Source organism: Homo sapiens, chromosome 8, assembly GCF_000001405.40.
Source record: "Homo sapiens chromosome 8, GRCh38.p14 Primary Assembly".
Classification (NCBI taxonomy): Eukaryota; Metazoa; Chordata; class Mammalia; order Primates; family Hominidae; genus Homo; species Homo sapiens.
In genome coordinates this window covers 116555969-116616916 of record NC_000008.11, presented here as the reverse complement: position 1 = coordinate 116616916, position 60948 = coordinate 116555969, and the positions used below count along the sequence as shown (strand labels likewise).

Sequence of the window (60948 nt, the reverse complement as noted above, 5' to 3'; positions counted from 1 at the left end):
GAAAGGCCAAACTTCATGCACCTCTGCAGATCATGTAGATCATCTGCATCATGGGAGTGTCAGGGGCTTGTGCTGCTTGTAAAATGAGAATATTTTTCTTATTATTTGATGTTTGTTCCTTCTGTGACTGCTTCCTTAGTCAATAACTCTGGAGGAGAGGAGGACCTTGGGAGTAAGATTTGGGCACAAACTTCATCCCAAACCTAAGCCCCTTCCTTAGGTTTAATATCATCCTCTTTTTCCATTCCTTCACAAATGCAGCTGAGGGGACACCAAACCCCACCGAGGACTCAATGTTCGAAGAACGGGGTTTCAGTTCCAGCCTTGCCATTAATTCGACTCTAATTTAGAGAGGAGACTTGGGTGCATCATTTGATGACCCTCATATCTGTTTTTCTATTACCCGACAGGGTTTAGTTGCAGCCAACAGAAACAACTCTAGCAATTTTTAATCAGGAAGGGAATTAGGCACTCAAAAAATCCTGGGAGGGCTGGAGGAGTGGGCTGGGTCTTCCAGAGTGACTTCCAGAACAGTGCCACAGCATCAGCCCACTTGGGGAGCTGCCGCTGCTGCCACAGTCCCGAAGCGGGAAAATCAGGAAGCAGACATGGCAAATGGTACATCCAGGAATACAACGTCCCTGCTGTGATCCATGGGTTGGGAGAAGGCCACGGCAGCTATTGCCTCCAGAAGAGTGCTGCACCTGCCAGGTCCACTTTCGCAGAACACAGACCCCCTACCATGAAATCAGCAACTGGACACTGGGACCTCTGCCACTGTTACTGCAGGAAAACCCAGGGCCCCCGTGAACCAGCCGGTCAACAGCAGCATTGGACAGACCCAAGTTGAGACCTTTACCTTCGACACACTTTCTGAATCTCATGCAACTGTTTATGTTTGGCCAACCTAAATCCTATTTGCATTTTAACTGCAAGAGATTATGGGAAATACCTCTTTAAGTTTTTCAGTCTTTCAGTTTGGGAAGGCACTCTAGGGTAATGGGCAGGCTAGGATAGTGGGGGTTTGCCAGCAACCAATAAACATACATTTAAATCAAAAGCCAGATTGTCTGTGTGTGTGTATGTGTGTGTGTGCATGCACATGTATGCATGGTTTTACGATGTTTTACAAAACTATATTAACTTTACTAGTGTAATGCACTCTAGCCTGTTCTATTCTATTCTATTCTATTCTATTCTATTCTATTCTATTCTATTCTATTCTATTCTATTCTATTCTATTTTCTATTCTATTCTATTCTATTCTATTCTATTCTATTCTATTCTATTCTATTCTATTCTATTCTATTCTATTCTATTCTATTCTATTCTATTCTAATTCTTTCATCCATTCATTGGGTTCCATTCTGTCCCATTCCATTTTATTTCATGTTTTTAAAAAGCTTGTTGTGATAATAGACTTTTAAGATCTACTAAGTATTTGTAACTTCAAGTTTGACAAACCCTGTATTAGAAGAAGGGTGGTTTCTGGGCCCCAGTGCACCATATTCATTGCACATGAGCTGCCCTGGAAAGGTTTTTGTACACTGCAGAGGTTTAGCTCTGTAAGAAGTCACTGACCTGGGTCCTATTTCCCAGAGAAACTCCCCGCTTCTCACAAGTTGCTGTGATAATTTAATATGACAAATTACTGGATGAGTTAATTAGTTGGTCTGCCATTCTTCTCAAGCAGTGTATAGGAATTTTCACAGGTCTCCTCCCATTAATTCCTTACTCCAATTCAGTGTTCTTAACTGGGGGGCTTAATGGAAATGGAAGGGCATTTCTGATCCTGTTGATCTCATTCTGGAGGAGTTCACCTACGATGTCTGTGTCGAGGACTCTTCTTCCTTGCCACCAGGTAGTTGCTGAAGCTGGGCTTCTATATGGATCTCTGATACCTGCAATTGGAAGATGTTTTACTTGTGAATCTTTTTACGACATGGGACTTCTCACTCTACCAGCAAATGCTCAGGCCACACATATAATAATGCAGCCCTCATGGTGTTTCCTAGTGAGGGGCAAACTGCCTTCAGCATCACTAACCTGGCTTTGGAGATATATATATATATGTGTATGTGTGTGTGTGTGTGTATGTATGTGTATATATATTTTTATATATATATATATATATATAGAGAGAGAGAGAGAGAGAGAGAGAGAGAGAGAGAGAGAGAGAGAGGCCATAATTCTGATGTCCGTACTGTTCTAAATCTAAATATCTCTTTATTATAAGATTTATTTCTCTTCATCTGCTGATTCACACATTAACCAAACTTTTCCTCCTGCTTATTCATGATTTCTAGGTATAATATTTAAAATTAGTAACTAATCTTTCCCTCCATCTAGTAAACTCCTATTCATCCCTCAAAACACCAACTCAAATTTCACATCGTCTGTAAAGCTCTGATTCTCCTGGGCATAGCTGGCCCCTCCTGCCGGCATCAGTAACTACACATCTTCACTGTAGTTCTTATTGCATCTTATAATTTGTTCTGTCCTCCTCTTACATTAATTATCTTGAATACAGAACTATGTGATTTTCATTTTCGTGTCTTCAGTGCTTGGTCCTCAAATAAATGTTGAATAAGTGAACACACAAATAACTATTCTGATAGTCTCTGTTTTCATACCTGTTTGAATTTTGTTAAAATAATTTATTTCTGCATATAGCATTACAAATGTTAAATAGAAAACAACTAGGCTTTTTAATCACAAAACCATTTTTTGAAATCCCATAATTCAATCAATTTTAAAAAAAGGAGGAGATGCAAAAAGGAAGAAGACAGATTCTTCTTCTCTGGAAACCTGCTAGCAGTGGAGACCACAAATAACCATAGACTTTATTGAGCATTTATCATGAACCAGACTCTAGACTGGATGCTTTTCAGGCTTTACTTTTCATTCTGATGATCGCCTGTCTTGGTAGGCATTACTGTCTTCATTTGGCAGGTGAAAAACATGAGCACCAGAGAATCTGAGTGCCAACAGCATCATACTTCCTGGCGAAAGTGGTAGGGAGGCATGGGCTACTTTTAAAAACATAGATCTATCCCAATTCGTGCCACAACTTTAAATCTTGACTCTCAGAGAAAGCATTTAAAAAATGTGTCTGAATCATCAGCCTGGCCAACATGGTGAAACCCCATCTCTACTAAAAATACAAAAATCAGCAGGGCGTGGTGGCAGGCACCTGTAATCCCAGCTACTCTGGAGGCTGAGGCACAAGAATTGCTTGAACCAGGGAGGCGGAGGTTGCAGTGAGCCGAGATCGTGCACTGCACTCCAGCCTGAGTGACAGAGCGAGACTCTGTCTCACACACACACACACACACACACACACACACAAAAGTGTCTGAATCATAACAGCAAAAAATAATATGGGACTTGAGTTAGCTACACAGGTGGTACAATATAAGTCATGTGTGTATTTATTCTTAGATAGGGTTAAATATTGCCAATTTTTTGTTTTTATTTTTGGTTATGATAAAAATTTGAGGCATATGCACACTATGACCCCACGGATGGTGAGAGACCCATCTTCTCCATGCCTGATTCATTCCCCTTCTGTGTGAGCCCTCTGTCTTCACTCCCTGCCAGGTTTGTTTTTCCCGTTAGTCTCTGATGGAAACAACTAGTTACCTCCTCATATTCAGCTCCCCTTCTTTCTTGACCATAAGGACCCCGATTTTCGGCTGAGCAGATTGCCATCAGCTAACAGACTACATTCTCCAGCCTTCCTTGTAGATGGGTAAAGCTACCTGACTATGTTTTGGCCAATAAGATAAAGTGGAAGTGTTGGTGAAAAATGTAGGAAATGTGTTTAAAGGAAGAAAGGAGGTCCCTTCTTCTGTCCTCTATCCTGTTGTTTGGAACATGGATGTGATGGCTGGAGCTCTAGCAGTCATCTTGAATCAAAAGATAGTGGAGTGGAAAGGTGAATGGAATCTAGGTCCTTGTTGACTTTGTGGAACCACTGTCTCAGCTCTGAACTGTCTACCTCTGGACTTCTTTCTTTCATGAGAGAATAAAATTGAGTGTCTTTAAGCCATTGTTAATTTGAGTTTCCTTCACAGGTGGCCATACCTAATCTTAACTGACGTAATTCTCAATGGCTCACCAGTGATTAGAACTTTCATGTGTCAGACTCCAAGGTGCTTGTTAGGTCCATGTGCTAAGTGCCTGGAGAAAGGTCTGACACAGAGTTGAGGGGGCTTAGAAGAGGGGACACTATCTCCTTCTGACGTGGCAGGACGTCTTCAAGCTTGCTAGCATACCTTGGCTCTGGTTTCAAGGTGAGCTCTTGGCCTTGAGGCTCTAATACTGCAACTTGGACTATAAAAGATGTGTTCCACTCACTCAGTTCTCTGTGGGGGCCTAGCCAGGGATGCCCTTACTCTACTTGCTCAGTTTTTGGCTACCTCACAGCTTTCTCTTGTCCAAGAGCAGTGTATGGAAATGTAACTCCTCACCTGAGACTCCGTAAGTAGAATAAGCCAATTGTGCTGAGAGACACTGTCTCCTAGGATGCTGGTAACCTGTGGTCATAAATGACAGAATGGGAGCTACAGAATCCAAGAGGTCGAAGCTAGAAGAGACTTTAGAGATACCTAATCCAGCTAATTCATTTGGCAGATGAGGAAATGAGGTTTTTAGAAGTAGCTTGACACAACTAGAAAGGGATGAAGCTGTGACAATTTTCCAGTTTGTTTTTCTTTCCCAAACATGGTACCTGATCCTGCCTGGTGTATTAGTCCAGATTTCCCAAGAAGCAGATGCCGAGACAGGATTAAGTGTGCGAGAATTTTCTTAGGGGAAAGGCCTGTGTTAGAAAAAATGGAGAGGGAGATGGAACATCTTGGGGCAGTTGGCAGACGATGAAACAAGTTTGCCCACAGGTGAAGGAGAGAGGGGAGGAAAGTCAGGTAGAAGCATCCTACGTAGTTGTGCAGCCTAAGGAAGGCCCATTACGGCTGCTGGTGAGTCTCTGAACCACAGTTGGCTATCACAGGAGTTCGGTGTTGCCAAGAAATAGATTGGCCGTGGTATTCCTGATACCAGAACAGCCCGTGAGAAGCATGGTCTCTACACAAATGCAGCAGTGGATTTCAGAGTTGGGTCCCTTGGTCAATCACACTTCCCAGTTAGGGGTTGCATTTTTGGTAGTTGCCACACCTGACATTGATCCTCTGCCAACCCTTTTATGCCCTGGAATATATTTTATAATTGTATGCATCTAATTTAGTGTTTTGATAGACTAGTAGGCAGACAGGTATATGAGGAGTTTCTTAGTTATGAATGTTTACTTAGGCTACCTTTTTGTGTGAGGCCTGACATGGCTGAATCTTCCATTTCTTGGGACTTACAGTGGATTTTGAGCCATGCAGTTGAAGCAATCAAGGTGCCCTTTGATGGGGGAGAAGTCCACTCATCGAATCTGATAGACATGGACCCAAATGTGAACCATGAAATGAAAGCAATTGTGCATTACCTGTCTTTTCCACATTTGTTTGGGTGCAAGTCAACATAATTGCTGGTTAAACTCACCGACATTTTCTAGAAATTGTATTAAGACCTTATGCAAATTCCAACTGCAAGCATGTGGCTAACTTTTGACAAAGATTATTTGCTTGACCACACTTTAGTCAGGCTCCTGAGCTTCTGCTAGGTCCATCTGTGCACTTCCTTATAAAATCTAATTTTAGCAAGAACTCTGCTAAATCAGTTTAGCAAGAACTCTGCTAAATCAGTTTAGCAAGAACATTCATCCTTTTGATATCTGCTCACTCTTGATATCTGATCAGATTTTTCATCCTCCACCATCCCACAGGTAATGAAGGATCACCTTGGCCTGTCTTCAGAAAGAATTCTGGTAGGTCAGTTTAGCCAGAATCTTTCTTACCGCAGTGTTATCTCAGTAATTTTCCACCTACTGAAAAACTGGGTGCTCTTTGGCTATAAACTTCCACTTGCCCATGCTGTATTCAGAGTTGAGCCCAATCTCTCTCTCCCGCTGCAGAATCCTGTTGTATTGGTTCCAATACCTATTGCAATGGTCCTGAATAAAGTCTACCTTACTGTGCTTTAACAAGAATCATTGAATAATGTTTTACTTTAACACTTTTCATCATTGGATTTCCATATGTTTCTCTACTTGCTCCTTTAAGCCAGGATGCAAGGTAGATGGGAAATATAAACATGTGTTGTGTCCTGTGCCATCTGATCCTCGCATGGCATCCACAAAGTACTGCAGAACACCTGACAGAATGGGGAGACCCATGACTCTCAGGAGGCTGTGGGCATTTCTTCTGCTCAGCAGCTATCCAGCATTCTCCAGAACCAGAAATCATGTACGCTGAGCATGGCCACCCAGTGGAAATGATAAAGGCCTTTGCTTGGGACTGGGCCAGATGGGAAGAAGCAAATCCTGTAACAGCAGGACCTGCCCACCTAAGTCCCTGTGTTCTGTTCCCTCATGCTGGTGTTCATATTGCCAGTAGGAAGGATTCATTTACTTTATATTCAGTCAACATTTATAGCACACCACATCTGCGGGGCCATAGAGATGACTAGGACGTGGTTTTTATCCTCAGGTAGTTCACAATGTGCTGGGTTGATGGAGGCCTAAGCAGAGAAGTAAATTCAGTGTGCAGAGCAACGTGAGCAGAGAGAGTGCAAGAGCCATCAAGAAAGAGAATATGCTGCCATAAACTTGAGGAAGAGCACCTGAGTCAGACTGCAGGGCTCAGGAGAGACTTTCTGGAATAAGCCACATCTGAGTCTTAAAGGAAAAGCAGAAGTTCACCAGTGAAGGATGGGATGGGAAGGAGACTCACAGCCTTTAGAAAAACAGCCTTGTGTGTGCAGGAAATGACAGGAGGTAGTGTGGTCCTCGGACCATTAGGGGTCCCTGAGGTTTTCTCAGGGGGTTCACGAGGTCTCCTTCTCATTCTCTTCTGGGTTTACAGTGGAGTTTTCCAAGTGTGATATCGCAACAAATTAAACGCAGAAGCAGATCTGAGAATCTAGCTGTCTGTTATTTGGCCAAACATTTAAGAGATTTACAAAAATATAAAACAAAACTGCTCTTTTTAGTAATGTTTTCTTTTGGAAAATATAGCTGGTTTTCGTAAAATATATGTTAAAATTTAACATGTAATTGGTCTATTGCTATTAGTTTAAAATAGATAAAATACTTTTTTAATTTCTCAGTTTAAATTTCTAAAACGGTGATGAACCAATGGATATAACTTATATAAACAATAGTTCTTTACAATCCTCAGTAAGTTTTTGACAGTGTGAAGAGGTAACATTACATTGCAAAAAAGCCTTTGCATGTGTTCTATAGGGTCTTGAGATGGGGAGATTTTCTCGGATTCTACAGGCCCAGGGAGTCCCAAGATTCTTGTAAAAGGAAGGCAAGAGGGTCAAAGTCAGAGAAGGGATGGGACCATGGAAACAGGGATCTGAGTGATGTGCTTTGAAGATGGAGAAATAGGCCAAGAGGCAAGAAATACAAGCTGCCTCTAGAAGCTGGAAAAGGCAAGAAATGATTTCTCCCCCGGAGTCTCCCAAAAAAACGCAGCCTTGCTGCCATCTTGATTTTAGCCCATAAAACCCATTTCCAGACTTCTTTTTTTTTTTTTGAGATGGAGTCTCGCTCTCGCTCTCTTGCCCAGGCTGGAGTGCAATGGCGCAATCTCGGCTCACAGCAACCTACGCCTCCCAGGTTCAAGCGATTCTCCTACCTCAGCCTCCTGTGTAGCTGGGATTACAGGCACCAGCCACCATGCCCAGCTAATTTTTGTATTTTTGGTAGAGATGGGGTTTCGCCATGTTGGCCAGCCTGTTCTCGAACTCCTGCCCTCAGGTGATCCACCCACCTAATTCTTCCAAAGTGCTGGGATTGTAGCTGTGAGTTTGTGCTATTTTAAGCTATTAAAGGTTGCAGTAATTTGTTACAGTAGCAATAAGAAACTAACACACCTCTTCCCTAACTTGATCAACATCGAGTCCCTCAAATAATCCACTACTGGCAGGCTCACAATCAAGCTCAATTCCTCTCAAGTATGTCTCCTAGCCCATCTCTGCTTATAACTAGTTCCTTCTTCATGGATTCTGGTGGATGAGAGCTTTTGATGTTGCATGTGTATATTGCATGTGGTAACCAAACAAAGATAGGCAGTTTGGGGCCCTCTATACCCTCACATTTTACTCTACCACTCCCAGAGTTATTTACATTTCTATTTTGCACTTATTTCATTTTAATAATAAAGTTATAGTCGTTGAGAAATTTATAATTTATACATTTATTTAACAATTACTTATTGAGCCTCTACTATACTCTAGGCAGTGTTCTAGACACTGAGGATAGCATGATGAAGAAGACAGATATGGCCCTGCTGTCATGGGGTTACATTCTACTGGGCAAGAGAGACACTAAACCAGCAGGTCGATACACAGCCCACATCATAGCAGATTGTGATGAAGTTCTGGGAAGGAAATGAGTGTAATGAGGTAATTGAGGGTAAATCGGGATGTCCTTATGAACAAGTGGCCAGAGAAGGCCAGGGAAGGCAGGTAGAATTTAAGTCAAAACCTGAAGTCTTCAAAAGAATCAGTTACTTGAGGCGCTGGAGAGCTTTGGTATCAGTATTCCAGGCAGAGGGAATAGCAAGTACAAAAAGCTGCAAGCTGGAAAGAGCTTGAGGTGTTTGAAGAACCGAAAGGAGACCAATGTGGCTTCAGCTAGTGAGAAAGGAGGTGCATGATGGAGAGAGAGAAGCCCATGGCTGGTTGATGATGACCTTAGATGATGGAGGGGAAGAACAAGGAGTTTGGATTTTATTTTAAGTGCAATGGGAAGCCACTGAGATTTATTCACACTGGAGACAGAGATTATCTGAGTTTGTTTTAAAATATGACCATGGCTGGGCACAGTGGCTCATGCCTATAATCCCAGCACTTTGGGAGGCTGAGGTGGAAGGACTGCCTGAGGCTAAGAGTTTGAAACCAGCCTGGGTAACATAGTGAGACTCTGCATCTTCCCCTTGTCTCTCCCCCCGTCTCTCCCCTGCCACACAAATATGACCCTGGCTGGCTGCTTTGTGCAGAATGGATCATGGGAAAACAGGAGTGGCAGTAGGGAGACACATTCAGCTTGCTTCTAGTAGTCCAGGGAAAGATAATGGTGGTCGGATTAGGAGAGTGACCAGAGAGATGGATATAAATTATCCAGCTCATGACATCCTTTGGAGAATGTGCTTATGGGTCTAGGTGACAGATTGGATGTGTATATGGAAAGGTAGGGGGAGGGAGGGATTGAGCAAAAGGCAATGATTTAGGATGACTCCTAGGTTTTTGGATTCATGATGGTTTCTTTTACTGAGATGGAAGAGGGACAGATCTTGGAAGCAGAGCAGGAAATCATGAGTTTTCCATTGGAAACGCTGAATTTGTAGCTGCCTGCAAGAGACACAAGTGGAGATGTCAGGTAGTCAGTGGGATAAATGACTCTAGCTCAGAGTGGGAGGTCAGGGCTAAGAGTAAATTTGGGAGTCATAAAGACTTTGAGGCCATTTTGAGCCCAGCAGCCTGAATGAGATCACCAAGAAAGAGATGGTGGAGACTAAGAAGCGATGCAGAAACAGAGCTGAGTGTGCTACATTTAGAATTCGGACAGGTGTGTTGAAAACGTGCCAGGCTACGTGCTGGTGCTTGGAATGCATTATTTTACTCAACTATTTAGTTTCATCTTGTTCCACATTGTTATTGGTCATCTCTATGCTTTGCTTCTCAAACATGACCATAATTAGGTAATCTAGCCCACACTTCTTAAGTATTCCTGTTGGCTGAATTGTACAATGGAGGAGTGTCTTAAGACTGAATTTTCACACAAGAGAGCTACTCCCTGGGACTTACTGTGAAAAGAAAGAAACAAGACAGGTAGCTGGGGAAGAGAGTGAGGCATTTGACTGAGAGAAATCCTCCTCACCTCACTTGACAGGAATGTTTGGCAACGAACCCAGTTCCATGCAGAAGGAAAGCCAGTAGCTTAATTGTGACTGGAGACATTTGGGGCATGCTGCCTTCTTCTGAATATTTGGCTAATTCAGTTACTGACCTTAAACAAGTACAGAAACAAAGGATCAGTATGGTGTGTGTGACAGATCAAAAAGGAGGAATTTCTGCCTTTCCTTATCTCGCCTCCACTTTCTCCTCAATCAAGATGGCACCTATGAATATAACTATATAACTTTGCCCTCAAGTTAATCCCATAGATCAGAAATCATGGAACAAGTCTCCTTGGAATCCAAATTATAAGTGAAATTGGCAGTTTACCTTGCAAGGAAACCTATATAGTGATTAACTCAACACGTGAACTTTGCTGACATCTTGGTCCAGCCAGAAGTGTCATGTGCTGACATCCGTAAAAGGCAAGAGAATGGACATTGACATCCTTAATGGACATTGACAAACCTAAATGTGGATGGAGTGCTTCTGGTAATAAACACCGGACTTTCGCCACCCTTTCTTCCTTCCTATATAAAGCCTTTAAAATATTTATACTTGTGTGCCATCTTAATAGGAAGAAATACACGTTCTATATTACAGACCAGGACATTTCTGAATTCTGTATATTTTCCATTTTTTTCCTTCCAGCAAAGTCTGTTCTCATCCATAGCAGACCCATGTTTTAGCCTTTTTTTCTTGGTGGCTGATGACCTTGGGCAGGTCATTTAGGCTTGCTGGGCCTCAGTTTCTTCATCAGTTAAAAAAATGGGAGACCAAGAAGGATGATGTAAATGTTAGTGAATATTCCAGAACTCTGTGGAGATTCTGTAAAAATTGTCTACACAAGGCCAAGCACGTTGGCTCACGCCTGTAATACCAGCACTTTGGGAGGCCAAGGTGGGTGGATCATCTGAGGTCAGGAGTTCGAGACCAGCCTGGCCAACATGGTGAAACCCCGTCTCTACTAAAAATACAAAAATTAGCTGGGCATGGTGGTGGGTACCTGTAATCCCCAGCTACTCGGGAGGCTGAGGCAGAATTGCTTGAACCCGGGAGGCGGAGGTTGCAGTGAGCTGAGAGCATGTCACTGCACTCTAGCCTGGGGGACAAGAGTGAAACTCTGCCTCAAAAAAAAAAAAGTCTACACAAATGAATGGAGAGTCCTTATAAAGGATATGGAAAGCCACTTGGAGGTTCGAGAGATCAGGTTGTTCTGGATCATCAGACAAAATATTCTATCAGGAAGTTGGTTTAGTTTGCAAGCTCTATATTGTGTTTATAAACAGTAAATTAGAAAATGTCCTCCAAATCAATTCTTTTAATTGAAATGATAGAGAAATAGCAAAGTTTGCAAAAGGATGTGAATTATTTCTGTAGCCAAGTTAGAGTTAGCTATTTTCATGTATTCTTTGAGATGTCATATGGAATGACAAATTTGGAGCACTTATTCAATAAACATTTATTGAGCACTGACTATATGCCACTGGGCTAAGCACTGGAGATTTTAAAAAGCTGAAAAGTTAGACAAGTTCCCTGCCCTCACAGAGGTCACAGCCTGGTGGAAGATACAGACAAAAAGAGAGCCAATCATGAACAATCTGGGAAGTGCTTCTGGAGAGGAAATAAGAGAAGGGTGCCTGATACCAATGTGGAGGTGAGCATGTCTGCTGGGGCTGCCATCACAAATACTACAGACCGGGTGGCTTAAACAACAGACATTTATTTTCTCACAGTTCTGGAGGCTAGAAGTCTGAGATCAAGGTGCCAGCTGATTCTGTTCTTGGTGAGGACTCTATTCCTGGCTTGTAGGTGGTGCCTTCTCATCGTGCCCTCTCAGAGAGACAGAGTGCATGAGAGCTCTGGTGTCTCTTCTTATAAGGTCACTAATCCTATCATAAAGGCCATATCCAACCCTAATTATCTCCCAAAGGCCCCATCTCCAAATAACATGACATGGGGCTTTGAGCTCAACATATGAATCTGGGGGAACACAACTTAGTCCATAGCAAGAGGCTTCTGGAGGAAGTGAAGTATAAGCTCCAACCTCCTGAAGGAGTTTACTGGGGAGAGCGGATTAGTATGGGGAGAGGTTGGGGCAAGAAGCAAGAAATATTTCAGTTGAGCATCCTAGATGACTTACTGTTGTCCTACTTTCTGGGCTTTTAAGCAGGATGTTCTTACTACCTGGGAGAGCCCTGCTTCCCAGCCTCCGCCTGATGACTTCTGTGCCTCTGCACTCAGATCGCCTGCTCACTTCCATCAATGTGCCCCCATCCCCAGGCAGAGATCATCTCATTGTCCTCCATGCTCCCATAGTAAATTTTGGTGCCTCTCTGGAGAACTCATTTTGATCCATTGTATCTCATATTTTCTTACATACAACTGTTTCCATATCATCTCATGAAGGAGGTTAGGGTCTTAGTTTTTTGGTGCCACCCCAGTAGTGCCTAGCACTGTGACATCATACACTGATCATTTAGCTTTTGCCTAGCTAGCAACAAACCATCCCCCAGACTTACTGGCTTAAAACAACAAATCTTTTATATAGCTGAGGGGTCCATGGGTTGTCTGGGAGGTCCCTCTGGTTTAGGCAAGGGAAGGTGATCTTTGCTGGTCTCTTTTAAGTGTGTGTGTGGCTAGCAGGCAGGCAGGATAGTAGCCGTCAGTCAGCCTCATGCGCACGTCTGGCTGTTGGCAGTCTGTAAACGGGGGCACCTTGACTTTCCTCAGTGTGGACCTCTGTGATGCAGCCTCTGCTTATGTTTTCGATCCTTTGGCCATGAGCCTTCTGGACCAACCTTCCTCATTTGTCTATTTCCCCTCAGAGGGCAGGGACCACGTCTGGTTTTTCTGCTGTTTTGGTCAGTGTTGTTCGACTCTTATTGAATAAATAAATGAAGAGTCTTTGTGCAGCTGGCCAAAATAAGCAACCCTTGCTGACGGGGATAAGACTGAGAACTCCACGTGCCATTTCACACCTCTGGGACAAACGACCTGCTCCACGTGCCTCCACACCCCTAGTCCACCTCTTCCTTCAATGCTCAGTTCAGGGGTCATCTCTTTGGAAGCTTTTCCTTATTCCTTAGCCAAATTAATCAGGCTGTCTTCTGTGTTTCCACAGCACTTTGGACAAACCTCTATTTTAACAAGAGTCACATGATTCCGAATATTGTTTCTGGGTCTCATAACCCAACGACGAAGTCTTGGAGGTGGTATTTTAAGGTGGAAGCTCCTCTTAACATGCCAACTGCATGCCTGTGTCTGCATCCTCTGTTCAATCAGTTACTACCATCTGACTTTGGGTTTTCCTCTATAAAATTAAGTTCATTCAAAATATTTATGCTACAAGTACTTATCAAGTTCCTACTGTGTGCCAGACACTAAGTTGAAACTAGGGATGATGGGAAGCTTCTAATGCAGAGGACGAACAAATAGTGAAACACACACAAATAGGCATCTACTTACAAAACTGTAATATATGATGTAGAGAGAGTAACAGGGGACCCATTGAATAGGGTGGCCAGGAAGGCCTCTTCTGGGAGGTGACTTTTATTTGAGACCAAGGACAAAGAGAAGCCAATCATATGAAGGTTGGATAAAGTGTTTTAAGCAGCGGGGGTGGCATGTGAAGGGAAAGTTGAAGCTAAGGGAAAGAGCCAGTGATGGAAACTGCTGAAGGAAAGCTGATCTGGCAGAGAGACAAGGAGCAAGAGGGAGCCTTCTGGGATGGGTGTGGGGGAAGAGCTTTCTTGTGAATAGCTGTATCCTCTTTGCCTATGCAGGACATGCAATAGTTGTTCAATAAATACTTGTTGAATGAATGAATACATACTTGAAAGACTGAAATCAGTCCTGATCCTCAAAAAAGAGATGGGATGTAACAAGATAAGAAAGAATTTCCTGGGGTACATTTCTTTGTCTTCTTCACGGTGTTCAAGTTTTGGCCAACAGACTATGGCACTTGGGCCTATTCTCACGGGCTTGGCAACGTGGAACTCACCCCGTGAATGAGTTTGGTTGGTTCTTTTTATCCTTCTGCATGCCAGTTCCCTGTGTTGGGTGTTTGCTTCCGCAGGACACAGGGCTAGGACATCTTCTGGGAGCTACTGCATCACCAGACACCATCACTTTCGCCAATTTATCTCAATACCACTAATACTGCCGGCCTGGGCTGTCTCTCCAGTGACCTGGAGACTGCCACCACATGCTCTGTTCTGGATTTCACCTTACAACCCACCTCTACTGAGATACAAACTGGAGACAAATAGTGAGTGACAGAATCAAGTACTACACTCAGAAGTGCATCTGTTTCCCTGCTACTGAGGTTTTGTCACTGGGCCAAGCTGGTCTGCTGACCCTCTTTCCCTTAAGGTGAGAGCTTTCCCAGGAGGCTTCTCAGTCCCTTATGCAAATGTCCTGCTGGCAGCCCAGCCCACCAGCTCATTAAAGCTGTTTAGAGGTATTTGAGTCCCAGAGGTGGATACAGCTTAGGCTCAGACTGGGATGCCCAGTAGATCTGAGGCTACTTTCTGCTTTTCCTCCTCCTCCTTTTTTAAAAGCCTTATTTTATCTTCCCTCTCTGACGAAAAGTCTGGTAAAGGTGTTTGAGATATGGATTACCGATGCAACATAGTGTTTTACATCTGCAAGAGACAAATGTGTGAATTGAGGGATGAACTCCCTAAATATAGGAAGGGACATACATATTCTTGGATGCTCTTAAAACCATATGATACAGGCAACTCCATTTCACCCATGCTTAACTATTCTTTCATGGTACTGTGCTTGGTAGTGCTGAGGGAAGTGGAACTGAAGCAAACAGCAGCAGCTGTGCCAGGGAGAAAAACCTGGTAAGTCACTTTCAAGCCAAAAGGCACTTGGGTTGCTCTGTCCATGTCTCAGTAACAACCAAGTGTGCACAGTCTCTGGAGCCAGGCATGCTTGACGTGAAATCCCATCTGATCACTTACTAGGTTTATGAACCTAGAGGTCACATTGCCTCTCTGTGCCTCAGTTTCCTCATCTGTAGATGGGTAGAATAGTTAAGAGTGCTTGGCTTCTGAGTCAATTTCCCTCCCTTACGATCTCTGAGAATTTCAGCAAGTTCTTTCATCTTGTTGTACCTCAGTTTCCTCATCAAATGGTGACACTAATAATATACATATCTCATGGAGTTTTTGTGAGGATTATGTGAGTTGATACACAGGAAGCACTCAGAATGGTGGCTGTCACATAGTGAGCATTGCATGCCTATTTGCTATTATTGTTGACATTATTACTGCTAATGCCCACCATGTAGGTGGTTGTGAGAATGAATGGGATACAAAGCCCATAAAGAGCTGGCCTGGTGTCTGCTGAATTTCAGCCAGAGCTCCTATTCATCTAACAACGATGCTGTGTTCTGAGGATGGGAGGCTCCAGCACTAACTTCGATGTGAACTTCTTAAGCTGCAGTTTACAAGTTTAGGAAAGGGAGGGCTCTCATACTGGTTTTTTCACTTCCACAGACTCGCTCTCATGACCCAGTGTTCTCCAGGATCTTCAGTGAGGAATGTCAAAAGCTTTCATGTGTGTAGGAGCTGCCTTTAATCCCTGATAAGGGGAATAAAGAGAGGAACACAGCTGAGTGATATTAGAGCATGGTGGGTTTACAGTGTCATGTAAAGGGTGTTCTGATTTCTCTGCTCTATAAAACACCCTATATAAACTATAAAGTAAAATATTTGCAGTTTTACATACCCAGAAGTCCCGGGTGGGTAAGAGTGAAGCAATTTGGTAGATTTCCAAATCCACGAGGCTTTGGGGATTCTGGTTTTGCTTCACCTGATGCAAACCGATACTCTGGATTCTATGGAAAGCACATTTTTATGCTTGAGTTATTCCTAGTTGGGGGCTGGAGACCATGTTGGCTCTGGAGGAGCTTCAATAGAGGCTGCTGTGGCACTTTGAGGGAACAGTCGTTCAAGTTTCTGATAACTGGAATAGGAGAAATTTATAGAAATAAATTAAATGTTCTGTTTATATAAAAAGTAATTTTAAAGACACTTTTAGTGGGACTGTAAACTAGTTTAACCATTGTGGAAGTCAGTGTGGCGATTCCTCAGGGATCTAGAACTAGAAATACCATTTGACCCAGCAATCCCATTACTGGGTATATACCCAAATGATTATAAATCATGCTGCAGTAAAGACACATGCACATGTATGTTTATTGCGGCACTATTCACAATAGCAAAGACTTGGAACCAACCCAAATGTCCAACAATGATAGACTGGATTAAGAAAATGTGGCACATATATACCATGGAATACTATGAAGCCATAAAAAATGATGAGTTCATGTCCTTTGTAGGGACATGGATGAAGCTGGAAACCATCATTCTCAGCAAACTATCACAAGGACAGAAAACCAAACACCGCGTGTTCTCACTCATAGGTGGGAATTGAACAATGAGAACACATGGACACAGGAAGGGGAACATCACACACCGGGGCCTGTTGTGGGGTAGGGGGACGGGGGAGGGATAGCATTTGGAGATATACCTAATGTTAAAAGACGAGTTGCTGGGTGCAGCACACCAACTTGGTACATGTAAACATATGTAACTAACCTGCACGTTATGCACATGTACCCTAAAACTTAAAGTATAATAAAAAAATAAAAAATAATAATAAAAAAATAAAGACACATAGCTTCAAAAAATTTCTACTTTCAGCTGTTGGTATTCTGAGCCACTACGGAGACAGAGCAAACACTCTGTCAGAGTTTAATGATAAATTGATAGCTGAAGCTTGGAAAGGGTGGAAAGGTCTGATTTAATAAGACAATGGATAAGCCAAACACTCACCAATGGTGATTTACAGCTGCAAAGGGCAGGGTTTTAAACTCACCCTACACAAACAGTAACTTTTCAAAAGAAGACATACATGCAGCCAACAATCATATCAAAAAAAAGCTCAACATCACTGATGATTAGAGAATTGTAAATCAAAACCACAGTGAGATACCATCTCACACCAGTCAGAATGGCTATTATTAAAAAGTCAAAAAATAACAGATGCTGGTGAGGTTGTGGAGAAAAAGGAACGCTTATACACTGTTGGTGGGAGGGTAAATGAGTTCAGCCATTGTGGAAGACAGTGCAGAGATTCCTCAAAGACCTAAAGACAGAAATACCATTCAACCCAGCAGTCCCATTACTAGGTATATGCCCAAAGGAATATAAATCATTCTATTACAAAGACACATGAACACATATGTTCACTGCAGCACCATGCAAAATAGCAAAGACATGAAATCAATCTAAATGCCTATCAGTGATAGACTGGTTAAAGAAAATGTGGTACATATACATTGGAATACTGTATAGCCATAAAAAAGAACAAGATTATGTCCTTTGCAAGAACACGGATGAAGCTAGAGGCCATTATCCTTAGCAAAGTAATACAGGAACAGAAAACCAAATACTGCATGTTCTCACTTATAAGTGGGAGCTAAATGATGAGAACCACATGGACATATAGAGGGCAACAATGCTCACTGGGGCCTTTTGGAAGGTGGAGGGTGGGAGGAGGGAGAGGATCAGGAAAAGTAACTAATGGGTACTAGGCTTAATGCCTGGGTGATGAAATAATCGGTACAACAAACTCCCATGACACAAGTTTACCTATGTAACAAACCTGCACTCGTACTCTTGAACTTAAAATAAAAGTTAAAAAAAAAAACCTCATCCTAGTGAATTTTGTATCTAAAAAAGTAACTATCTGAAAAATTATGTTATTAGATAATACTTTAGACAATATATTTTGCTCATGTCACCCCAATAAGGTTACAAATCACCTGCTCCTTTGTCTTTTCTTTTTAAAAATGTTTGGCTCCAAATATGGTGTAGGAAACTTTTCCTTTCTACTTCTAATTTCCGAGATTCGCTGGTTGCCACCAGCTCTGGCTTCCTGGCTATGACTGAATGAAGTTCTGTTCAACTGCACATGCTCTATCACTCATCCTCACTGTCACCTCAAGGAGACATTTTGGGACATGGATTTCAGCTGCCCATGTGGGAGTTGAGTGGTTTTGGGGTTCTCTCTTCAGGTCTAGTTTCCCCTGTTGCCCTCTCCTGTCCACTCATTGGGCTATCACGTTGAAAGGAAAGCACAGTAATTTCTTGCTTATTCATTCACTTGGTGACCAGTGTTTCGCTGTAAGCCTCTGACGTGTGGAGTGCTAGGCTAGGCGGAAGGCCATGGTCCACGCAGGTGTGCCCTGCAGGAGGCCGCTGGCGGAGGCAGCTGGTGCTGCTCTTCCAGGTCGTGCCTCTACTTGGAGGAAAGGGCATCGTTGTGTAGCTTACACTGAGGAGCTCCATCGGCTAATGCAGGGCTCTGGTGAGAAGCACTGAGGGCCCATGGGAGAAGCTTAGTCTCAAGGAATATCTTAGTCTTGCTGCCATTTAGTCATCAAACACGATGGAAGTGGGATTTAGGGACTGAGGAGTTTTCTGCATTACTTTGGCCAAGCAGGGATTCTTTAGAACAACAACAGCCTCAGCGATGACAATGACAACAAACTGGCAAATTGTATTTTCCAAACTTGGCTGCAGCAATATCTTCATCCTGCACACTCTTCTCAAATGTGAACTTGCCACTCCCTCATCAGAAGGCAGAGTCCGTTTCTCTACTCACTTGGGTCCCATTATAGCTCTGACCAATAGAATACGGCAGATGTGGCACTGACACTTTCAGGCATATCCCTGACCTAGCCTGGCAGCCTCCGCTTTTAGCCACTGAGAGGTCAGTGGCCATGGAGGAAGCGAGACTCCACTGGGACATCTGTGTTCTGAGAGGCACAAGCCACGTGAGAAGGCTCTGGAGGATGAGATGCCATTTGAGAGGGGCCAGGAGATATGCCAAGGAGCATGGAAGGTGCAGACACCTGAGTGAAACAGCTCTCTCGGAGGGTCAGCCCTGGCATCGAGCCTTCAGAAGACTCCAGCCCTATCTAGACTCTGCCTCTATCCACACCAGAGCCCCAAAGCTGGAACTGCCCATCTGGAGCCTGTCAACCTACAGAGCCATGAGAGCTAATATATTGTTATTTCAAACCACCAAGTTTTGGGGGTGGTTTGTTATGCAGCAATGACACTGAAACACCCTCTCCCCTCCTGCCATTTCCTCTGAAAACAAAACTCCAGCTTAGTGCTCTTTTGCTTCTTGCAACTTTTTTTCCAGGAACTAGAGACATGGAGAAAGCAAGGAATATGAAGTGTGGTTGAAGTTTCAGTGTAATAGACTACTGGTAAGTGGTGTCCACATTTTTACACAAGCAGATTTTTGATCTCTACCTCTTTACTTCCTATTTCACCCCATTTCCACCTGTCTCACTCTTTGACACAAGATATGTGAGGGCATATGAACTCCATTCATTCATATATTTATGTGGTTGTTTTGTCAAAGGTGTGACAGTGACTAAGAGACTGGACACCTGGGAGTGAGGAATGAAAGACAAGGAAGCGCATCTTTACCCTTGTAAGACCCACCATTGCCCTGGAGACATGCATAGAGCAACAAATGATACCATAAGATACTGCCCCAGGAAAAGAATCTATAGAATACTTTTGAGGAAAGGATACTTTCAGAACCCCTCTCGAAGGCCACATGCAAAAGAAAACTCCAGGGGACCTTACTGGCTGAATCTACCCTGCCACATTCTGTGCCTGGGACACTCTCTGTTAGTGCTGCTTTGCAGTCTGTGAAGACGGGTATTATGGTCAACTGAGCACTGTCCACAGGTACAGTCTCGTGAGCAATGCTGAACTGGTGATGACTTCCACCCAGACCGTTTGCAGCCACTTCCCTTCCCAGTTTACCCGGACACCTCCAGGCTCAAGCTTCAGTGGCAGTTACAGTCTTACTTGATTTTCACTGCTTTGTATTGGTCACTAATTGTTTCATATAGACGCATGTCGTCTCCTTAATCAGGCTGCAAGCTTCTTGTGGGTGTTATTCTTCTCCTTTATTGAGTTCTAAGTGCTACTGGGCACTTAGAACTCAATAATTACTTAGCGGTTGGTTGAAGAATATGGAACTGAATTGGATGGATGACAGAAACTTATAAATCAAAAGGTTCAGATATTGAGAGAGTCTTAGAGATGTTTAGTCATTGGCAGAACTCTTAGTAGCCGTTAGGCATGAACTTCAATCCTTAACTACATAATCTTCACAACTCAATCAGCTGGATGACCTCATTCTTATTTTATAGCTGGGGAAACTGAGTTTTAGAGGGTGAATTACCCTGGTCAAGATCATGTAGCTATGTAAGATGTAGGACTGGATATTGAGTACTGCAATGTTCAATGACGTTGCAACTCTGAGGTCCATACTTCTACCATGACACTCTACTGCCTTAACTTTGGAGTCTTATGTGCCCATCAGATGGATCGTCTGTCAAATATATTGTGGTTTTTGTGTGTGTAGTCTTCCAATTTCCCCATGTTTCCCCATACTTTCCAAAGTTGTAAAGTGTATCTGCATGGACCTAACTTTAGCAATCTCTTATTTCCAGTCCCTAACTTCGTTTGGATGTCATATCCAAAACTTTGGATCCAATGTGTATATTTCTTGTGGAGGCAAAAAATGCAAGCCTTCCAGCATCTGTTATTTATAATTGCTCTGCATCAAATTACAATTTTGGATTTAAATTTGAAAAACTACATTTCAGTACCAAGGTTTTGATGTGGAAATGAACAAAGGTAAAAAGTAACTGATGCCCTTTATACTTTTTTTTAATAGAGGGAGATGTGTAAAAACATTCAAAATCAGAAGGTGTCCTGCTGCTTGTTCTGTCTTTGGAGGGGACTGTGGAATTTCATCATTGTGCTGCTCTTTAGGACTAGAATTTACACATGGCATCCTAAATCCAGACATTGAAACCTCAACATTTTACCTCAGGCACTGTCTGATCCATGTTCTCTGTCTTCAGTGGTTGCAGCAGTTCTCTGCTGCAGCTAGCTCAGCTCCTGGTTGGGAGACCAAGCGGAAGCCAATCCCATATGCCTTCATTTCCCTATCAAGTCCTTTGATCGGCATGTCTGTCCTTCTAAGTCAGATTAAGAAATCATTGGTTGAGGGAAGTTAATACAATAAGAAAAAGACTAGCTGGACAGAAACATGGATAAAAGATGTAATCAGGATGTGTTAGTCTGCTAGGACTGCCATAACAAAATACCACAGGCTGGGTGGCTTCAACAAGAGAGATTTATTTCTTACAGTCTGGAGGCTGGGAAATCCAAGATCAAGGTGCCAGCAAGGTAGGTTTCATTCTGAGGCTTTTTTTTTTTTTTTTTGCTTGTAGGCAGCTGCCATCTTGCTGTGTGCTCACATGAGCTCTTCCTTGAGCATGCACAGAAAGTGTGGTCTGATGACTTTTCTTTTCTTTTTCTTTTTTTTTAGAGACAAGATCCAGGCTGAAGTGCCATGGTGAGATCATAAGCCACTGTAATCTCAAACTCCTGACCTTAAGCAATCCTCCTACCCTCAGCCTCCAGAATAGCTGGGACTACAGGTGCATGCCACCATGCCTGGCTAATTCTTTGTTTATAGAGATAGGGGCTCATTATGTTGCCCAGCTGGTCTCAATTTCTTGGCTTCAAGTGATCCTCCTGTCTTGGCCTCCCAAAGTGCTAGGATTGCAAGTATGAGCCACTGCACCTGGCCTGATGTCTCTTCTTGTATGGATACTAATTTTGTTGGATCAGGGCTCCACACTTATGACCTCCTTTAACCTTAATTACTTCCTTAGAGTTCCTATCTCCAAATAGAGCTACACCGGGGGTTATGGATTCAACATATGAATTCTGAGTGGGACACAAACATTCAGTCTGTAACACAGGGCATTCACAGCAAGGGTAATACAAATTGTCAGTATACATGTATTATTATTTTAAACAATAACAACAATAATAGCCAACATTAATCTGGGGCTTACCATATTCCAAGGATTGTTCTAAGCACTTGGATTACTATCTATTTATTCATGTACTTCTTGTAGGACCCTTACGATGAGGTAGTTTCCATTGTTTTCCCATTTGACAGAGGAGGAGCCTGATGCACAGAGAAGTCAGACAACTTGTCCAGGATCACGCAGCTAGGAAAAGGCAGCATCTGGCCCTGAGCCTGTGCTCTCAACAACTCTCTAAGATACTTACGCTCAATCATAGGTACAAACCGGAAGAAGACACCAATGTTTTAGCTATTGGCTTGGTAAAAATTAAAAAGCTTGATATATCTAGTGCTGGCAAGGGAAAATGGCATTTAAAAATATTTTTAAATTTTTAATTTTTTTTGAGGCAGAGTCTTGCTCTGTCACCCAGGCTGGAGTGGTGTGGTATTATCACAGCTCACTGCAGTCTCAAACTCCTGGACTTAAGAGATCCTCCAACTTTAGCCTCCTGAGTAGCTGGGACTACAGGCATGTGCCACCACGCCTGGCCAATTCTTTTATTTTTTTGTAGAGTCTGGGTCTCACTATATTGCCTAGGCTGGTTTCTAACTCCTGGTCTCAAGTGAGCCTCCTACCTTGGCCTCCCAAAGTGCTGGGATTACAAGCATGAGCTACCGTGCTCAGCCTCAAAGAAAGTGGCATTTTTATGCACCTTTGTGGAAGTGGAAACTTTTGAAAGGCAGGTTGTCACTATCAATATCGAGTATGTATGCATTTATACTTTAAGCCAGCAATTCTCTTTCTGAGAATTTACTTTATTGATATACTTAACAGCAAACTACTTAAGGTAGTTTGCTGATGGCATCTCTGTGGGCAGTGTGGCCTCATTCACTTCTATTGATAACAAAATTATGCCAAGATATCAGTGCACAAATGTTTATTGCTGCATTGTTTGAATTAACAAACAAAACCCCAAAACCTGGAGTCAACATAAATGTCAATCGATAGGGCAAAGATGAAATCAATTATAATAATTTATATGATGAAATGAGGGGGGTTGGTCCATGAGCACTGACATGGATATATTACAAACACGTACTCATAGGTTGTGTTAGTTTGCTAGTGCTGCCATAACAGAGTAACACAGACAGGGTGGCTTAAATCACAGCCATCTATTTTCTCACAGCCATCTATTTTCTCACAGTCCTGGAGGCTGGAAGTCCAAGATCAAGGTGCTGGCAGTGTTAGTTTCCTCCCAGATCACTCTCATTGGCTTGCAGATGGCCATTCCCTGGCTGGCTCTTCACATGTCTCCCTCTGTGCAAACACACAGGGATCTCTTTGGGTATCCTAATTTCCTCTTCTAATAAGGACACAAGTTAGACTGGATTAGGGCCCACCTGATGGCCCCATTTTAATTACTTCTTTAAAGGCCCTATTTCCAAATAGAGTCTTTTTTTGCGGTACTGGGTGTTAGGACTTCAACATATAAATTTTAGGAGAGACACAATTCAGCCTATAATACAGATGAAAAAGAAGGCTGGATAACTTTGTGATTAGCATAATCTCTTATGTATAATTGTAAAAGATATGTAAAGACTGGTATAGGCATTGCAATTTTTTCTGCAATGCTCTCCAAGGAACTCTTAAAATTTTTTAAAAAAAGAATAGAGATAGAACCCTGCCATGCTCTACCCAGACTGGATTCAAACTCCTAGGCTCATGTGATCCTCCCGCCTCAGCCTCCTGAGTAGCTTGGGATTGCAGGCACACGCCACTGTGCCCAGCTCCTCTCCAAGGAACTCTAGGCTTACTTTTGGGGTAAAATAACAGAATGAGTTGGGAGTGTGGTTGAGGCTAAACTCCTATTTACTCTTATACCTTTCCGTAATTAATATTCTAATCATGTGGAAGCATTGCTTTTTATTTTATTGTTCAAATGTCAGCAAAGGCTACCTAGATAGCAGGATTATAGATTTAAAAAATGTTTGCCTTTAATTTTTCTGATGGAAAACTTCATTAATATTATTAAAATAAAAAGATATATTCTAAAAAAGCAATAATAAGATAATTGAGGGGAAATGGCAGCATGTATGCTGGGAGATTTGCTGGTTTATGGTGAACTCTCCTTGCTTTCAGTGTGCTGTTGGTAAACAAATGGTCTTTGAAAACCTTCTATCAAGTGTCATGATCCATGGTCCCAACCCCATTTTTTTCAGATATTATAAAATTTTCATGAAGGTTAAGCTATGTTAGGAAAATGTTGTGCCTTCTTTTTATTGGAAATAATCCAGAAAGAAAAAAAATTTCAGCAAACTTCTATCTACTTTCTATTGATCTGCTTTAGGGATTAAACATAGCAAATTATTAATCACTGCCCATCTTCTGTTACCAGCAGGCTCTTGGGTCACCTTCTCAGATCAACAGTTGTGCTCATCGAATGTCCAAGAATTTTAATATTTGTTCAAATGAATGGGATTAGGAGGAAAAATCTACTGCAAATGAGATGCTACACACCTTTCTCCAAAGTGAAATCTCTATCTTATCACTTGCTCCTTGGTTTTGACATATTTCTGCTTCCCTCTAATAGCAAAAAGTCCTTTAAATTGAAATGTTTTAAAACTTTGATCTAAGAAGAAATGAAAGAACTTATATTTATTGAGGGCCTACCAGGTACTGAATGCATTACATATATTCTCTCACTTGATCATCACAGTTACCCTAGGAAGTGAGTATTATTATTTCTCATTTGCAGATAAGAAACAGAATCAGAGAGATGGAGGAACACTTCCAAAGTCTAGCCACTGGGTATGTGTGGAAGTAAACTCATTACCAGGCCTTTGGATTCACAAGTGCATGTTCATCCCGGCTTCTGCCAACAGTTCACCAATAAGGTTTCTGAAGAGCCCTCCAGCTCCCAGACTTTGGGGCTTAGTGAGATGGGGCAGGACAGCAGCCCGAAGGCCTGGGTTTCCCTTGGAAACAGGAAAATAGAAAACTCTTCACTTGATCCAAGAGAGATATTGGTGAGAACCTATGAAACGATGAAAAAAATGAGGCCCAGAAAGGCTTTGTGAATTTTACTCTTATTTATTTCCCAATTTGTGTTTTTTTTTTTTGCAGATTTATGTTTTTATTATTTATTATTATTATTATTATTTGAGAAGGAGTTTCACTCTTGTCACCCAGGCTAGAGTGCAGTGGCACATGATCTCGGCTTACTGCAACTTCTGCCTCCGGGGTTCAAGCAATTCTCCTGTCTCAGCCTCCTGAGTAGCTGAGATTACAGGCACCCACCACCACTCCCAGCTAACTTTTGTATTTTTAGTAGAGACAGGTTTCACCATGTTGGCCAGGCTGGTCTCCAACTCCTGACGTCAGGTGATCCACCTGTCTCAGCCTCCCAAAGTGCTGTGATTACAGCCAAGCCCAGCCTCTTTTTGTCGATTTAAAGAATGAAGTAGCAAGCTCTGCAATGCAGGAAGGTAGTTTGCCGATGGCGTCTCTGTAGGGAGTGAGGCCTCATTCACTTCTGTTGATTGACTGCCTAGATATATGAGTACTTTAGTATCATCTTGTGTTTTTCTTTCAAGGTTTCATGGAGAAATTAAATTGTAAGAATCCTCATTTATTTTGTGTATGTTCTCATAGCAAAAAAGTAAAAACAAAATACAGAAATGTAAAACAGAAAATGAAATCCTAGTGTGTAGTAAGTAACTCCATCTTGTAAAAAGGCTCCATCTCACATTTCAAAAGGCATCGTGCCAACAGGGACCAGATGTTTGCCTAATCAACAGAGACAGAACCCAACCAGATAAAGAAACAACCAGGCAAACTCTTAGCTTTCAGTCCTCTCCAGAGGGCAATATGGTCATAAAAAGAGCAAGACTTATCAGCTTGTGATGGCCATCTTTATAGACCTTGTCTCGCTATCACTTATGATCAGCGCCCAGCATCTACCACCAAAGGCTCTGCCCAAATCAAAGACTTGCAAGACTCTGATGTTGGTCCAGATCAGGGCAGGACACTCTCCTTGTACAGGTCACTTGCCTTGGACTGGTTTGTTAACCCCTTTTTTCCTATCCCCTTTTCTCTTGAAGTTAAAGATTACTTTGTTTGATGGGGAATGTGTAATCTATGACATTTATATATTGATTAGGTATACTATTATATGGTACTATACTATATATATGTATATGATTTGCAATATTGACTGACCTATGGAGAGACTTGGGCCTGTGTGCCCATGGCTCTGACTACTGAGTGAATGAGTAACACTAAGGAGAACTGCCTCCTTGGGAACTCCAGGAAGTCCATGGGTTTTTGTTTTGTTTTGTTTTGTTTTGTTTTGAGACGGAGTTTCACTCTTGTTGCCCAGGCTGGAGTGCAATGGTGCGATCTCAGCTCACTGCAACCACCACCTCCTGGGTTCAAGCGATTCTCCTGCCTCAGACTCCCAAGTAGCTGGGATTACAGGAATGTGCCACCACACCCAGCTAATTTTGTATTTTTAGTAGAGATGGGTTTCACCATGTTGGTCAGGCTGGTCTCAAACTCCTGACCTCAAGTGATCCACCTGTCTCAGCCTCCCAACATGCTGGGATTATAGGTGTGAGCCACCGTGCCCGGCCAAGAGCATGGCTTTTATGATTGAAACAGCATCAGTAAAACTCTGACCTCGTGGAAAAACACAAATGAGCACGGATCTGGTTGTGTCTGACCTTGGTTGCTCACCACACCTAGGTAATGTCTCACTCCAAAAATAAAAGTTTGGGCTATAACCTGCCAAATATTTGCCTGTGATATAAAGGAATATACCCCATGCCAAGCCATACTGAAGCCTGAGGCAAAAGAAAAAAATCAGTAATACAGATCTTGTCTTTATTTAAAATTTTAATGTTTTGTTCATCATCAATTTTTTTGCATTACTTTTTAAAAACATTGCATTGGAATATTATTTATCTTGATTACTGAATTTTTTGGCATTTCTTAAATTTTATACCCGAGGTGAATTCTGTTATTGTCCCTCATTAATCTCACCCTAACCTTGACCCTGGAAAATACACCTTGTTATTAAAAAGGTTTTTTTTTTTTTTTGTGGGGGATGGGGTGGAGGCTTGTTTTACAAAATAAAGAATCATACTATAATTGGAGCAGTTTACACTTGGATAGCACTTACTATTTATTTATTTATTTATTTTTGAGACAAGGTCTCGCTCTGTAGTCCAGGCTGGAGTGCAGTGGTGTGATCTCTGCTCACTGCAACCTCCGCCTCCTGGGTTCAAGCAATTCTCCTGCCTCACCTCCAAAGTAGCTGGGACTACAGGCGTGTGCTAACTCCTGGCTAATTTTTGTATTTTCAGTAGAGATAGGGTTTCACCATGTTGGCCAGGCTGGTCTCAAACTCCTGACCTCAAGTGATGCATCTGTCTTGGCCTCCCAAGGCGCTGGGATTACAGGCGTGAGCCACCGCGTCTGGCCACTTACTATTTAATTCTATAGAATTACCATTTTTCTTGCTTTACCTTTGTTAACTCAATCCTCATAACAGTAACAGTTCTAGGAAATTGGTACTGTTTATATTGTTTCCATTTTGTAGATGGAGAAACTGAGGCATAGAGTTAAAGTGCCCAAGGCCACAGAGGAGGTAAAGAGCAGAGCTGGAATTTGAACCCAGGCAGCCTTGGCTCCTTCTAATCTACCAAGCAATTCTCTCTCTCTCTGTTTCTGTCTCTCTCTCTCTGTCTGTCTCTCTCTCTCTTTCTCTCTTTACACATACTGTCCCGTTATCTATATTTTTTCTTACTCTATCATGGACATCTTTCAATTTCAATACAGAAGACTCTACCCCATCCTTGGAGTCCCAGTATAAATGGAAATAGCAAGGGGGAAAACAAAAGTAAAACCTCAAACATCTCTCAATAGCACCTTGACAACCCCTCCAGTTTAGCCAGCATATTTCCTGGTCCCTGCCCTAGAAAGACTATTTCTCTCTAATGGACTTTTGACCATTGTGACTGTAGCTTCTCCTCTTTTCTGCCAGTGCTCTTATTTTGAAGATAATTGACTTAAGCCAGCAATTTGGCTGCTGTGTATGCAGAGCAAGCCACCTCTTCACAAGCTGAGGGAAAACATTTGGAGCACAGATTGCAAAGCACCTGAATTTGAAATGTTTATTTCTTGGCTGGCTTTTATTTCCTTCCAACTATCAAAGGAACTCTGGCTGAAGTTGATGAGTTAATCACTTGTCTAATTTCATTTCTTAAATCCTGGTTATTTTTAAATGATAAGTAACATGATTTACTGCCCTTTTTGATTTAGAAATCTGTTCAAAATTCAGAGGGGTGTCTACCTCTTTGTTAGAACAGTCTTTGGATGCTTTTTCTTTGGCCTTCTGTGATAATTAAATGCTTATGGTTCTTTCATCTGAAATGCAGGCTGATTATTGATATAGTTCATGCACTCTGGACCATTTAATTTAGATATTGGTTATTTCTACTAAACTGCAATATGCTTGGTGTCCCTAGGTAAGTAGGCTAAGAGGAGTTCCCTGACCTGTTCTATTTTGCAATATGCTCCCTTTCCATTTGTGAGTGGTTAGAAAATCTTGCTAACAAGGTCACCAATTCAATTCCTATACGGCTCAGTTCCAGGTCAAAGAATGGATGCTGAAGACCAATCACAAAGAATGTGTGTGCGTGTGTGTGTGTATGTGTGTATCAGCTCCAATCTTCCATGATTTCTTGTGGTATGAGTCGATAACAGAACAGTCAGAGTGAGGTCCCTTTAAGCACCAGGGAGTGAGAACAGAGCCTAGGTTTTTAGTGCATATGTCATTGTATGAGGGTGGTTGGAATGGAGATGTTTGGTAAATTAGGTGGTATCCTGGGCTGAATTGTGTCTTCCCTCCAAATTCGAGTTCACATTTTTAAATCGTAACCGCCTAATATCTCAGAATGTGACTGTATTTGGAGACAGAGCCTTTGAAGAGATGATTAAGTTAAAATAAAATCATTATGGTGAGGCTGCAATCTAATGTGACTGGCGTCCTTATAAAAAGAGGAGATTAGGATACAGACACCCGGGGTGACAACCATGTGAAGACAGAGGGAGAAGACAGCCATCTACCAGCCAAGGAGGGAGGCCTCAGAGGAAACCAACATTTAGCCTCTAGAACTATAAGAAAATAAATATCTGTTGCTGAAGTCACCAGTCTGCGGTACTTTGTCATGGCAGCCTCAGCAAACTCATACAGCTAAGAAGTGGATTCAACAGGATGGGCTTCTGAATTGAAGATATACATTTTTGTTAAGCTGGTCAAGTTGAGGATCTCACTAGTTTTACTGTCCCTGTAATTTACCTATCTGTAAATAGATTTTCTGTTTTTGAGTTCTTGTGATTTCCATGTAATGATGAAGTGGCTCTTGCAGCCTAAATAGACTAAGTATACTAAGTGGTTGGAAAATCCAGTGAATCACCTCTGAGGAATGGGCTGGAGAGGACTTAGGAGCTGAGCTGTCATTCTAAGGCCACTGCTAAAAGAGAGGGCACCACTCCCCTCTGCGTGGAAGAAGAGGAGGACCATTGCTCTCACATGTCAAGTACTGGGCTGTGAACTTTACAAACATCTCCTTTAAAAATTTTTTTTTTTTTGAGACAGAGTTTCACTCTTGTTGCCTGGGCTGGAGTGCAATGGTGTGATCTCGGCTCACTGCAACCACTGCCTCCTGGATTCAAGTGATTCTCCTGTCTCAGCCTCCTGAGTAGCTGGGATTACAGGTGCCTGCCACCATGCCTGGCTAATTTTTGTATTTAATAGAGACAAGGTTTCACCATGTTGGCCAGGCTGGTCTCAAACTCCTGACCTCAAGTGATCTGCCCGCTTTGCCTCCCAAAGACGTCCAGCCACAAACATCTTTTTAAATTTTTCCCACAAACTTGCATGATGTATTACATCATCCTTCTTTTATAGATGAGAAAACTATACAGATGATATGTATATTTTGTAAGAGAACACAGCAATTATAAGAGCTTGTGACTCAGATCTGCCTATGTCTAAGCTCAATATTGTTTTTATTACATTATGATCTCTCTAATTTCTTTTTAAAAAATGTTACTGCTTTGGTTTCTATGATGGCTATTTTTATATGTCAACTTGCCTGGGCTGTTGGGCCCAGCTGTTCAGTCAAACAACAGTCTAGGTGTTGCTGTGACAGGGATTTTTTTGTTTTTTAGATGTGATTAACATTTATTACAGTAGACTTTGAGTTAAGCCGATCACCCTCTGTAATGTGGGTGGGCCTCGTCTAGTCAGTTGAAGGCATTAAGAGCAAAGACTGAGGGTTAAGATGGAATTCTGTCTCAAGGCTGCAATGTAGATGAGAATTCCGTCTTAAGGCTGCCCGAGTTTCCAGCTGGCCTGCTCTGAGGATTTCAGACTTAAGAGTACAACATTGACTCTTACCTGAATTCCAGCCTACTGGCCTGCCCTATAGACTTCAGACTTGCAAACTCCCACAATCATGTGAACCAGTTCCTTAAAATAAGTCTGTTTGTCTCTCTCTCTCTCTCCCTCTCTCTCTCTCTCTCCTTCTCTCTCTCTCTCTCTCTCTCTCTGTCTCTGTCTCTCCCTCTCTCTCTCTCTCTCTATAAAATCCTATTGATTCTGTTTCCCTGGAGAACCTTGACTGATATAAGTCTTTGGCTTAGAAGTTTAGGGAGTCTCCCTATTCCATTAAAGTAGGTTACCTGTTGCAACAATCAGGTAAATAACCGCCAAATCTTAGTGGGTTAACACAGCAACATTTTTATTTTTTACTTACTTGATGGTCAGAATGTGACTGTATTTGGAGACAGAGCCTTTGAAGAGGTGATGAAGGTAAAATAAAATCATTATGGTGAGTCTGCAATCTAATCTGACTGGCGTTCTTATAAAAAGAGATTAGGATACAGACACCTAGGGTGACAACCATGTGAAGATGGTCCAGTAAACCATGGGAAGGTTGGCCTGCCCCATGGTGATGAGAGAACTAGGCCTCCACCCAGTGGGATCCACCCAGTGGGATTCTACCCAGGATCCTTTACATCTCGCTGGCAAGTGAAGAGGGAAGTGAGCGAGTGTAGAGGCTCTCATGAGAGGTGTCAGAGGTCAGGCCCGCAGGCAGCACGTGACTTTTTTCCATATTCCACTGTCCAGGGCTCAGCCACATGGGTGCACCTAGCTGCAAGGGCACTAGGACATGAAGTCTTCCTGGGAGAGCCCAGAAAGGAGAGGAGAAGCTTGTGTCCTGGAGAGGAATGGCTTTCTCTGACACACCCTTACACTGTCAACATGGCTGCAGACATGACCAGGAGTGCAGGAGGAAAAAAAAATCAACATAATACATGAATGCTGCTCTTGAATGGGAACATCCAATCTTTCAATATGTCTATTATTTTTAATCTGTAGATTCATAATTTATAGAGGCACGATTCTAATCAAAATAACTACAGGATTATTGCCCTGGAAATCTTCAAATTTTTTTTAAGATATTAATTTGGAAAAGTAATGGGGCATATGACCAAAGACCACCCCTAGAGGGAAGAGTTGTTAGGGTGGGAAACCTGTTTCCATCAGGTATCAGACAGGATCATAAAATAATGCATTGCACCTGACATACCATTAACACCAACAGGTCTTAAATTGACCTGGACAAATTAATAACTGCATACGCTTCTAGTGGCATTTCCATTTGGTACAATACTTTCAGAAAGCTTTGTGAGGAGATATATATATATAACACATAACAAGCAGGAATTCTTTCCTACCCTGTGACCCAATAATATTAATCCTAGAAGTCTATTTCAAGGAAGGAATTCAGCTTTTTAAGAACACCTGTTCTGTGAGGATATGTTCATTGCATTATTAGTTTTAATAGGAAAAAAAATTAGTGCTGTTTATAAATATCTAATAAATTATTTTTAATGAGGGCCTTATTTTTATTTACTTTTTTGAGACAAGGTCTCCCTCTGTTGCCCAGGCTGGAGTGTAGTGGCACAGTCACAGCTCATTGCATCCTCCACCTCCCAGACTCAAGTGATCCTCCCACCTCAGCCTCCCCAGTGGCTGGGACTATGGCCAGCTAATATTTTAATTGTTTATAGAGACTAGGGTCTTGCTATATTGCCTAGATTGGTCTTGAACTCCTGGCCTCAAGCGATCCTCCTAACTTGGCCTCCCAATGGGTTGGGATTATAGGCATGAGTCACACCGCACCTGCCAGGGCCTTCTTTTTATAAATACCCAACGCCTTACCAGAAACTGGTAAAGTAAGAATTGAAAAATAGAATTTTGCTTTAAATTGACTAGGAAAAGCTGCCGCAGAGCATGGCTACAATTAAGTATCTTCTCACCATAGTGGAATCATATCCTTTTTGTAGATATAAACATAAGTTTTTTTCTTCCTCTAGCCTAGAAAGTACACTATGGTGATTCTTAAGACAATTTTCCTAACCCTAAAAAGCCTTAATCCTGCTTGCCTTTGGAGCTTCTCATGGGGCAACAGAAAAAAAAAAAAAAGAAGATTAAAAAAAAATTAAGCCTCACTAATGTTTGCCACTGGCAAACAGAGGTGCCCCAGGAAGGAGACCTTGATGATTTTATAAATATACACCATGGTTTGTGTGTGTGGAGATGTCTCTTCCAGGGAACGAATAGCCTGGCTGCTTCTTGTAAGTCAGGGACATCTTTGTTGCTCTGTCCTTTGTTCTAAAATGTGTCAGGGGAATGCCTGGGCCCTTCAGCTGGGAGTGGAAAGGCACTCTGGCCCCCGTTCTGTCTTTCTTCTGATTTCTTGATTGAGCAGAAGCTGGTGTACAGTAGGTGGGGTTGGAGGCAGGTTCCCAGTGATTTGGACACACTCTTGGGTTGCAGGATGTTGGTAGTAGTAGGTCCACTGGGTGGCTGTACTTGAGCAAAAGGGGCAGGTTTGGGGGGTGGTGAAAGCCCACCTGAAGGCTTTGTTTTGCTAATAAATGCAAGTCTTCCCGAGAGGAATCTATCCTCCCTTCAGTTACTCTCCTCCTGAGCTACCACAGACTCTTTGAGAAGTCAACATAGCAGCCTGGCTATCAAATGTACACATATTTATATATTTAAAAGGACTCTCTGTAGAAGACACAGTGGGAACAGATTTACCAAGAGAAATGGCACCAGAGACAGAAATCATAACAGCAAACACAATAATTACAGGATTGCCAAAGACACAATAACAACTCTTTCCCAATGCCTCCCACTGTCCTGGCCAGACTCCCTGATTCCTGGCCCGGGGCCTGTGCCCATGACTACTGTGGTCCCTGCAGTAAGTACTGGGCCTGCTCCCTGGTGGTTCCAAAGACCTTGCCTGAAGTCCTGGGCACACCCCTCCCCCTCCCCCCAACCATGGTGGTGGAAGATTTAAATAAACACAGGCTAGGGGAAGAGGGAGAGAAATAAGAAGGCTGTGTTCTCATAGGGCACACAACAAGGCCACTTGTGGCTCCAGGACAGGGAGCTCCTCTTCCAGCTGTCCCAAACATTTTCTCTTCCAAGAAAGCACTTTACAAATGATACCTCAGACAACAGGCACAGTTTTGAGTCACCAGCCACACAGCAGGCCAGAGGTTTGTGAAAGTCCCTCCGTGCTGGGTTGAGGCAGGCGGCGACTTGGAGGCTGGAACACGATGTTCCTGTGGTCTCCAGGTGTGATCCAGATGTCACTTTCCCTCCTCTTCTCAGGAGGGTACTGGCTTGGGTGGTGGGTCCTCACTGCCCGGCCAGCCAGGGGTGTATGTGGATTTCTTTTCTTTTTTTTTGAGACGGAGTCTCGCTCTGTCACCCAGGCTGGAGCGCAGTGGCGTGATCTCAGCTCACTGCAAGCTCCACCTCCCGGGTTCACATCATTCTCCTGCCTCAGCCTCCCTAGTAGCTGGGACTATAGGTGCCCGCCACCACGCCCAGCTAATTTTTTGTATTTTTAGTAGAGACGGGGTTTCACCGTGTTAGCCAGGATGGTCTTGATCTCCTGACCTCGTGATCCACCCGCCTTGGCCTCCCAAAGTGCTGGGATTACAGGCGTGAGCCACTGCGCCCGGCCGTGGATTTCTTAGATTTGCCAGGCTAGCTGTGCCTTCTTCATACTCTCCCTTCTTTCCTATTCCTGATCTCTTTCTCTCCTTAGATGGTATTTTTATTTATTGAGCATTTACTATGTACACAATGCTGTGCTGGACATACAGGAGGCTGTGAAGAGGTAAAAGGCATGCTTTTGCCCTCCAAGGAGCTGAGAGCTTGGTATTGGAGACTGTTGCTTAGGCTAGGTGTAATCATTGGTTCTACAGCTTCTGTCACAGATCAGTGGTATGACCTTGGGCAAATCACTGAATATTTTTTGAGTTCAGTTTCCTTATCCATAAAATTGGAAGCCATACAAGGTTGTCCCACCCTTTTCTAAACTCTGTTGTTGTTTTTTTTTTTTCTTAGATACAGGGTCTTGCTATGTTGCCCAGGCTGGATTTGAACTCCTGGGCTCAAGCAATCCTCTTGTCTCAGCCTCCTGAGTAGCTGGGACTATATACATGTGTCACCATGCTTGGTTAATTAAAAAAAAATTTTTATAGAGGTTTGGGGGGTCTCACTGTGTTGCCCAGGCTGGTCTTGAACTCCTGGTTTCAAGCAGTTCTCCCACCTCAGTCTCCCAAAGGTCTGGGACTACAGGTGCCATCATGTCTGGCCTTTGTTGAATTTTGATGGTAAGTGTCAAATAAGTAGTTTGTTCACTTGGTGAGGAAAGGTAGCATTGTAGTGTTCTTAGAGGAGACTTTGTGGAAGAAATGGGACTTAAGTCCTGAAGGATGCATAGGGAATATTATAAAGAAACCAACATACAAATCTAAGAGACTAGACATGATAGGGAGGAGGAAGTGATGAGGAATTTCTGGGTTAGGAGGAGTGCAGGAGGAATTAAAAGGAAGAGGCAGATGAGGCAAATATTGTGAAAGATACGTCTTAGATATGGGGAAATATGAGAAAAGGTCGTACCAAATGGTTTCCTGATTTTAGGCACAAATACTGTCAATAATGCTGGCATCACTGATGAACTGGAAGCCAGAAAAAGTGTTGGTTCGATGGGGCAGATGCTGTCAAGTTTCAGATGTGCTGAATTTGAGATGGGAATAGGACATCCCTTGGAAATGTGCAGTGTGTGGTCGAAAGTGTGCAGTCAACCTTTAGGGGAAAGGGCATGAACGACCTGCAAAGATTGGAGTTTGCTGGGTTAGCAGTTCATACTGAAGTCATGAGACTGGATGACAGCTTTGACAAAATATGAGAAAAAGGAAGAGTAGAAAGTTAAGAGCATAGATTTGGATAGGAGTAAAACTAGGAGAATGAGGAAGGAACAGGATTTCCAGGCAGGTGGGGAAGGATCTGAAACTACTAAAAATTGGAGACCTGAGGAAATGCTGCTGGGTTTGGCAAACATGATCACCGGTGCACTTTCCTGATTTTGTTACTAGTTTTTCCTCTGTCCTGTGGAAAAGTCTGACAGGCATTCAGGGAAGTTTGGTAGAATTCGTTTCTCTAAGAGTCTTTTTGTTTTTCATTTATTTTTAGAGAAAACTGGAGGAAATGGAGTTGGAGTGTGGAAAACCCTTATTTTATAACATGACTACCAGATTTATAGTCAATTTAGTGTAGTGACTATTTCATTCACTCAATATTAATATCTAAGTTGAAATGGAAACACATACAGTGTCTTAACTTTTTGGGAGGGGGGATGTAATAGGCCAGTTTGGGTATCCGAATAGACTATGACTCTTCTCCCCAGAAAATACACACACACACAAAATAGCATACACATTTAGGGAACAGGTTTCCACAAGGCCCTATGGGGCCACGCACTTCAGTAAAGAGCTCTTAAATAGGGTCCCAGCTCCCTACAATATATAACCTCTCTGTGTCCATTTTCCTCACTTGTAAAATGAAGGCAGTCCCCAGGACAAGGAAGATTAAATGAACCACCACAAATGAAGTGCTTAGAAGAAAACATGGCACATGGTAGGTACTCAATCATTATCATTATCTTATGATTGTTGCATTATTAGATGACATTTCCTCCACTAAATGGGTGTTTTCTGAACAAAACCTTCTTTCTATGAATTATTCACTCACTCACTCATTTTCTTTCTCCCTCACCTTCTATTAATTTGTTCTAGGATCTAGGGAATCAAAGAAGATTAAAGCTGTAATCCCTTATCATCGAGAAACTCTCATCTTCATGATACATAAACAGATGATTACTTTCCCCCACAGCTTGCAAAGTTGAGTCTTCAAGTAAGACAAGTGCAAAGAAAGAAATTTGGAACAGCAGACTGTTTCTGTTGGTACGATTCTTAGGAGAAAATATGTGTCATACATTATATGCACTGAGATCTTATGTGTTTCGAATCCACTAATTTGGGGCTAATGGGAGTGGGATTTAATTTTAGTTAAATTGAATAGCAGCATCACTTTCAATTGTTCTTAAAAATAGGATTTATTAAACAAAATAATAATGCAAAGACCCAAGAGGACTGTCTGTTAAGTATTCTGGTAAGACTTCAATTTTACCTCTATTGCAACATTCTGAAGCTTATTGTTTTCATTTGCTTAAATTAGACTGTGCGATGCCAGAGGGTAGGGAGTGTATCTAATTCATTTTTGTGTCTAGTACAAATTAAATGGAGGTATAACTGTATTTAAGGGGACCAAGAGTTTTCTCATTCATTCTTTAAACCATTTTGGCAGAATGCATTTACATAGAACTAATTCAGGCACAATTACCAATCATTATCTGTTCATTAAGATGCCTAATGGCCAGACTCATGCATGTCATCCCAGTACTTTGGAAGACCCAGGTGGGAGGATCACTTGAGCCTCAGGTTCGAGACCAGCCTGGGCAATATAGTGAGACCTCATCTCTCCAAAAAATAAAATAAAATAAAATAAAATTGGTTGGGTGTGGTGGCTTATGCCTGTAGTCCCAGCTACTTGGGAGGCTGAGGTGGGAGAATCGCTTGAGCCTGAGAGGTTGAAGCTGCAGTGATCCGTGAGTGTGGCACTGCACACCAGCCTGGGTGACAGAATGAGACCCTGTCAACAACAACAACAACAACAACAGCAACAACAACAGATGCTTACCTGGCAAATTCTTTGCTAATCTATGATTTCATTGTTCTAGAAAGTATTAAGATAGCTTTAAACATATTGAATAATACTTAAGTTTCACTAACTCAGAATCACTTTACCTATTAGATTAGATTAGTGTGATGTTAACATTTACTTTTTTTTTTTTTTTTTTTTTTTGAGACCGGATCTCACTCTGTCGCCCAGACTGGAGTGCAGTGGCACGATCTGGGCTCCCTGCAACCTCCGCCTCCCAGGCTCAAGCGATTCTCCTGCGTCAGCCTCCAGAGTAGCTGGGATTACAGGCGCCTGCCACCACGCCTGGCTAATTTTTGTATTTTTAGTAGAGACTGGGTTTCACCATGTTGGCCAGGCTGGTCTCAAACTCCTGACCTCAAATGATCCTCCTGCCTTGGCCTCCCAAAGTGCTGGGATTACAGGCGTGAGCCACCATGCCCGGCCAACATTTACTTTTTAAGAAAAGCTTTTATCTTAAAAGAAGAAATATGGGAAAAAAAATCCTAATAATTCGCTTAACTTTCGGTGTCTCAGGGGTTAAAGGGGGCTTTGTTTTGAACAAAAAATTCCTTTGAAATAGTTTTATGTTCCACTTGAGTCCCATTATGTATTTTTTACATTAGGGCAGAACAAGCTCCTGAGTATAAAATCAAACTGGGATTTGCTCCTGAACAATGTGAAGGGAAAAGCAGATTTTTTTTTTCATGATTGTATTTGGGTTTATTGGAACAATGTACTTTGAGTTAAAACATTTTTCATAAGCACTGAAGATGAGGTGCTGCATTCTATTGAATAAGGTAAAGCATGGGACAAAACCTAAAGAGGTCTGGATTTTAAGGATACCCAGGGTCCAAACCCATACCCCTATGCCTCCCTAACATTCCACCCAGACACATTTGTTTACAGTTCTCCAAACTCAGGTGCTTTTTAGCCTGATACCCTTACCCATCATAGCCTACCTAACTTCTCCCCTAACACCAGGATTTAATGTTCAGATAAGATCTTGCCACCCTCTGGGAATCTTTCCCATCCCTCCCCAGGTCTCATTTGGAAATGACTCCCCTCCTCACATTTCTTTTTATTTCTTTTTGAGTTTTTTAATTAAATTTTTTTTTTGAGACGGAGTTTCGCTCTTGTTGCCCAGGCTGGATTGCAATGGCATGATCTTGGCTCACTGCAATCTCTTCTTCCTGGGTTCAAGCAATTCTCCTGCCTCAACCTCTTGAGTAGCTGGAGTTACAGGCTTGCACCACCACGCTTAGCTAATTTTGTATTTTTAGTAGAGACAGGGTTTCTCCATGTTGGCCAGGCTGGTCTGGAACTCCCGACCTCAGGTGATCTGCCCACCTCAGCCTCCCAAAGTGCTGGGATCACAGGCATGAGCCACTGTGCCAGCCCTTGCACTTCTTTTTAAATGAATGGTTATGAGTGATTACTCCATGCTAGCACTTAGCACAGGAGTTCCCTCTGGAACTCCTGGGCTCTAGCGATCCACCTGTCTTGACCTCCCAAAGTGTTGGGATTACAGGCGTGAGCCACCACACCCGGCTGGATTTCCTGAATCTTGAAGGTCAGACTTAGCCCACAATTTGGTTTTCTCTCCTCAGAGAGATCATGTACTAAATGATTATGTCCCTCCACAAATTCATTTGTTGAAGCCCTATTACCTAACGTGATGGTATTTGGAGATGGGGCTTTGGGAGGTAATTAGCGTTAGATGAGGTCATAAGGGCAAGGTTCCCATGATGGGATCAGGGGATTTATATGAAAAGGGAGAGAGAGAGAGATTTCTCTCTGCTGTGTGAGGACACAGTGAGAAGGTGGCCATCTGAACACAAGGAAGTGTTCCTTACCAGGAGCCATATTAAGCAGTACCCTGATCTTGGACTTCTTAGCCTCCAGAACTGGAATACTATGGTAGGCTGGCAGCACTCAGATGTTCACCTGAGGATGGGCTGCACTGAGACTAGGAGCAACTTAAGACTTAACATTATTGTAATGATGGGTAAAACGACTGAGAACTTGCTAGGCACTGTTCCTGGTTTACCTGCGTCATCTTATTTGATGACCTCGTGAAACTTATGAAAGAAGCACATCTGAAAGAACATCACACGTCAGGGCCTGTCAGGATGTCAGGGGGCAAGGGGAGGGAAAGCATTAGGACAAATACCTAATGCATGCGGGGCTTAAAACCTAGATGATGGGTTGATAGGTGCAGCAAACCACCATGGCACATGTATACCTATGTAACAAACCTGCATGTTCGGCACATGTATCCCAGAACTTAAAATAAAATAAAAAACAAAACAAAACAAACAAAAAAATTGAAAAAAAAAGAGGCATGTTGAAGAACTCCCATTTTACAGATAAGAAAATTGAGGCAGGGAGAGCATAAATTATGTGCCCAAGGTTATAGACAATAAACAGCAGGACCAGGAATTGAGTCCACCCAGACTGGATGTATGTAGGTGGGAAAATAAATGTCTGTTGTTAAAGCCACCCAGTCTATGGTATTTTGTGATAACAGCTGGAGCAGAGTAAGATAAGAAGTACATTAAACGTAAGAGGCCCTTAGAAAATTCATGGAGTGTGAGGATGAAAGGAAAACATCAAAGGGGCACCTAGGGAGAGAACGGCTGTGGAAGCCCTCATTGTGGGCACAGCCCCTACACAGTGGGTTTGCACTGGGAGCAGTCTGAGTGTGGCTGCCAGAAAAAATAAATTTGATATCTAACACTGACAAGCAATTAAAGTCTTTACTTCAGTCTCAAATAATCAGAAAAAGGAATCACAGTGCATTCTTGTCACCCATGTAGTTCTTTCAAAGTCCTATTGATCAGAGCAGGGCGGCCTCTCAAAACTTCTTGCCCACAAGCTCACGCTCGCCTCTGCTGGTTCTTCTCGTGCCCCCGGCCTCCTTGTCTCAGTCCATCTTCAGCTGGACATTTGAGGACTGCTAGCCTAGTGTGTGAACACAACATCTTATCTTCCTGAGAAGGTGGGAAGTCATCACTGTAGCAGAGAGAAATTACTCTGGAAATTGTAGTGAAAGCAGTTGAGGAAGATAGGGGAGGCAATTTAGTTTTCAGGCACTCTAATGAGTTGAAGATTGTTTGATTCTCCTATACCGGCTGTGAAAAATGATGTATGAGCCACATAATGATCTATGTGGTAAGCTGTAGTGGCAAGGATGAGAAGTGACAGGAGAGTGTTGCAAGACTTAACATTATGGTAATGATGGATAAAATGATTGAGCATTTGCTAGGCACTGTTCCTGGTTTACCTGCACCACCTTATTTGATTCCTTCATGAAACTTATGAAAAAAGCACTTTGAAGATCTCCCATTTGACAGATAAGAAAATTGAGGCAGGGAGAGAATAAATAATGTGCCCAAGGTTATAAACAGTAAATGACAGAACCAGGAATTGAGTCAACACAGACTGGGTGTATGTGTACTTTTAGCCAATCCTCTCTATAGCTTTAGGTTGGAGATAACATGATACAGACTCCTGGAACCGCTCCCCACTCCACCCTGAGCAGGGTCCAAAGTGGAAGAGTTACCAATTACTGGTGATTCACTATTTTCTAGGGATAGCTATTTTGGAAGCAGTAATTTTTGGGTCTCAAAAAATATCCATTTGGCACTGAATTTCCAGGTATATTTATATAGGGGGTCAATATAATTTTGAGTGCAAGCGTGACATAAAAGAAGGTAGTATGGCAAAAGTGAAAAAAATCTGGGGGTGGTGCCTCATGCCTGTAATCTCAGCATTTTTGGAGATCGAGACAGGAGGACCACTTGAGCCCAGGAGTTCGAGACCAGCCTGGGCAGCATAGCAAGCGTGAGACTTTATCTCTACCAAAAAATAAAAAATAAAATTAGCTGGGCATGGTGTCATGTGCCTGTAGGCCTAGCTACTTGGGAGGCTGTGGTGGGAGAATCACTTGAGCCTGGGAAGTCGAGGATGTAGTGAGCCATGATCGCACTACTGCACTCCAGCCTTGGTGACAAAAAAGAAAAAAAGAAAAGAAAAGAAAAATCCCAACATTAATTCTTATGGAGCCAGGATGGGCTGGGATATAGTACAATTACAAATAACCCCTCAATCTCTATAGCTTAACAGGATACACTGTATTTCTTATGCTACATGTGCAGTGTAGGTCAGAAGGGCACTCTACAATCACTCAGGTTTCAGAATGACACAGCTCTATGTTGATAAGTATAGTTGTCCCTCAGTTGCCTCCAGAGATTAGTTCCAGGATGTCCACAGACAGCAAAATCTGTAGATGCTCAAGTCCCTTATATGAAATGGCATAGTATTTGCATATAACACACATGCATCCTCCCATATACTTTAAATCATCTCTAGATTACTTATAATACCTAATACAATGTAAGTGCTATGTAAATAGTTGTCATTCCTAATTGTTTAGGGAGGAATGACAAGAAAAAAATGTCTGTACATGTTCAATACAGAGAGAATTATCTATTTTTTATTTTTCATATTTTCAATCCAACGCTGCTTGAATCTGTGGATGCAGAATCTGTGGATACGGAGGGCGGGCCAACTGTACTTACAAGATCACAGGAACAGGGAAATACAGAGAGGTAAATCTTGTACCAGCACTTGAAGCTTCCACTTCGAAGTGATTCACATCACTTCTGTTGATAATTCACTGGACAAAGTGAGTCAGACGGGCAAGCCTCATTTCCAGGGGGCAGAGAAGTACAGTCATCTGTCTGGGAGGAGAGGAATGAGAAAGAGTTGATGAACAGTACCGAAACTACTCCAATGCCTGAACAGGCTAAAGCAGAGTGTAGATCCTGATTCAGTGGGGGCATGGCCGTGAACTCATAATGCAGTTTGCAGACACAGCTGAGAGACACAAACAGAACTATCACATGCTTTCCCCACCAAGACTCGACTCATTCCAGTTGAGGAAGAGCATGCACTGAGAAGATGCCCAGAGAAACATCATCATTTACAAAAATTGTCATTACAAAGTATTTCCTACTCTTCAGATTATGTGAACCAAGAGCAATTATGTGATTGCATGGTATGGTGGAAACAAACTCCCCCTGTGTTTCTGTCCAGGCTTGGCATAACCAAACTTTAGGACCATTTTCATCTCCAGAAAAAAGTCTCCATGCAAGAATTCTTATTCTTAATCCACAGTTCATAAAATTTTATCAAGTGTCAACATTAAAACCCAATTTACTTATTTTCCCTGAAGTATCATTTTGTGTGTGTGTGTGTGTGTGTGTGTATGTGTGTGTGTGTGACTTCATAATTTGGGATAAGATCCCTCTTTAGATTGATAAGAAAGCCTGTGTTTTCTAATTTGATTAATGAGTGCTCTTTCAATTATGCTTCTTTAGAATTGGAAACAAGTGACTTTAGGCAGTTTCTGATGCTTTCTAGCTGTCATAAAAGTAAGAAGTTAGCAGATTTGAATCTTTTTTTTTTTTTTGAGATGGAGTCTCATTCACTCTGTTGCCCAGGTTGAATTGCAGTGGCGTGATCTTGGCTCACTGCAACCACCACCTCCCAGGTTTAAGTGATTCTCCTTCTTCAGCCTCCCGAGTAGCTGGGACTACAGGTGCGCCCCATTAATGTTTGTATTTTTAGTAGAGCCAGGGTTTCACCATGTTGGCCAAGCTGGTCTCGAACTCCTGACCTCAAATGATCCATCTGCTTTGACCTCCCAAAGTTCTGGGATTACAGGTGTGAGCCACCACACCCAGCCACAGATTTGAATTCTCTATCTGACCAACTCCTACTTATTCCTAAGGTCAAAGCCTAATATAATTTCCTTGGGGAACCCTTTTCCATTCCTGTGTACTTGTCTGTGTCTCTGGTGTGAACTCTTATGGTATTCAGCACTCTGTCTTCAGAACTCTAGTGAAAATGCATGTCTATGAGTATTTGTGGAATTATGTTTAACGTCTTTTCCTCCAGTAAAACTGCAGGCTCTGTGGAAGCAGGTGTCAGGACCCCCTTGCTCTCGGCTGTGGCTGCAGGTCCTAACACAACATGTTAGGCATGACAGGTGCTCATTAAAGACTTGGATATTGATTTAGTCAGCAATGCTCTTACTTTTTCCCATCTTATGTTTGGGTGACTTGGTAGCTGTTTTGGGGGTTGAGAGTTGCAGACCAATTCAGGTGGGAAGAAACTGAAAGCAGAGAACCCTTGTAAAAATGAGAACAGCAGCAACAAAAATACCTGCTCAACACCATTCTGCTTTCTCTCAGTGTTGATGTTTTGTGGATAGTGGTCAAGTGCCATTTTCAACCAATAGAAGCTTATTGCTCTTAAACTCTGAAGTTTAAAAGTGGCATTGATGGCGTGGTAAATGAGAGGAAAAGAGGGAGAAAAACCCATTTTTTCCACTAGTTACGTAAGGTCCTTTTCTGCTTGCCAGCATGTCTGATATGATAGACTGAAAGTACCATTTTCTTGGTAAAACAAACACAGATTTCTTTTTAAAAACACCTTTTGATACTTTATGAGTAGGGCTGGTGTATGTAACCGATCAAGACCAGCATATGGCTTATTATGACATTTAGCTGATTAAAATAGTCTAGACATAAACTTGAGATTTCAGAAATGTTTAAGTTAAGTAAGAAATACATTTTAATGTACAGTAGATGTGTACTTAGTCCTAGGCCACCTGTATCCCTACAGGAATTATGGAGCAGGAAGTACTTTTGACTCAAGAAGTGTGTCTGAAAATTAAGGTTGTAAATTAACAACAGCTTGTCTATTAGATTATTCCAGCCATAAAGGACTCAGTATGTTTCAAAATGCTCGTGATTTTCAATACATTTCCGTGGGTCGATTTAATAAAGAGTGATGCTGGGAATGCCTTTGGCTTGAAAATCTGCAAAAGCACGTTTTTAGAAAATCCCAGAGAATAAATAGTAGCTGCTAGTTAGGCTGTGGTAAAACACACCTGTGGCTAATGGAAAAGGAAAGGCTTGAGCCGCCCTTTGGCACTGGCCTCTGGGTCTGTACCAGGGGGATTGCTGTGGCTTCATGAGCTGTGTCCGGCCTCTGCCCCAGTGCCAGGAGGGCCACGGCTCTTCTCCTGCCTCTGAGCCTTGGGTATGGCAGTTATTTCTTCTGGCTTTGTTTTTGTGGTCTGTAACTTATGAATAATGAGGCCTAACTAACACACAGGGTGGCTGTGAGGATTAATTGGCTAAGGTTTGGGGCCAAGCACTTTGAATTGGCACATATTATGAGTAGTTGTTAGGGCAATCCTGAGATGCAGTTGAGGTTGTGAATTTTGATTCGTTCTTCTGTCAATTTGATTTTTCTGTGTAGGTAGGAGGTCAGTGAAGTCAGAAAAAAGATGTAGGAATGGGTTAGGGGGTCTCTGGCTTTTGAAAGAAACAGAGAGAGAGATTGAAGGAGAAGAAAGATTGATGAAGAGAAGAAGGGGGAGGGAGGAGAGGAGGAAAAAAGAAGAAAAGAGAAGAGACAGCAAGAGAGCGGACACTTCTGAGGCTCCAGGGGCCTAACTCCCAGGTGGTCTGTGTGATGGGGAAATACTGGAATTGACTGGGGCAGGACAGGAGTAGAACAGAATGTGGTATTTTTTCCTTTCTCCTGCAGCCAAATGATTGAACTGGCAGGAAGACATGGAGCACATGGTGACCTGAGCCTATTTGCCATATTGTTTAGCCAAGGTTTTAATTCTGTCTGTGTTTGTGAACAGTGTGTGAACTGTGTTAACCTTTTCCTTTCTGAAGCATTCAGTGCATGGCAGTCAGGAGAATTTGGCTCTTCTCTCAGTTTGATTGATTTACAGTGTGACTCTAAGTGGGGCACCTCCTTTATCTCGTTGGTTTCTTTAGTTGAAAAATGAGGAGGATGATATGAGCCTGAGTGTATGTGTTAGCTTTCGCTGCATGACAAACCACCCCAAAAACTTTGTGGTTCAAAACAGCAAACATTTATTTAGCTCACCATTCTGTGGCTTGGCATTTAGGACTAGATATCTATGGGTGGTTTTGCTGACCTCAGAGGGGCTTACTCATATGTCTCTGGTCAGCTGGTTTATGATGGCCATGTCTGGGTGATGGGATGACTGGAATCTTTCTTCACTAGTTTGCTTATTCTCCAGTAGGCTAACCCAGGGTGATTCACGTGCTGGTCAAAGGTTCTAAAAAAGTGAAAGATGCAAAGTCTCCAGTGGCCTAGGCTAAGAACTGGCACGATTGAGTCATGGACCAGCCCAGATTGGAGGTGGGGTGGAAAATGTACTACTTTTCTTCATGGGGGCAGCTGCAGAGTACTGTGGCCAATGCTTTCTTCAAATGACCTCTTCAAGGTACCTTTCAGTCCTAACAGACAATGAACACAAATTAAGATGAATAGGAGAACAGCATCTGCTTAAGGGGTTCAACGTTGAGGATCTGAGGTTACAAGTTCTGGCTGCTGTTTTGAATTCATCACATGGCTTTAAATAAGCTTTTCAACCTTTTTGTTGATTTTTCACTACTTTATTTACTAGGCTTCTTCTGTTCATCCGTTACTAAGAAAATGATCAAATAGTTAACAGCAAATTTGATAGAAAGGTTGACATATGCACAAAGCATGCTGAATAAGAGGCATTTGATAAATAATTATTGAATGCAAAAATGGATACATATATTAATACATACTTAGGTATTTGAAACTTTTTTGGCAACACAAATTTTTAATCACGGTAAAAATTTAGAAAAAGAATACATATAAAGAGGTGAAAATAGAAATCGGCTTTTACCGCAGGTAATAACATATAACTGTTAATATTTAGTAGTTCTATCAAGAATTTTTTTGAATGTCCATATGTGTGTCTGCTACAAACATGAGATCATAATGTAATGCTACTTTTATAATCTGTTCTCTCACTAGAATAAATACACATGTACTGTCTCATTTTTGATGACTGCACAGTATACTAGCACACACAAGCCACAATTTACTGCAGTCATCCGCTATTGTTGGACATTTAAATACTTTCTGGTTTCTGAAAATTATTTCAAAAAACAGAACATTTTAGTGCTAAATTCTTTGAAAACACTCTTAAATATTTCCTTAGGATATATTTCTAGAAGAAGTGCTGCTATGTCAAAGGGTAGGCATATTTTAAAGACTTTTGATTCATTCTAACAAATCTCAAGAGAAGTTCCACCATTTCCTCGCACATTACTTATTGATAAGAATGCCCACATTCTTTGGTCTACCATGTTCAATGCAAATTTATAAATGGTTCTGAATCCCTCTGTGATGACTATATATCTCATCAGGGGTTATAAAGCTTTCAAAATAAACACATTGCAGATCTGGAAAGAATCTCGAAGGTCATTAAGTCTAACCCCATAGGCAAAGCTCAAGTGCTAGCACCTTCTCACTGCATTCCCTTAGAAGTATTGAGTTTAAAGAAACACAACAGACCTAGCATTAAGGTGTATCTGACAAATATCAGCCCCACTTAAAGCTGTTGAGCGTGATTGAGTTTCTGCTCTTTCTAGGAGAAGGGAAGGAGGGAGAGCAGATTTCCAAATGGCCCTCGTTTCCAAAAAGGAGCAAAACGACTCCTCCTGCAGCTCAGTTGCTCATGTCTCTCAATGCTGCACATGAAAAACATCAGCAAAAACTCTGCTCAGTGCTGGGGTTTCGAGAGAAACTATCAATGTGGACTAGAGCATTTTTCTATGAGAAGGAAAAATGGTGAAAGCTAAATTAAAAACATCTGGAACAAGCATAAAAAATAAATTAATTGTGTCATCATTTTTCTGTCATTCTTTACAAATTTTAGAATCTAAGACAACTAGCACTTTTTAATTCCCCTCAGTGGTCAGGGTTCTAATCCTTGTCTTTTGGTTAGCATCAAGTCCAAGTTCAGAAGGAGGATTCATTAAATACATACCAACAAACAAGCATATAACCATCCTTCAGGCTTACTTTTTCCTGGACCCTACTCCTTCTTTCAAAGGGAAGATAGATTCCAAACTGGTGGTTGTGCTCGTTCACACTCCTATCAAAATATGAGATTGCCAATTTCCTGATCAAGTGCAGGTGATAGGCTAACACTTGGCAATTGCTCATTTCTTCCAATAACCAAAGCTTTTTTATTGGACCAGGTTTTGTCTGATGACTCCTTCTTCTCTTACAATAAATTCTCCCTTCCCTCCCCTCCCCTCCTCTTCTCTTCTCTCCTCTCCTCTCTCTTTTTCTTTGATTTTCTCTTTTCCTTTTTTTCTTTTTTTTTTTTTTGCGACAGGGTCTCACTCTGTTGCCCAGGCTGGAGGGCACTGGTGATGTCTGCTCACTGCAGCCTCTACCTCCCGGGCTCAAATGATCCTCCCACCTCAAACTCCCAAGTAACTGGGACTACAGGTGTATGTTACAAGATCAGGCTATTTTTTTTTTTTTTTTTTTGTAGAGATGGGGCTTCGCCATGTTGCCCAGGCTAGTCAAGCTCCTGGTCTCAAGTGATCCTCCTGACTTAGCCTCCCAAAGTGTTGTGATTCCAGGCATGAGCCACTGTACCTGGCCACAATAAGTTATTTTCTAGAAGATTCTAATTCAATGTATTTTCCTGATGGATCCACCCTTCTAGACCCACCAAAGTAGATCCAAACTGTGGCCCATGGACATGCCTTAGGCTCAAGCTAAGCTCTCAGATTCACACTTTTTGAAAAACACATTTACCAAATTCCCAGAGTTTTGATCCCACTTCTATTTTCCCCAGAAATCCCCAATGACATTCACCTAGGGGTTTTTTAAGTTTCGTTATAAAATTCATTGGGCATGGAGACCTGAATTACCTAGAACAGCCACTATTCACTTTGTGAATAGTCTCCCCATTTTTGTTCTACCATTTGTAATGGATTTTTTTTAGAGAAGATATAAGCAAAGCCATAACCCAGAGTTTCATGTTTCCTGTCACCTGTTGACACTGTTTCTCCCATTCATAGGCTGGTGTCTCCATCATTTCTCTTTTTTCCTTGAATGTAATTTTTTTAAAGGCTTTTTTTTTTTTTCCTGAACATTTATTTCTAAGTTTAGTTCACTGAGGCTATGTCCTCTGGCAGTGTTAATACAATATAACCAATCCCAACAAGACAGCAACACAATAATGGCTATTTCAGTGCTTTCAGTATCCTTATAGCTTATTAACATGGAGATCAGTTCTGCCAAAGAACTGTCAAAGTTGGCGGGAAATGTCTTCTGGGATTTCAGGATAGATTTAGAAGACATAGAAAAGAAACTTGGCAATATTGTGACTTAAAATTTTCTCAGGTGAGGGTAATTTTACTTATAAAAATGGCTGGGAATTTTTTTTTAGGGGAACTTAGAGAATACCTATCTTCTTTCAAAACCCTTCTTTCTACTCAAGGCCTCATGCAAACATCTTTTTGTTTGGGTGGTGTTCCCTGGCCCTTCTCTGAATGCTTTCTCTCTTCTCTGCCCCCCACTCCAAAAGCATGTTGTTGCATTTCTTGCATAGTAATAATCCCTCTTTACTTTGTTTTACGTTTTTTTTTTTTTTCCTGAACTTTTAGAAAACCTTGCTATGTTGTCAGTTCTTTGAGGCAGGAGTCTTGGCTCATCCTTCTTTCTATCCCAAGCTCCTGATGCAGGCCCTGAAACACCATAGGCACTCAATCAATGCTTGTTGAATGAAGGAATAAAACTGATAAGGGAAGACCACTTGCAAAGACAACTTACCTGGGGGCAAGCTCTCTAGAACATTAACAAGTGTGCAGAGGGGACAAATGAAAAGATGGCTCTATAAGGAGTTTAAGTTTTGAAAGTCTCAAATTTACACTTTACATTTTAGTTGTTTTTTAATCAATTCAGTTTGATTCAATCCAATGTCATGTATTAAGCATCCCTAGCGATCTGGCACTGTGTGAGAGATATCAAGGTAAATAAAACACTATATCTTCCCTAAAAGAACCCACAGTCTAGCACAGTGCACAAGTGTGAGAAAGATAATTACAGGACATCATAACAAACTCTACAGAAGATTTTGGAAGCTTAGAGGTAGTGTAGGAAGGCATGACTTGGGTAGGGAGAGGGGAGGGTCTAGAAAGTTCCACAGACTTATCCTCTTGGGTTTTCTGAGAGTATTCCAGATGGACAAGGGAATGTAGGTTATGTGGTTAAGTGTATAACTTGTTCCAGGAAGAGCTAACAGAGTAAAGGAAGGCACAGAATCTTAGAACAGCATGGAATGTTTGGAGATGTAAAAATCAATATTAAAACACAGAGTACAAGTTGAAGCATATCAAAAGATGAAGCTGGAGAGGAAAAGAGATGCCAAAAGACAAAGGCCCTTGTGTTGCCTTCATGAAGAGGTTTGACTAGTAGTTTTCACACTGTGCTTTCTCTAAAGTAGAAATTTAACTTTTTTAAAAAAAAATTTATTTTTTTATTTCAAAAGGTTTTTAGGGAGCAGGTGGTATTTGGTTACATGAATAAGTTCTTTAGTGATGATTTCTGAGATTTTGGTGTACCCATCACCCAAGCAGTGTACACTGTACCCAATGTGTAGTCTTTTATCCCTCACCCCCCTCCCACCCTTTCCCTTGAGTCCCCAAAGTTCATCGTATCATTCTTATGCCTTTGTGTCCTCACAGCTTAGCTCTCACTAATGAGCGAGAACATACAATGTTGGGTTTTCCATTTCCAAGTTACTTCACTTAGAATAGTAGTCTCCAATTCCATCCAGGTTTCTTCTATAAACATGCATGTGCAAGTATCTTTTTCACATAATGACTTCTTTTCCTCTGGGTAGATACCCAGTAGTAGATAGAAGTTAAATCCCTATTTTAGATCAAAATCAGCTATTTTGATTGCTGATTCAGCAATCAAATGGTAGATCTAAAACAGGGATTTAACTTCTATCTGATGATGCAGTCCACTGCATTCTTCACATATAATACTATAAGAAATTATTAAAAAATCAGTTTGTTCATCTTTTTTTAAGATAAACGTTTCCTGAGAGTAGGACCTTCTCCTGTAACACATGCTGTTATGTGAATGATGACCCTATTTAGTGCTTTTGTGCATGCAGAATAATTTTCCACTTTCTTCTTTGTGAGAGGACTGAACTTTCTCTAAATTTCATAGGGAAAGATGGCAACTGTGATGAAGACCGATTCAATGTTAAATAGAAAGAATGTAGGCTCCACAGCCAGGCAGAGTCTGTTTAAATCCTCTGTCAAATATTAGATATCCAACTCATGGCAGGTTATTTATTCTGGATTTCTGTTTCCTTGTTTGCAAAATATGGAGATAATAATATCTGGGGATAACAGTATCAGTTTTGCAGCCTTGATGCAAGGATTAAACAGGAAAACACTTATTAGCACATTTGGCTCTGTGGTGCTAAATTATAAGATATTTTAGAAAATGTCAGTTCCCTTTGAAAATGCTTTGTTCCATTCTGAGGGTGGTAGTAACTGCCAACCTTCTGAATCATTTTTTAAAAGTACTTGGCCGCTAAGAAGCGCTTAGCAGGTATAATACCAGGTATAATAAGCCTCTCCATTTCTGGAAGCGATTTTAAGTTAAATAGGCAATTCTAGGCATTTGTTTCTGGAACAAGTGCCATAGAGAGAAAAGTAGAAAATGAGGCAAATGATAAGAGGTAGAGTATAGAGAAAACTCTATTGACTTCCTCATCCATCCAGCCAGCCAGCACACCTGCACGTGCACAGAACTTTTTTTCTGATCTGTAGTCAGGCATATTATTCATCGCACTACTAGCCCCTCACACAACTTTTCTTCTTATCTTTCTTCAGTGGTAGTTTCTTCCTTGTGTTAGATGAGATTTTGAAAGGCTGAGAAAAAGGAGACTTTGAAAAGAGGAAGCTGGAGAGCTTTGGCAGCAACACAGAGCTGATTCTCTGCAGTCCAGGAGAAAGATTTTTTTGACAGTACTCGTGATGAGGCTTGCCCTGGCTTCCCACTTCTGCCTTTGAAACCCTGGATAAGTCACTTAAACTCTCTGAGCCTCTATCTTGCCATAAATCTGAATCTGAGTAATAAATCTATTTTGTAGTGCAGTAGGGAGGATTAACTGAGCTAACGTGTAGGCGGAGTCTACAGGAGAGAGTTTGACACAAAGAAGACACTTAACAAATGGTATGTGTGTATGTCTACATCTCTATGTCCATATATCTTCTGTATCTATCTATCCACCCATCTATCTATTGCTATGAGAGTCAAAGAAAATCTTTAAGTTTAGTCTCTTCAGACAATTATTTATCACCAAAATGTCCTAAGTACCAACATGAGTTTGGGGGTAATGTTTGCTTTAAGATGGTCATCCAATTTATCCAGAATATGCTTCTGTCAATTTTAACATTATTCTTGAAAGGAAAGCAAACAAAATTTAAAAGTTCTCAGTAGTTTTTTTTCTAATTAATGATTTTATTACTATTATTATTTAGTTTACTTCAAGCTGTGGGATACATGTACAGAACATGCAGGTTTGTTACATAGGTATCCATGTGCCATGGTGGTTTGCTGTACCTATCAACCCATCACCTAGGTTTTAACCCCTGCATGCATTAGGTATTTGTCCTAATGCTCTCCCTTCCTTTGTTCCCCACCCTGACAGACCATGGTGTGTGATGTTCCCCTCCCTGTGTCCATGTGCTCTCATTGTTCAATTCCCACCTATGAGTGAGAACATGTGGTGTTTGGTTTTCTGTTCCTGTGTCAGTTTGCTAAGGACGATGGCTTCCAGCTTCATCCATGTCCCTGCAAAGGACATGAACTCATTCTTTTTTATGGCTGCATAGTATTCCATGGTGTACATGTGCCACATTTTCTTTATCCAGTGTATCATTGATGGGCATTTAGATTGGTTCCAAATTTTTGTTATGTAAATAGTGCTGCAATAAACATACATGTGCATGTGTCTTTATGGTAGAATGATTTATAATCCTTTGGGTATATACCCAGTAATGGGAATGCTGGGTCAAATGGTATTTCTGATTCTAGATCCTTGAGGAATCACTACAGTGTCTTCTACAAATTCTCATTAGTTTTCAAAGGCCCCTGAAAATACATTCTATAGCCAATAAGGAGTCAGTGATTTGTACATAAGAATATTGAACCAAGTTATTTAAAATTCCTCTTTCAATACCAGGATGCTACCTTGTTTTTCCTCAAGGGGGGTAGGTGGTGGTGAAGGAAAAAACAAACAAACAAAAAGTTAATAGGAAAAGAGCTATACAAGCAATATGTGTTCACTGCAATATTTTTTATCTTGTTTAGATCCTAAGAAAATCCTCAGAGGAAGGAATAATTATCTTTGTGTCTTTTTTTTTTTTTTCTTTTTTTTTTTTTTTTTTTTTTTAAGAGATGGAGTCTTGCTCTGTCACCCAGGCTGGAGTGCAGTGGCGTGATCTCAGCTCATTGCAAGCTCCGCCTCGCCGGTTCACACCATTCTCCTGCCTCAGCCTCCCGAGTAGCTGGGACTACAGGCGCCTGCCACCATGCCCTGCTAATTTTTGTATTTTTAGTAGAGAGGGGGTTTCACCGTGTTAGCCAGGATGGTCTCAATCTCCTGATCTTGTGATCCGCCCACCTCGGCCTCCCAAAGTGCTGGGATTACAGGCATGAGCCACTGCGCCTGGCCATCTTTGTGTCTTAAAAATGGGGACACTGAGGTTTACATTAATTAAATGACTTGCCTTAGGCTAGGGCAAAAGAGCTTGTTTTTTTTTTTTTTTGAGATGGAGTCTCACTCGGTCACCCAGGCTGGAGTGCAGTGGTGTGATCTTGGCTCACTGCAACCTCTGCCTCCTGGGTTCAAGAGATTCTCCTGCCTCAACCTCCTGAGTAGCTGGGACTGCGGCCATATGCCACCACACCCGACTAATTTTTGTATTTTTAGTAGAGATGGGGTTTCGCCATGTTGGTCGGGCTGGTCTTGAGCTCCTGACCTCAGGTGATCTAACCGCCTTGGCCTCCCAAAGTGCTAGGATTACAGGCGTGAGCCACTGTGCCTGGCCAAGAGCTTATATTTTAACATAGACATATGATTGATCTATCTACAATTTCACTGTTGTATTTGAGAAAGAAAATTTCATTATGGTCACTGATTCATATATTCAAACAACAAGCATTATTGAGTGGCTACCACGGACAAGGCAAAAAATAGATATCCAGGAATACCACTGACTTTACATTCTAACTTCCACAATACAAAGGAAGTGAAGGCCTTTGGAACTGTGTGATGCATCACCACACAGAAACATTTTGCTTTTCTGAAATAAAAGGAAAGAATTGATTTATCATGCAGCAAGGACATGAGGAATCTTTGAAAGAGGTAGCAACTACTTTATCCAGTTCTGCCAAATCTTATCTATAAAAATACTATTTCCACAATGTCATTCTATAATGCCAAAGATGGTCATGGGATTGTCCTCTTGGCACCACTCTGTCCTTAAGGGAACAACACATTATTGTATTGGGGAACAGCTTCTACCATCTCCAATCCCAACAGGTTGTCCGAATGTGAAGGCAGCTACCATGTTCAGGTACCTGGCCATAAAAACTGCTCTAGGGAAGAAAGCTGGGTCAACCACAGTATGTCAGCTCCACTTCTGGCCATAAGGATTGGTCCAGGGGGTAGATATGTGATCCAAGCCCAACCAGAGTCCTTGTCTGGAATTTTGCAGCTTGAAATGAAGACAATAAGGCCCCTTTCTCTCTTATTACAGAGGAGGCAGATGTGAGCAGGTGCTGCTAGTGGACATGATTCCTACCCCTTGACAAAGCAGATTGAAGAAACCAAAGCCAACAGCAGAGAGGAGCAGCAAGATGAGGTGAAGGAAGGCCTGACTAGTTGAGGCTCCCAGGCCTCCAGAGATGCTTCTGTCCCTGCGTTCCCAAGCTTCAAGGTTGAAGGCTACCTGGCTTCCTTCCAACATATCATTTTGCAAAGTCTAGTTTGAGTTTTGCTACTTGCATCCAAAAGAATTTGGACTCCTGCCTATAATGTGTGGAAACTGGGAACAGCAAATCTAGGGTGTTTTGTAAGCCACATGACCCTCCACTTGCAGGACTGAATCAGTTCCAAGTATGGCAAGCCAGAGGGAGGAGAGAAAGCCTTGTCTCCAGGGGCCCTCTTCTTAGGTGCCCTGATAACATCTGTAAATGCAATGTGAAGGCTGTCCGGGATCTTTGAGAAACCTTCAGGAATAAGTTAGGGATAACTGAAGATCCAAGAAGACAAAATAAAGGACCACAGCAGTGCAGTCACTGGGCCTTTCACCTCTGGTCCCTTAGTTTCAGGTTTCTCTAGCATCAGCCTCAGCACTTCCTGTGCACCAAGCACTGTTCCAAGTTCTTTATGAGCCCAAAGAGACTGATATTGTATTTTACCTCATATTATAGACAAGGAAATTGAGGCACAAACAAGGAAACTGAGACACACGGGGATTAAGTAAATTATCCAAGGTGGGGTCAAATTTACATCTCAGGTAGTTCGACTCCAAAACCCGTGCTAATAACCCTGTTTAGCAAGCCTGGCCTCGTAGGCTGTTTTATTTTTCTATTTTTATTATTGGCATTTATTGCCAATATATTTAGTATGTGGTTGATACTACCACATACTTTATTTACCTTTTTGTTTGTTTTATATTCTCAACCTGAGACCAGGAATCCAGTGGCCATGACTTTTATCTTTTAGTGACCCTAGCCCCAGCACGAATGCTCAACACAAAGGTAGTAAGTGTTCGTGACATCAATTCTGTGCTCTTAAAAAACAGACAGCTCTATACATGAATACAGTAACCCTCATACAGCTTTTAGGGGAGAAGAAATGAAGAAGACATTGGTTTTCTCCCTTCCTTTCAGGTTTATTCTTAATATTCCCAAAACAAACTATGAAGAATTTTCATAACAACAGCTCTGCTCTTCCCTCCACCTCCCTTCTCTGTTTGTAGAATGTTTTTCTACAAAGAATGCTCAATTTTAAAAGTAGCATTGTTCTACAGTCAGCCTTCTCAGAATCCAATTAGGTAGGGCCTGCCTGGTCGGGGACATACTATGGATAATTTCACTGTATGGCCTTCTGTTTATTTGCACTTTGGGATCGGAAAATAAGCAGCTAAAAGATGTTTGCCCTTGAAAACATGTTAGAGAATTAACGGCTGGCTTGAGATGTTATCTGCCAAGTTTCAGTCCCAAACACATTTTATACCTGAGTTAAGTCTCTGAAAACAGGGATTTGGTAATTGAAGCGCTGACCTGATGTTATCTCTGAGAATATGCAGACAGGCCCAGTTCTTGGAGCAAAGAAAACTTACAGAGTACAGAGAAAGTACAGAGCACAAAAATACTGGAGAATTTTAAGAAGCATTCATTTAGGGATATCTCGTGTACACACCCTCAGTTGTATGAAGTAGTTGTGTGGACTAGTTTCCATTTTTTATCCTTCTCTGGGCTGGTACTTCTTTTAAAATCTTAATCTGAAAATTATACCATTCAAAATAAAATTCAGAAATCTATTCACCAAAACAGCAACACAGAGCTGTGATTGATGAGGAACCCAAAGGCCTATATTTCGGTTGCAAAATTTAATTCTAGGACTTTATTTTTGTTTTTTATAACTTGTGTTTTTACTTTTTTTCCTCTCATTGCTTCCCTGCGCCACCCCCCGCCCTGTCCCCTAAAACTAAATTATATCTTAGTCTTTTGAAATAGCTTCAAAGTGAAAGCCTGTCTTTTTAAAAATAACTTCCATCTCTCTGAAGGTGGGGTGTTTGAGTTTATTTCAGGTTTTGAGGTAGGACACACCTCTGGGCCACAACGAGGGAAAATGTCCAAACTGCCTTTGCAATTCTATCCCTTCCATTTGTCCTTTCACAGATTCTACTAGAACTCCAAACCCCACTCTCTGTCCCTATCATAAGAGTGTGTGTTACTTTTATATAAAAGGACTCCCAGCCAGAGTATGCCATTCCCTGCCTCTGCTTACTTTTATTAGCCTTGGTGTTTTTTGCCCTTTCAATGGACATCTCTATGACAGACACTTGCCTCTCCCCCGGGACAGCTTAGCAGGTTGGTAGGCTCCTGCCTCGCTCCCTGCCCCTAAGTGCTCCTCTTTTTCTTGCCTTTCTGGTGCCCACCGGAATGCATTTTGCAAGCCAGGCCAGCAGAAACTCCAGCCGGCACCTCAGGCCTGGCTGCTGGCCAGAGGAGCTGAGGCAGAGCATGGCAGACACCAGGTTTCTTGGCAGGAACTTCACACAGAGGGAAGGACGGTAACCACCAGCCTCCAAATGAGACCGTCCAAACAAACAAACAAATAAAAAAGGCCAAATACAAACACAAATGAAAGAAACCACATGCACTCAGAAAGACACAACGCGAAGACTCAGAAATGCTGTTGTCTGGGGCTCTCAACAGCCCTGCGCCTGGCGTCCCTGAGAGCCGATGGGGCGGCTGGGTGGTTTGGAGATTCCTGTGGTCTGAACACACACCCTCCTCATCACCAAGATGTGCCTGGAAAAAAATGGTCATGCTACAGGCCTCTGATTTATTTCCTGATAAAATAACCTTTACTCTAAGGCTAAGCTTGCTGTCCCAGCTTCCAGAGAACCAGTCTTTATTCCGTCCACCAAAGCCATGTGTGTATTAGGTCATTCATCTGTGGCCCTAGAGTCTCCCCGCCTGCCCTGCCAACACTACAGTGTTTCCTTCTGTGCATTTCCCAGGCTCCACCAAATGTCGACGTGGAGGGTGGTCACAGGCAAATCATAGAACTTCTCTAAGCAGAAGGAATTAGCTGTCATTCAGAGTCGCCCAGCCTTGTTCAACACTGGAAAATGATAGATTTCGATACGGCATCTCCTTCCTGTCCAGCTCCCCACCCGTTTTCATTTTCTTCCGTCCAACATCTCACATATAACTGGAAGCCTGTCCCAAACTATCCTGAAGCCTCAAAGGATGGCCTGAGTTGGCTGGATTCAAGATGCATTCCTCATCTCTCTGTCATGTCAACACTTCTCTTTAAATTAATGCTACGTACTTTCTCATTTTAGGCATATTCCACATCTCTCAGAGGGGCGGAGATGGAAATTCCACTTGGGCAGGCAATGAGAACATGGATAATATCTTTCTTTGTTGTGTTCACTTCACCAAGTGTAGGAATCTTAAGTGTTGCCATTGGCAAGATATATATAAAAACTCCAGCATGTTGCTGGTGCATAGTACGTGCTTGAAAATTCAAGTTTTTGCCTTCCTTCTCTAATTACTTAAGCTGTGGTCTATTCATCAGTGACAAGGAAAAAAATGCTGTTTATAATCTCCTATGACCTTCAAGGGAGAATAGATCTTGGTACTGGAGGGCTCTTTGTGTAGTAAGATAACAGTTGTTTAGAAAGTATTGGGTACAACTATATTGCTCTAGATGGGAAGCAAGCTATCTAGGACTGTGGTGGGGTCAGAAAAGTCATATATAACGCTGGGCATGGTGGCTTATGCTTGTACTCCCTGCACTCTGGGAGGCTGAGGCAGGAGTTGCAGACCAGGCTGGGCAGCATAGTAAGACGCTGTCTCTAAAAAATATTTTTAAAAAATTAGTTGAGCATGGTGGCCCATGCCTGTAGTCCTGGCTACTTGGGAGGCTGAGGTGGGAGGATTGCTTGAGCCTAGGAGTTTGAGGCTGCAGTGAGCTACGATAGTGTCACTGCACTCTAGCCTGGATGACAGAGCAAGACCATGCCTTTAAAAAAAGAAAAAGAAAATACATATATAATACAGTATAGCCAGAGAAAGAGACTTGGAGGACCAGGCATGTTGAACATACGAAGTTGTGGGCTGTGGAGTGTGTGATGTAAACCCCTCTACCCCCACCTCGCTCCTTGTTCCCTATGAATTCTGCAGCAAAATAGACATTATTCACAAGTATTTTTGGTGGGAGTGGGTTATTTGGTGGGATGTGAAGTCACAGCTGTGCATTTGTGCATGCAGGAGGAAGACAGGGTCAGCCCGAGCAGAGTTCACTTTCTCCTCTCTGCTGTCTGCTCTTGTTTGCTTGCTGCCCCTGCTCTTTCATCCCCTGTTCATCTCCTTCTCTTGCCCCCTCTCCTTTTGTCTTTGTTAACTTAGAGGTTCGGGTCATTGAGTGCTATTTCCTTCTTTGTGCCACATGCTTTCTAAAGACATATAGGATATACACTCAAGTATTGTGAATAACTGCAATGTATTTCTTAACAGGAGGGTGATAATTGAGAAGCAATGAGAGGTTTTACAGGAGAAATGTAAGAGTGTTTTGTTTGTTTCATTTTAAAACCACTTTAAACAAAAATAAAAAGACAGGGTCTCACTCTGTCCCCCAGGGTGGTGTGCAGGGATGCATTTATAGGTCACTGCAGCCTCAGACTCCTGGGTTCAAGCAACCCTCCCACCTCATCCTCCCAAGTAGCTGGGACCACAGGCACACACTGCCATGCCTAGCTAAAATTTATTGTAGAGTTGGGTTCTTGTTACGTTGCCCAGGCTGGTCTTGAACTCCTGGCCTCAAGCTATCCAACTGCCTTGGTCTCCCAAAGTGTTGGGATTGCAGGCATGAGCCATTGTGCCCAACCCTTAAACTCCTTTTGGAAGGAAATTGCCTATTGGGGAAGATGATCAAGTAAACAGTGATAGCATGTTTCTACTATAATGGAGTTAGTCATAGGTGAGCCAAGTGTTACTCTGCTGAAGTAGAAGAGGTGAGGACTTCAAACAAATGAGAGGAAGAGAGATTGATCCTTGACCCTATAGTGGCCTTCTGATGAGTCCTGGGCTCCATTTGGCACTCACTGCGTACTAGAGATGCCGCCTTGAGGGCTGAGCGAAGAAGAGGCTTTAATGGAACCCACCTGGGGCTTTGGGTAGTACCGGAGCAGAACCAAAGCATCAGGTACCCGGAAGCAAGGAGACAGGAAACTCAAAGAAAGAAAAAGATGACAGGAGACCATTGTACCTTATTTCAGCCTCAGTCATTGCTAGCCAACCTTAGTCCGGTGACTTGGGTGTTCTGTGTTTCAAGTGGAATAACAGCTAGACCAGCCTTGGGAAATCGGGGGTGAAAATCCCAGTGCTTTTTCTTACTTCCTGTGTGATCTTGGATTTAAACTTGGTTTAAACTTTTAGAGCTTTAGTTCCATTTCATGTACTTTCTCAGTGAATACTTTCCATGACATATTTCATGTAAATGTTGATGTTTCATGAATGAGCATAACTTATGCCACAGTAATATTATAGGCTTTAACTCTCTTGGTATGAAAGGGACTATATGATAACAAATTACTACTATAACTTTGTTACTAAAAATATCAATAAATAATTCTCAGAGCTTTATTAAAGCTGGAAACTCACAGGGTTTTTTTTTCTCATGAAGAAAGACTTATTGGCCAATGCTAGAAAATTGCCACCTCTGAAATTTTTTTAATAAAGCATATATTAAAGGGCCTGCTAATTACCATGTACTGCAACTCTGAATAACGCATACTTTGAATAAGAGAAATTGCTCACATCATTGCAGTAGCAAAGTCTTTTTTACTCAATATAAACAACTCCTGGCTTCAGAGCAGCATTTGGGCTGAATTGCTAAAAGCATCTTTGTTTATATTTCTCTATAGAGACATCATTAATGAACATGCTGAGAACTGGGGCTTCGACTGGGTCTGATGTTAACCCCGTGAAGCTAATCTTGTATTTAGTAGGTCATTCCTTTGGGTCTGAACCCTTGGGTATATGTTGGAATTGAAGGTATCAGTTTCAAAGCCATTTTTGGTACTCCCAGAAAATTGGCTAAGGGATGGGCTCAGCACTCCCTTAATGGGGGAATGGGGTGGATAGGAAGGTTGTGCCTCTTTTAGGACAGAATCATGAGTCCTGTTTGATCTTACAAATGGAATAATTTTTTTTTGGAGTGAATAAGCTGGTTTGGAGCTAAACTAGGCAGTTCGTTTCCCAGACTTGCCCTCATGTATTCCCTGTCTTCACTCCATATACTCTCTGTAAACCAACCCCTGGCTGTATGCTCCAAGTCCAAAGGCTGAATGCCTAACCATAGCATTCCAGGCCCACCATGTGTGTCCCTCATCCTTATTTTCTCTCTCCTATACCTCTCTGATTGGCCTCACAAGCCATGCTCCTAGCATACTAAATTATGTTTTTCTCCCTTAGAGGAAGCCATTTATATTTTTGCCTCCAGGCTTTGCTTATGCTGTGCTCACTGCTGGGGTGCCCTACCTTTCAACCCCACCTTAAATTCTACTCACCATTCAGGTGATCCTGCTGTAATGTCACCTCTTTTGAAGGCTTTACTGTATCTATGGTGAAGATTAGTTACTCTCTTCTATAGCCTTTCTTTTACATATCACAGTCCAATATCATCCAACAGTGAATTCATCCCTTCCCTCATGCATGATTAGATTGTGGGCTTTTTTTATTGAGACAGAGTCTCAGTCTATCACCAAGGCTGGAGTGCAGTGGTGCGATCTTGGTTCACTGCAACCTCTGTCTCCCAGGTTCAAGTGAATCTCCTGCATCAGCCTCCCAAGTAGCTGGGATTACAGGCGCCCACCACCACACCTGGCTAATTTTTGTGTTTTTATAGAGACGAGATTTCACCATGTTGGCCAGGCTGGTCTTGTACTTCTGACCTCAGGTGATCTGCCTACCTTGGCCTCCCAAAGTGCTGGGATTACAGGTGTGAGCCACTGCGCCTGGCCAGATTGTGGGCTTCTTAAGGACGGAGGTGTGAGGCCCACCT

The 60948-nt window shown here is 42.1% G+C and overlaps 1 long non-coding RNA gene across 2 annotated transcripts, besides 1 other annotated feature; it reads right to left on the bottom strand.

The window, feature by feature from the left end:
- Positions 1–1799: 1799 nt before the first annotated feature.
- LOC105375712 (uncharacterized) lies at positions 1800–12398 on the bottom strand. Of its 2 annotated transcripts, none has more exons than XR_928553.3 (3): positions 12155–12398; positions 9995–10123; positions 1800–1901 (listed from the first exon to the last, which is right to left on the bottom strand). It is a non-coding gene; the product is annotated as an uncharacterized LOC105375712 (long non-coding RNA). The 2 variants fall into 2 exon arrangements; XR_928552.1 differs by lacking the exon at positions 1800–1901 and adding an exon at positions 9364–9465.
- Positions 33153–34003: an enhancer, noted in NCBI's record as "H3K27ac-H3K4me1 hESC enhancer chr8:117595153-117596003 (GRCh37/hg19 assembly coordinates)". NCBI's record gives its function as "activates a minimal SCP1, AML or CMV promoter by ChIP-STARR-seq in naive H9 embryonic stem cells {active_cell/tissue: H9 hESC(naive)}" and the evidence as "EXISTENCE:reporter gene assay evidence [ECO:0000049][PMID:30033119]".